Source organism: Gossypium hirsutum, chromosome D05, assembly GCF_007990345.1.
Source record: "Gossypium hirsutum isolate 1008001.06 chromosome D05, Gossypium_hirsutum_v2.1, whole genome shotgun sequence".
Taxonomy (NCBI): domain Eukaryota; kingdom Viridiplantae; phylum Streptophyta; class Magnoliopsida; order Malvales; family Malvaceae; genus Gossypium; species Gossypium hirsutum.
The window spans coordinates 53217968-53290056 of NC_053441.1; the positions used below are offsets into that span (position 1 = coordinate 53217968).

At 34.1% G+C, this 72089-nt stretch overlaps 2 protein-coding genes and 3 long non-coding RNA genes across 11 annotated transcripts; 1 reads left to right on the forward strand and 4 right to left on the reverse strand.

Annotated features, from left to right (window-relative positions):
* The first annotated feature begins 3481 nt into the window (after positions 1-3481).
* Positions 3482-4255, forward strand: LOC121216749 (uncharacterized). The gene is made up of 2 exons (XR_005912929.1): positions 3482-3719; positions 4024-4255. It is a non-coding gene; the product is annotated as an uncharacterized lncRNA (long non-coding RNA).
* A 2240-nt stretch (positions 4256-6495) lies between these two features.
* Positions 6496-13740, reverse strand: LOC121216750 (isochorismate synthase 2, chloroplastic). Of its 6 annotated transcripts, XM_041092147.1 has the most exons (15): positions 13351-13740; positions 11300-11550; positions 11076-11193; positions 10849-10965; positions 10604-10750; positions 10413-10487; positions 10266-10334; positions 9019-9137; positions 8849-8906; positions 8143-8253; positions 7795-7879; positions 7301-7398; positions 6981-7073; positions 6847-6884; positions 6496-6744 (listed from the first exon to the last, which is right to left on the reverse strand). In XM_041092147.1, the coding sequence occupies exons 1-15, from the start codon at positions 13723-13725 to the stop codon at positions 6552-6554; spliced, it is 1947 nt and encodes a 648-aa protein (XP_040948081.1). In that variant the 5' UTR covers positions 13726-13740; the 3' UTR covers positions 6496-6551. The 6 variants fall into 6 exon arrangements, 3 of the variants coding, with proteins under 3 accessions (XP_040948081.1, XP_040948082.1, XP_040948083.1); XM_041092148.1 differs by lacking the exon at positions 6847-6884 and having other exon boundaries at positions 6496-6696; XM_041092149.1 differs by lacking the exon at positions 6847-6884.
* A 919-nt stretch (positions 13741-14659) lies between these two features.
* Positions 14660-15874, reverse strand: LOC121216751 (uncharacterized). The gene is made up of 2 exons (XR_005912934.1): positions 15274-15874; positions 14660-14973 (listed from the first exon to the last, which is right to left on the reverse strand). It is a non-coding gene; the product is annotated as an uncharacterized lncRNA (long non-coding RNA).
* A 13143-nt stretch (positions 15875-29017) lies between these two features.
* LOC121216752 (protein Iojap, chloroplastic) lies at positions 29018-31895 on the reverse strand. 2 transcript variants are annotated; one of them, XM_041092151.1, is made up of 5 exons: positions 31532-31841; positions 31078-31156; positions 30272-30410; positions 30081-30169; positions 29018-29662 (listed from the first exon to the last, which is right to left on the reverse strand). In XM_041092151.1, exons 1-5 carry the CDS (start codon positions 31772-31774, stop codon positions 29541-29543), a joined length of 672 nt encoding a protein of 223 aa, XP_040948085.1. In that variant the 5' UTR covers positions 31775-31841; the 3' UTR covers positions 29018-29540. The 2 variants fall into 2 exon arrangements, with proteins under 2 accessions (XP_040948085.1, XP_040948084.1); XM_041092150.1 differs by having other exon boundaries at positions 29145-29662; positions 31030-31156; positions 31532-31895.
* A 1773-nt stretch (positions 31896-33668) lies between these two features.
* On the reverse strand, positions 33669-35308 carry LOC121216754 (uncharacterized). The gene is made up of 3 exons (XR_005912935.1): positions 35205-35308; positions 34651-34733; positions 33669-33933 (listed from the first exon to the last, which is right to left on the reverse strand). It is a non-coding gene; the product is annotated as an uncharacterized lncRNA (long non-coding RNA).
* Between the last annotated feature and the right edge of the window lie 36781 nt (positions 35309-72089).

Here is a 72089-nt window from a genome sequence, read left to right on the forward strand (position 1 = left end):
AAAAAAGGATATTTGCCAAAACAAGACACAAAGATGCATTTCGTTGAAATAAAGAATAGTGGACATGTGCCTTTTCACAAAAGGATTTTCTATTGCTCCCAAGCTTAGAACAATAAGAGTGTTCCAAATATTACTCTGAAATGGTCCTAAAAATTACAAAAATCTCCTCCACAGTCCAGTTGTTTAGAACACCTCTAGGGATTTAGAAACAAATTCATGATAGGTTTTTTCATTTTTTAGTTCTTCTTCAAAGGCACACACATCTTCACCTTTCGAACCATCGATATATTCAAAGAATTCCAATCCATCTTGTTTTGTACTAGAGTTCTAAACTCGACGTACTTTTGGATTTTAGGAAATTTATTGTATGCAATGAAATGTAATGTTAATGCATGAATGCGTATTTTTGGATTTTAGGAAATTTATTTTATGCAATGAAATGTAAAGTTGATGCATGAATGCAAAAAAAAGAGACGTTGATTCTTGGTTCAATTCTATTAGAACAACTTTACTAGAAAACAAATCTCTTTACATAAAGTGGATATATATATACAGTTTTGCCCTCATATGTGGAGACATTCGATCCTCTTCTTCATTCGAGCGTTAAGATAAATTTCACGAACTCTCCAGAAGGGACGTCTCTTCTATTTCCTTTGGGATGCAACTCATTGCTCACTCATCCTCGTAATGCTCGTTGGCTTTTCTTTAAGAAATTTTAGCTGCTCTCGAATAATCCTTGTCACCTTGAATTATCGGGCAACGGAGCAATGGTTGTATAGTCCTCTATTAAACTACCACCATTCTCTTATCACGTTTTCTTGAACCATATTCGGACAACCGTATTATTATCCACTTTATCAAGAAACCCATTTCCTTATGACAAGCTCTCTATTTAACAACCGAACGTGAATCAACACCTCAATTTATGATGAAAATGCAATGCAATCATAACTAAAAGAAAACAGGTTAGTACAAAGCAAAAGCAAGCAAGAATAAATAGAACACCTATTTGGGTGAATACCAGGGGTTCGAAGTGGTTCTACCTAGGGTGGGCTCCTAAGGTTCACTACATGAGGTTTGGTTCTAAAGTAAGGGTACCCGAACCAGCAGATTCCTCGATCCTCACCCATTATAGGCTCATGCGGACCGAGTTCGGTTCAGGGGGATACATTTCTCTATGGCCATGCGGAGATGAAAATCTCACGAAGACATAGGTACGAATGTATTCCGGAAGCGATTCACTATCCCATGCGGAGGTGAAAACCTCACGAAGGCGTAGTTTCTCACTCCCACTTAAAAGGTGTGACCAACGATCATGCAATGGAATGTGCAGAAATATACACCTAAACTCTAAACAAAGCAGTAATTATAAACAAATAATAAAAGCCAAAATAAAGGCAAATGAAATGTAATAAAAGGACCGTATCTTTAAATCAAGTTTTCAATTTTTTGACACAAAGACAAAAAGCAATCAACTCGTGGCTTGACTCTCTTATTTTACGTCCCCAGCGGAGTCGCCAAGCTGTTAACACCATTTTTTTGTTGAAAACGGGGTCGACTTGGATTTTGAAAAAGAAAACGAAAATGGGAGTCGCCACCAATCTTTTTTGATGAGGTGTATCGGGTCACCCCGAAAAGTGGTTTTTTTTAATAAAAGATTTAATTTTTATTAAAACAACAATTTTGGTCTACGAAATTCAGAAAGCGGGTTCAGGAGTCGGTTACACACGAGGAAGGATTAGCACCCTCGATACGCCCAAAATTGGTACCTAGTTGATTAATTAGTGTCTTAGTGTCAAAAATTGAAAATTTGAAGAGTTTTAAAAATACGATCCTTAAAAGAAACTCTGATAACGTGAATTGAAATATAAGATTCTCTTGTTCCGAAGGAATATCACATCCAGCACGTTAGGACACGATACTCTAAACCATCGAAACCAAGATCACATTATAGTTTAATGAAACCATACTTTGAAGTTTTAAGAGGATATTTGGCTATTTAGTCGAATGAGAAATCGAAACCCAACACGTTAGGGCACGCTTTCTCGATTTTCCAAACGCGAAATATGGCCTTATTTAGAAAAAACCTTCCTTTTGATGTTTGGTGTTAATGCATGACAAAACAATAACAAATACGGCAAGGTAAGCATAGTAATGTGAGTAACAATAATACAATAGGCAAAATGAAATGACGAGGCAATTACATAAACAAAGCAAGCAAATAAATAAATAGAACTAACATTTTAGAAAAGTAAAAGTGTACATGAATAAATAAATAAATAAATAAACACCAAATAACAATGATAATAAATGAAATAAATACAATTATGTAAAAAAATATGTATGCATGTATAATTTTAAGTTATGAAAATAAGAAATGCATATAAATTATAGAGTATAAAAATGTATATAAATATATATATACTAAAAATTTGTAAGTATTATAAAATAAAAATGTAAGTATGTGTGTGTATATATATTTACAAATTGTAATAATATAAGAATATATGTATGTGAATTATAAAAAAAATATTTTGAGAATATAAAGAATATATATAAGTATGTATATGAAGTAAAATATGTATCCATATATGTAAGTATATAAGAATTATGAAATATGAAAAATATATTTAAGCATGTACAAGTACATATATATATGAATTAAAATGTGTATATTACGTATATCTATGTATATAAAAATATGAAATATAAAATATAAAATATAAAAAGTATATATTCATAATGAATGAAAAGTATGTACGTAAAAATATATATTATAAAAATGTATGAACAATTTGAAATTATTAATATTAAAACATTTTAATATAGATAATAATAAATAAGATGATAATATATAAATTTAAACCAAATAAATAAATAAATAATAAAAGCTTGACATAAATACTAGTAAATCTAAAATAGTTTAAAATAAAACAATACAAAAGAAAATTTTAAACAATAAAAGAAACAATTTTTTTAAATATATAAAAAATTTTAATGCAAAACAATTTCAGATAAATAATAAATATAAAGGCTTAAAACAAACAATGATAAAATAGCATATATAAAAAAAGGTTAAACATATTAAGGACGTGGTTGAAACAGAATTAATAAAACGGGTCTTAAACTGCAAATACATGAAATAGGTGGCTAGGGGACCTAAATAAATTGCGCTGAGGACATGGGGGATCGATTATGCAATATTTTCCATCCCTTATGCGCATCGGTCTGCACAGGACCGAATTAGAACAGGTGCGAAATTATGCGGCCAAAATTAAGCGAAATAAAACTGTATTGAATGTGCCGCAGAAATGGAGGGACCAAAGGTGAAAAATACCCATTAGGGCAATGATGCACAGTCCTCCAAGCCTTCAAACGGCGCCGTTTAATCACCATAAAAGCAGAAAAAAAAGAACTCTTTCTGCAGTTTCATTTTCTTGCAGAGAACGCACAAAAAATAAATAAATAAATAAAACAAAAGGGAGGCTCCCTTTTCTCCTCTAGGGCTCCAAGATTAAGAACCCCACCGCCGTCGCGCCTCCACTGCTCGGTGGCCGAAGCCATGCGAGGACGCCTCCTCTCGGTGCACTGAAGAACATTTGGAGGTCGAGGCCATGGAACACGGAAGCAAAGGGAAAGAGAGAAGCTTTTGCCCCTCTCCAAACCCACATCCGGCGACGGTGAAGCACCATCAACAGCGGGCTTAAGGGCCGATTCAGGTGACTCTTTTCTTTTCTCTTTTTTTGATTTTTATTATTTTAAAATAGATTTGCAATAAAAGAAAAGAAAAGAAAACTATGAAAAAAAGAATGAAGATAACAGTTTTTTAAAGAAAAACAACCTTTTGGAATTTCAGTTTTTTGATTTTTGATTTACTGATGGATCTTCGTAAAAACCGAAGAAGAAGAATACAAAGAAATTGGAAATGGCTTTTATAGCCGAGATTACAACTCTCCATCTCTATTGTTTTTACTTTTTTGCCATTTGTTTTCTTCTCTGCTGTGTCTTTACTGCTATTTGCAGGTGTCAGACGCGTGGACACGCGAAGTCGTCGATTGGCAAGCAACGGCGGCGGCCAGAAGGCGTGCGGGGAGGCTAACCGGCGCACATGGGCAGTTGGGGCTAGGGTTTGCTGTTGCTGAAAGTTTGTTATGGGCTATTAGGTTTGGGCTTAAGGTTTGTGTAGTTGGGATTGAATTTTGGGTTTGTTGTATTTTATTTTATTTGGACAATGGGCCCAGCAAATTTGGGCTTCTACAATCGCAATTATATTTACTCTTTTATGAGTTCATTTTTTTACTCATTATGTTACTTGCTTTTCATTATTACTTTTTACAATTTATATTATAATTGTTTTTACTACACAACATATGTATTATTTTAATCTTCTCATACCATAAGCTTTTTTAATATTATATAAACAATATCGTTACTCGTTAAACTAACTTAAGGATAATATACCGTAATAGATATCACCAACTTAATATGTAATACAATTAACTCATCCTACATCAGAAGCGCGACCTTGAGAATGATATGATAAATGGTGCCTTCTTTATTCAACCAGGGAGACCAATCCAAAGGGTTGACAAGCAACATGTGATAACATCAAAACCTGGGACATGCAATCAGGCTCACTGCTCTTGCTTTTCACGCCTTCTCAACTGGTTTAAAGCTGCTTTTAGAGAAGATATTTTTAAGGGAAAAGTACACCAATAGTCACTCAAATTTAATTAAAATAATAAAATAGTTACTAAACTTTGAAAAGTTATAACTCAGTCACTAAACTTTAAAAAAATAATAAATCAGTCACCCGTAACCATTTTCCATTACGTCTGTAACGGAAAGCTGACTTGTCATCCCAAGGTGTAAACGACTCCAATTTAAGAACCTTAGCTGGGTTGGGCAGAAGAAGAATAAGAGAAGAAAAGGATATGTCGGCCGTGATTCTGTCTCTGTAGCTTTAGCCGTCCATTGCAGCAACCACTGTTTATGATTGTCAGTAAGCCTAGAAACTTTCTAAGTTTGACAACAACATTCCTTTTGAACTTGTAAACCCCAAAGTCACCTTAGATTTTTCAAAATCAACACCGAAACCTCTAGATCTAAGCCTGAATCCTACGGTTTCTAGCACTTTAACCACTACATTCTCATATAAAACATTTCAAGTTTCCTTTTCAATTGTTGTTTTGGGGTGTTTTTAGTAGTTGCCGACTTATGACGCATTTCCTCTCCTTTTCTTATTCCCTCTTTAGTTCCAAATCTTAATAGCTGAATAGAATCTACTTCAGCTTGGTGTATGCCATTGCTCACCTTTTCATTTGCTTTTCTCTATTGTTTTCTTATTCTTTTTTTGTTCATTTCATGGGGGCTTTTGGTTTTGACCAACCAAGATAGAAGCCTCTTTCTTGACCATGTTGTTTGCTTATAGGATTCCTTTTTAGGATTATTTTATCATCTCTTTTGATTGGCTCTTTTAATTAAGGTATTATTGCTATAATATGTATTACTAACTTTACTATGAGTTGTTTTGGGGCTTCCCATTTAAGTATGGGAAAGGGAAAAGGGTTTTACTTGAGATTTGTCGCTCTATTGTTTATATTCACTTTTTCTTGTATGTATAATTGTATTACCAATGACAATTGGTTCATTGGATTTCAAATTCAAAATTCTCTGCTAAAAAAATCATTTCAACTACAATCTTAGATCTTAGATTTCAAGTTTCCAACTTCCTTTAAGAAAATCTCTCTTTATTCCCCTCCCCCAAATTGAAACCCTTCAGCTCCTCATGTCTAACGTGACAAATTAACTGGCCATGTCACTTGTTCCGTTAGGCCTACAATAGAAAATGTTACTGGGTGACTAATTTGTTACTTTTTGATAACGTTAGTAACTGGTTTGTTATTTTTTTAAAATTTAGTGGTTGAGTTGTAACTTTTCAAAGTTCAATGACTGTTTTGTTATTTTAATCTAAGTTGAGTAATTGTCAATATACTTTACCCTACTTTAAACACAATTTACCACAAGTCATCCAACAACAAGGTATTAATATTTATTTGGGTTGTTGCACTGATGTCTGTGAGCACAAGTTGTTATCATCCTTTTTGGATGTCGACCGACTTCTTCTCAACGATTTGTGATTCAAAAATGCACTTAAGTTATATATAGGAGTTACTTTTTATCCTTTGATCTAGTTTAAGGTCTTGGGTACGAACATGGGGAGCTGCACTTTTAAGTGACAAAATCTTGAATGATTAATGGACGCTTAAAGAAGATAATACCGGTTTATGGACACGTGGGTACGAATCATAGCACAAGAAAATTAGTGTACCATGATTGTAAATAGAACTCCTATATGGGGTGATCTTAGGTTCTAAACAAAGGAAGTGCACCTTTAGGTGATAAATCTTTGAAGAGTTGGTGGGCATCTATAGAAGATAATATCGAACCTTACCAATTGACACGTCATTACACTATTTATGAAATATTACGAAAGAAAATCAAACTTTAAGTGCTTTAATTAAATTATTCACACAAATTTTAAAAACTTGTTAATTGATAAACAAAAAGAAACCAAATCTCCAGACGTACTGAATCATATATTTCTTCCCTAAATCACTAACCCTGTTAATAAATGATTTCCAAATTCTCAACTTTTGATTGCCGAGGAACCTCCGGTTGAAGCAACTTGGTGCACTGCATGCAGAATCAAAAGCACTCCCACAATCACTTAGAAGGCATACACTACAGAAAAACGTTAAATACCATGTTACCCGGACTCTTAATTGCTATATTTCAATATGAGTATGAAAGTATGCTAAACGCTTGGAAAAAGAATAAACATACTCATATTGAATGCTCGCTCTCAAGTCCAAAGAACACGGCTTGACATACAAATCAGATGTATGAGCATTCGATGTCGCATCCATGTGGAAGCAAAGATATAAAATTCACAAGGACAAAAATCCGTTTACACTCACCTGAGATGTCTTGAGTTCTAGTTCATCCCATTCTGACGAGGGATTGCTGCCTTCTACTATCCCAGCTCCGGCGTATATCAATGCTCCGGAATCCTATCAACTTAAACTGTCAAATATTTTGGTGGCAGCATAAAAGCTTTCTTACAACAATTTAAAATGATTAAATTGAGTCACTACAAGTATAATAAGGTGATAATCTAGCTGGAGGTCATTGAAAAAGGAAAGCATTGATGTGGAATAGTATGAAGCTTTGATGATACTTCAATGCTCACTCAAAAGTCAAGCATGCTTTAGTAGAGGTCATTATTTAATTAGCTCACCATTTCCACTAATGCTGACCTTATACCAACTGCAAACTCACTTTCTCCTCCTCCAAACCAACCAACTGGTCCAGCATACATCCCTCGGTCAAACATTTCTGAAGGCAGAAAAGTTTAAGAAATGAGTATAGCAGCCATCAAACGGTTTTGTTCTGTAAGAGAATGGTAATTGGCAGTCTAAGTTTTTAGACAGATCATTTTCCATAGATCACTAAACAATGAACATATGGAGCACAAGATGTCAAGCTGTCAAACTTAAGGAGGAATTCAACATTTCTTTAGAACCGAGTTTTCAATTTCCTTAGATATCCGTGTCCAGTTTATATATTCAAATAGAGATGCAAGGTTAGAAATCTCCAAATATTTGAAAAAACTTTTAAAAGTCGAGTATATCTGTGTCGAAGACATACTCCTATCCCACGCTTATCCTAAGTAACATGGCTGTAGAAGAACAAACAAAAACAGTATATATAATCTGTAAGGATACCACATACCAGTTTCTGAAATGAAGAGGCGTGCAGCTTCTTTTGGAAGTCCACAAACTGCTGGAGTTGGGTGGAGAGAAGACAAGATTTCAAACTGCACAGGAACGTAGGAACACAAAATATATCACAACAGCAAAGCTATAGAGAAAACTACCGCCCAGATCTTTGACAAATTAGTAGTCTATGTATTGAGACTACTACAGCTAACTACTCATTCTAGAATCAACAACAGTTAAGAGTATGGAACTTTAATAAAACAGTTTATTCAGACTGACATATTAGATCATGCAACAAAAATTTATTAGAGCTCTGATGGAGTTCTCGTTATTTGACATATGAAACTTATAATGAAATTACCTCATCATCTTCCCTTCTCAGGTTACCAGTCAACTGGGCATATAAATGTTGAATTCTTGGAAGTTTTCGTACCGTTTTCTTTGGCTCAACAACAACTCTATCACATACAGACTGTGAAGCAGAAAAGAGTAAAACAATCACTTTATTTTCAGGTAAAACAGAGGCTTCCGTTCAAACTCTGAGATGAAAACTTGATATTCTTTATATTTTATAGACATATTTAAAAATTATATGAAAAGCCTTTTGATTTAAAGCATTTTAGGAAACTTAAACAATAAATATACACAGAAGAGGTAAAATAAGTAAGACTTGAACACACAAGGACGAAACATAGCCAACCTTTATAGGACATAGGGAGCCTCATCATTTGTTGCTAAATATATCCTTGTAAGTGAACAGAAAGCATATGGCAGAACCATACAACATACTGCAAGTACAGTGGTTTTTAAAAGAAATAGTGGCATCCCATGATGGCATCATTAAACCATGCCCTTTCATGAGACCACTGAAATAGTGGTAATATGTTTTTATCTTTGACATTAGCTCACGTGTTTAAGTGCAGGAGAGGATGCACGATAGCATTGGAGAGTGCATCAACCTAAATGATTCTACGAAAGAACTTTAATTACATAAAAAGTCCTAGTGAAAGAAATTTCAGTGCCTAGAAAAGCAAATTGACAAATTGAGATATCCGAAGAAAACTTACCTCTAATTTGTTTTGTATGTTTTCTCGTACTACAGTAAATTCCAGGTGGTCCTTGGGACTACATGATTAGCAACAAAACAGGTTATTAATCAGTAACAAAAGAATTTATGTAATAACACATTGAAAAAACGGAAGTTATTCGGTAAAGAGTTGAGAGTAACAAAAGGAACCTGGAAAGTAGATCATGCTTTATTTGAAGATCAAGCGCTCTGGATTCACCTCTAGCGCGGGTTGCAGCCAGTGCCTCACTACTAATGCTTAGCCATTTTCTGTGAAATAGTCGCTCTGGCTATTCACCAAAGCTCGTATAAGTCAAAGCAAGAAGAAACTGTTGTATATAATATATACTATATGAAGTATTCTCAAACAAAAAATATATATCCTTTTGTAGAATTCAATTTCAAAATTCAATTCAAACTTTGGTTGATTTCAAATGTCACAATTATTCATAAATCTTTTAACATGAAAAGTTGTGATCATTCATAAAAGCACTTAAACACCTATTGGTGCATTATATATAGACTTAGTTTGGAATAGAAAAAAGATTAATCACTTCTCATTCCAACCGTGAAAAATATTCTTTCTTTAGTGTTTCTCTGATTTCATTCTGACTTAGAGCAATTCGCAGTACAATAAGAATTGTTCTGTTCGAGTAAAATCATAGTGTCCCGAGAATTGTATTTCTTGATCGTTTTCCTAAAAATTCCTTGCCTTTATATTTTCAGATCCAATCCACACCTCGAGACACTTTTGATACTCAAAGCAATTCAAAACAACCTAAGTTCAGCAAAACTGGGGGGGGGTCATAATTTTCCATTTCCCTGCATCATTACTTCATCTACAAGAGAGCCTTACACAATAAACTTCTAATCAAATACAAAAAGCAAGAATACAAATTCTGAATGGCAGTGAAATCAGGTCCATGAACTTCAAAATAGTGACATGGAATATGAGGACATTGTAAGTTATGGTTAATTATCACTTTGCAAAGGGTAGAAACTATCTATTTAATATCACGAATAACAAGGATCATTCCAAAGAGAAATCGAGAAGAGTATGTGTATTCTAAATAAAAATTAAACATGAGATCTATTATTAGCTGCAATGGAGTAGAAAGTGGGAAAAGGGATTTTAAGTATCTTACATCTTACAAGTTTTACTTCTATCAACTATGCTTAAACTTCAGTCATGGTCTCAAAACAAGTTTTACTTCTATCAACTATGCTTAAACTTCAGTCATGGTGTCAAAACTATACCGATCAGATATCATTCAAAATTCACATTAGTAGGAAAGATATTGAACACACATTGTTCTCATAGGGGAAGAAGGAAAACTGGAGATAGAAGTAAAGAGCATGTGGCAGAGTAGTAAAAAAAAAGATGTATATTGCACAATGAAATCTGCTGTCACACATACTGTATTTCCCACAAATGCTGGTCCATTAGGTGGCTGAAGACAAAACTGATATGCATCTTCTCCTTCAACCTGCAGTAAGTACACAGCTCAATGAAATTTATCTTCCCTTATAATACTTTATAGAAGAGAAGAAAAGAAAAAGAGTACCTGCAGAGAAGCCAACCAAGCTATAGGATCGATATTTGTAGCAGTTAAAATCCTGCTGCTACGGGCAAGCACAACCTAGTTTTTCACATCAAAATGTTTAACTAAAAACCTGATATATAGAGCAGGAGACTAGGACTATGGTTTAGGGATGGTGCTTCGGAGACTTCATCAGCAGAAGGGATTAAAAATACCTTAACGAGCTCTGAGCTGCTTGTGTTTATTTCCTGCAAAGCTTTCTTTACAGCAAGATCCCAATGTGTCTTATTGGGAACATGAGTTTTACTGAGGATGGATTCTCCTGAAGCTTCTTTCTTCAACTTTACAACAACTGAAGCAATCTTCAAAATTGGAAATTTAATTAATTGCACAGTACTAAACAAATCAAAGAGGCTATAGGTATGTAGGATGAGCAAAATAAGTTAAAACGTTGAGGCACCTGTTGCATTGTGGTTTCAAGTGAATGAATGGCTTCATCCCAAGTCCATGAAAGGGCATTGTCCCATGCAATCGTTATGGCAAGCATTGAACTTCCTTCAAGCTCATCAAACTCAACCTGTCATTTGGTATGTAGCAGTAGGTTGTTTAAATACTAAAGAGACAAAATAAAAAGTGAACTGAATTATTCCCTACAAACTACTTGGTCAACAAAAACAAGGTCTCAACCTGAGGGACCATAAAGTAAAATGAAGCAAACGCCTTCCATTCAGGTGATATATTAGCCGTCGCATCAAAACGAATTGCTCCATATGCACGAATCAAAGGGCACTCTGAAGACAGAAACCTTCAATCCAAAGAAAACAAAGATAACATACAACTAAATCCCAAATTCGTGAGGCATTATTTGCTTTGACCTGACAACTTTATCTAAGAGAAATCTGCATTATTACCTCTTAATCGACCTCCAATCGTGATATGAGAAAGGACGAAGTTGTTGAAAGAAGACCGCTGAGCCGACACCGGCGACACCAACAAGATTATTGGTAAAAGAGGTGTCGCCATTTTCATTACCTATGTCCATCAAGAGATTGGAACCATTTCCATTGGCTCTGCTTCTTCTACCAGAGAAGAAACAACGTGGAAGATTATCATGTTGAGCATGGAGCCACTCGATTGCTTCGATTTGCTCCTCGATCGGTACCTTCAAACAACACTTACCAATTTCAATTTTCTTCTTTCTTTTTCCTTTGTCTTTACTTTTTGCAGAGCCGGAGTCCCTCCAACGGATTTAACAATGGAAATATTTTTGCATTAATCTTCCGTTTCAGTTCTTCCACCTTTTATATTCTTATTGAATCTATCCCTAATTTCTGGCCAGCTTCAAATACACACAACTAGTTTCAATTGACGGTAGAATTGCCCCCATTGAAATGAACAAACAAAAAAACATTTGGTTATTCATCTTCAATCCAATTTGTTTTCTTTTCTACTAAACACAATTTTTCTTCTCTCATAAATAATTAAAAAGCAAATCTCAACAAAAACCTAAAACCCAATATATATTGGGAGGTGCAGCCAGGTCACACCCAAAAAGATTTCCATTTTTTTTTTCAGGCATCGATGCTACCACACATGGTGACACCAAAAAAAAATCAATTTTTTTTTGTACACTTAACACCAATGCTGCCACAAAACTAGGTGACACAAAAAAAAATTCAAAATTTTTTAATAAAATCACCGGCACTGCCACATAACCTGGCGGTACAAAAAACTTAAATTAAAAAAAAAACACACCGATGCCACCACACTGCCTAGAGGCATCAAAATAAAAAGTAATAATTTTTCCTAACATGGGTGCTGCCAATGAGAACGGCGGCACCCAAAAGTATCTGACATGACTTTTTTTATTTTAACACGGATTTTTTTAAAACAAAATTATCTGGTGTCGCTAAAGAAAATAATGACATTCATTAAAATATTTTTTTCCTTTTCTTCTAGAATACCCGTATTTTTAATGAGTATATAGAAAAATGCACACTGATGTCCCCAATGGGAATGAATGCACTAAAAAAAAATTTCTTTCCAAAACCAGCAATCATTGGATAATGATAAGAGAGAATGCCACCAATGGCAATGGCAACACTGATGGTCATTGTAGAAAACAAGCAATACTAATGGTCATTGTAGAAAACAAATCATTTTCCTACAAAATTTTACATCTAAATTATTTTTGTAATTAATCAATTTTTTGGATCAATTATTAAAAAAGAAGCTGATTTTGATGCTTCTATTTCGTCCAACTTTTAATATATATCCCCGTCAATTTTATCATCTTTCAATTATTTTACTTTTCGTACACTACTAAATTATTACTAAATTTATATTTAAACAAAATTATAAAATAAATATTAAATTATTTAAAAATTTTTATTTATATTACTCTGTTGTTAAATTTATTACTGTATGCCTTTTCTATTTGCATCAGCGATATCAATTGAAAGCTCTCTTTTTCATTCTCTACAATTTGTTTTCATGAAACAATTTTAATGTCACAAATTTACGAATTAAAATCCAAAAATCTTTCTTTTCCGATATTTAAAACTGATCGTAATATCGACTTGGATCTAGGATATTTTTTTTACTCATCGATGAGTATTGATCCATCATACCAATCATCCAATCGTACCTTAGAACTTACAAACTAAATTTTAAAAAATGAATTAAATAAAAACATTCAAATAATTTAATTACCATCTTATAATTTTTTAAAGTTAGAATACTAAAAACATAAACTTAATTATAATTTAGTTGAGTGAAGTTACATGTAATTTTTTTTGTGGATGAAGGGATAAGGAAAATGGAAGAAATGCCACAACCAACCACGTAGCAACAACCCATAATCTCGGAGATAACGACAGAAAGAAATTAGCAAATCTTTGGTGTTCCTGGATGTAGACTAGTATTTGGACCATGTTTAATTATGAAGGAAGGGAAAGTTTACCTGAAGTCGAAGAATGCCAGAGGTAAGAGGAGGAGGGCTGCATTTCAACTCTCTAATGGCTACACTCAACCTCTCCATCGCCTTTGATGGAGATGGAACGACAGTTAATGTGCGCGTCTCTATGCTGCCTATAGGGAGTTTGGGGTCTCCTTCGCACCCATTCATCCATGCTACTACTCTCCTAGCCTCATTTCCAAACATTCCTTTTCCGTAAATTAGAAAGAAGACAGAAAGTATAGAATTACGTTGTGAAACACTGGGAGGAAATAGATGGAATGAGTGTGAAGGGAATAAAATAAATACTGATGCATTATTCGTTTCCAAATTTTTCTTTTCTTCCACCTGTTCAATGAAAATCTCACCAGCCAATCCCATTGCATGAAAAAATATTAAATGGGCCCTTTTTATCATATTATCTATTGTCTTCGTCTGCTTCCTTTCTTTTTAATTGCCCAGTCATGTAAATTTCTGTTGTCTTCATCTGCTTCCATTCTTTTTCTTTTTCTCGGTTCTTGTACTGTTTTACACAAAAATCCCGTTTTTTAAATTAATTTTTGGATAAGCCCGGTTTTTTTTGTAAAATTACAGGATTGAACCGAAATAACGAAAACGATTTCAACCTATTCTTATTTAACAATATTATGTTGAAAATTCTATATTAAGTAAAAAATTAAAATGATTATCAAACACATTTGAAATATTAAATGTTGAAACTTTTTATTTTCAATGAATTTTTTTCAATTGTTTACCAAACACACACACTGGGATAGTTTTTATTTAATAAATTATAATTAATAGACTTACTTATATGAAATAACTATAAATTTACTAAAATTTTCGACAATATGTTGTTAGGGAGAATTAATTTAGAAAAAAATGTACTTCATAATTATGATTGTTGCTGTTATAAGTGAAAAGTTGTTATAGAATGTTAAAATAAAACATATAACATGTGGTTGTTATAGAGAAAGTTGACTGTAATAGTAATAGTAGTAATTGCTATTGTTGTTAGTAGTAGTAGTAGTTTATAACGTTGGTATGTAATAATATTTTATTATGTAGAAAGTCTAACTAAATATAATTATTAGCGAATAGATGTATTGTAAAAATATAACTTTTGTACGTAAAGTTAAAGATATAACTTTATATAAGTTACTTTCAAAATAACACAACCCGGTAAAAATGTATCTTATCGAAAGATACATCCATATGAAAATATATCTCATGAAAAGATACACCTATTAGATGTCTATATAAAGGACTTTTTTATTAGTCTTTTTTACTATTCTACTTGTTGAGGGTTTTGTTGTATCTTGAAAGCATTTTTAAATTTTTAAGGGAATGTATTTACACGCTTTAAAACTGTTATATTTTAGTAATATTGTTTTACTTTTCTTATTTCAATTTTTCTATTTAACTTTTGTAACAATTGTAATAAGCCCAATTGGCCCGGGCCCTTTATAAAACAAAAATGGGCCGTCCAAGCCCAATAATCCTAAACCTAGCCCAACTAACATCCCAAATTCCCCAAACCCTAGCCGCATGTTTGCTCAGCGCCTCCAGCACTCTCTAGTTGCCGCACGTCTCGGAGCCTCTTCCCTGCGCCGTAATCTCCACGAATACCTGCATAACAGATTCAAAGAGTCCAATAGAGAAATAATAGGGTAAAGAAATCAGTTTCGGGCTATATATAAAGCCGTGTTATTCTGTAAAAGAGGGGGAATTTTCGGTAAAAGATATATGAAAATAGAGGGGAAAATACAAAGAAAAACTGAATACCAGTACTTTTCTTCGAATACAAGGGTGATTTTTATTTCGTTTTACTTTGTAGTGTTGTTGTTCTTTCATTCTTATTTGAATATATACATATATTTTACATATTTTTTTTTATTTTTTTACTTAAAATAAAAAAGGAAAGCCTACCTTTTCGCCGGAGCCACCGTGCCGCCACCATCTCCGTCGCAATCAAGGCTTGGGTGAAGGAGCAGGTGATCGACGACGCTAAAAAGGTTGAAGAAACCCTAGCAGGGTGAATAAAAGGGCAGCATTTAGTTTTATTTTTTTAAAATGGGCTATCAGAATTTTAAAAGGGAAAACTTTGATTTAAATAGTGTTAAAAAAACGGCGCCGTTTCACCAAGGAGGATCCGCATGTTCTGCCCTTAAATGGGATATTTTTGCTATGGGTCCTTCCTTTTTGTGGCGCACTTCAATTAAATCCTTTTTTATTTCTTTTAATTTTAGCCTCACATTTCGTTTCTGTCTCAATTTAGTCCATCACTGCACAACATTTTATGGACGGGAGTAATTTCGCTTTTAGTCCTCCATTGTTAGGCGAATTTCCAAATTAGTTTTTTTTTTAAATTTATTTCAAATTTGCCCCCATTTCCGTTTTAATTCAATTTGGATCATTTTTTTTCTTCAATTATTTCTTTTTTTATCATTATACCAGTATTAGTATTATTATATTACTTACTGTGATATTTACTGCCACATTTTCTATACCTGTACATATGCGTACTTTATATAGGCATGTTTTTATATATATATTTTCTAAGCTTTTGAAATTCGTATATATTATATAAGTACATATTGTTTTATAGTTTATATACACTTACGTTTTATACTTCATTTTTTATATACCTTTATATACATACAGATTTTCACACACACATGTTTTTTTTCCATAGTTTATTTATATATTATATTTATATATATTGTTCTTTTATTGTAAATATATACGCATATACATACGTTTTCATTTTTTTTATTTTCTACTTTTATATACTTTATATATATATGCTAATACATTTTCCTTATTATTGAAAGTATATACACATCTGCATGTTTTTATACTCTTATTTTATTGTCATTACATATATACATGTATATTTTTAGGAATTGTTATAGGTTTGCAGTATATTTCTTCACTTACCTTTTCATGTATTCCTATATTTATGCATGTTAAATATGTGTGTACACATATTCGCAAAGCTTGTATATTGCACTTGTATATATATTTTGTAAATACATTCTCATATATGTCTTACATTAAAGTTTTTGTTTCATATCGTACATTAACTTTAACATACACTTTTAGAAAATACATTTTGGTTTTAACTATACATCAAGATTATTTTCTTGATTCAACTGTTTTTTTGAATAAAAATAATATTTGAAGTTTGGGATTGATGAGGGAAATTGAGCCCTAACGTATTGGGTTCTGATTTTCTTTGTTAGTCTTGAATAACTGAGAATATTCTTTATTTTAAATACAGGAGCACCAAAAAAATCATTTTTGGGAACTTAATTTGTTGTGCCCTAACGTATTGGGTGTGACATATTACTTTCTCAAAATAGAGATTTTCGCATAAAATAAAAGTGATATTCAAAGTTCGGGGATTATGAGGAATTGTACCCTAACGTATTGGGACTCGATTTCTTTACATGACTTGAACAATTGGTTATCCTTTTGCAAATTTCATCATTCAAGCTTATTTTAAAATCTTTTTAACTTTCGACACTAAGACATCAAATAGTCAATTTGGTATCGATTTTTGGGCGTTACGAGGGTGCTAACCCTTCCTCGTGCGTAACTGACTCCCGAACCTATTTTCTCAAAATTCGCAGACCAAAATCGTTTTTAAGGTGAGTCGATCACACCTCAATCAAGGATCGGTGGCGACTCCAATTTTTGTTTTTTTAAAGTCGACAACTTAAATTTTTGTTTTCAAAAAAACGGTTTCGACAGCTTGGCGACTCCACTGGGGACATTAGAGAGTCGAGCCACAAAATTGATTATGTTTGTCTTTGTGTCGAAAATCAAAAGTTTTTAAATAATTCATGAGTTCCCTTCGCACTCATTGATTTTTCATCATGGTGTTGGCAACTTTGCATTTTCATTTTACCCTTTAAGTGGGAGCGAGAAACTAGCCCTTCGTGAGGTTTTCACCTCCGTGCAGGGTAGTGGACCGCTTCCGGGATACATCCGTACCTATGTCTTCGTGAGATTTTCATTTCCGTGCAGCCATAGGGAAATGTATCCCTCTGAACTGAACTCGATCCACATGAGCCTATAATGGGTGAGGATCGAGGAATCTGCTGGTTCGGGAACCCTTACTCTAGAAACTAAGCCTCATATAGTGAGCTTTAGGAACTTACCCTAGGTAGAAGTACTCTAAACCTTAGTAGATACCTGACTAGGAGTTTTTATTATTTCTTAATTGTATTGGATTAATGTTTATACTTGATACTGACTTGGGTTTATTTTGTTTTGATTGCATGACATCATGATTACATTGCATTTTCATTATAGAAAAGAGGTGTTGATTCACATTCGATTACTAACTTAGAAAGCTTGTCATGGAATACGGATTTCTTGATAAAGTGGAAAATAATATGGCTGCCTGAATATATTCCAAGAAACACAAGAAGGGCGACAGAAGTGTTCGTGACTTTACTTCATGGCCCGAGGATTCAAGCTGATTATTCAAAAGTTTTCGATAATCTAACTTTCTTAAAGAAGCCGATGAGCATTATGAAGATGGGCAGATGATGGATATCAACCAAGATTAAACAAAAAGAGATAGAAGAGACGCTCCTTTTAAAGAATTCGCAAGGTTTATCCTAGCATCCGGATGGAGAAGGAGAAGATGTCTTCGGCTGGAATATGAGGGCAAAGCCGTATATATATCTGCTTTATGTAAAGAAATTTGTCTTCTAGTAAAGTTTTTTAAATGTAATTGAATCAAAGTTAACATCTCTTTAGGCCTTCATTTCGTGCATTTGCATTACATGACATAGTATGCATTAACGTCCACTAAAAGAGCCTAATCGATAAAATCATTGCTCAGTTAACCTGGAAACCAACCAACCAACCAAGCACCGTTACGGCACTCGAGCAAAGATTAAAGATATGGATCAGAGGTTGGAAAAACTCGAACAGTGTCAGAAGGAGATGCAAGACCGACTTCAGCTACAGGTGCAAGAGCGGTTAGACAAGATGAAACAAGAGATGTCTGAGAAGATGTGAGAATCCCAAGATGATATTATGGCGAAGCTAACCAAACTGTTGACTAGAGGAGGTGATAAGGGAAAGGGTCCCATGGCTGATGTCGAAGTGGGTAATAAACCACTCTATCCTCCAGGCTTTACTCCTCCACATGTTCGAACTCAAGCTGAATATCCATACAAACCCACTGTCACAATCAGGCATCAGCAGTCCCAGGCCAGTGCTTCGAACTTTCAAGCTAGATTGGGCTCTAACCCCGAAAATTATCCTGTTAACTCTGCCATTCCCGACTTCGATGAAGTGGCTGAAAAGGAAAGAATAAAAGAGGAGTTACCGAAACAGTTAGAGGAAAAGTGTAGGTGGCTCGAGGAAAAGTTTAAGGCGATGGAGGTCACTGAGAGTTATCGAGGCATTGACGCCAAAAAGCTGAGTTTAGTGCCGGATTTGGTACTCCCTCATAAATTTAAGATGCCAAAATTCGAGAAGTACAATGGGACAAGTTGCCCAGAAGCTCATATCACCATGTTCTGCAGGCGAATGGTCGGATATGTTAGCAATGACCAGCTTTTGGTACACTGTTTCCAGGATAGCCTAGTAAGGGCAGCATCCAAGTGGTACAATCAACTGAGCCGTACCATGATTAGTTCATGGAGGGATTTGGCACAAGCGCTCATGAAACAATATAGCCATGTAGCAGAGATGGCTCCTGATAGAATCACCTTTCAAAATATACAGAAAAAATCGAGCGAAAGCTTTAGACAATATGCACAAAGATGGAGGGAAGTCGCAGTCCAAGTTCAGCCATCGCTCTTAGAGAAAGAAATGACCATGCTGTTTATTAACACACTGAAGGCACCGTTCATTACGCATATGTTAGGGAGTGCTACAAAAAGCTTTCCTGATATAGTTATGAATGGAGAGATGATCGAGGATGCCATAAGAAGTGGGGAAATTGATGTAGAGGAGAGTAACACGAGATCAATCTCAAGGAAAAGAGAAAATGAGGTGAACAACACGAGTTACTCTAAACCAGTTATTGTGAGTCAGCCAAGAAAGGTGGCTACTAACCAACAAGGTTTATTAAGATAAGAATCTAGAATGAAACCAGGTACTGAGAAGCTCTAGTTCACACCAATTCCGATGTCGTATAAGGAACTGTATCAAAATTTGTTTGATGCACATGTTGTTTCCCCTTTTCATGTGAAGCCTCTACAACCTCCGTATCCCGAATGGTATGATGCGAACGCACAATGTGAATACCATGCGGGAATTAAGGGGTACTCGTTTGAGAATTGCACTACCTTCAAGAAGCAAGTTGAAAGACTTATCAACATGGGTATTGTCAAGTTTGGTGACTCGTCTAGCGCAGAAAATCCGCTACCCAATCATGATTAAGGATGGAGGGACTGCAATGTATGAGAAAGTGGTGAGAAATTTACACATCGATGCCATATATGCAGATACAATTAAAAGGGTCCTTGTTAGATATTCGCTTTAGAGGTGTTCTAAATAATGGGACTGCAGAGGAAACCCCTGAAATATTTAGAGTCTATTAGAGTAATGTTCAGAACACACTTGTTGTTTTTAGCCTAGAGGCAATAAGAATTCCTTTATGAAATATGCTCACGTCTGAATATTCTTATTTTAATGAATACATTATTGCAATCATCTTTGAGCAAATGTTCTTTCAGTCTTTACGTTTTCGTCATTCTTTTTGATTTTTTCTGCCAAACCATTCATTCGTTCATTCATATTATTCATACATTCTTTTGTATATTCTTTGGTACCCATTATGGGTCCCCAAATATCAATGACATGAGTGACGCTGCTACAGACCCAGAATCTCCTCTTGAGTGAGACATGTGTTTAGAGGGATCTCACAACTTTGAAGATGACATGGATTGTAGCTTATTTCTGGACTTATTAAGGATGGTAGAGCAGGAATGAAATTTTACCTCATGAGGAGACAATAGAAACTGTGACCTTGAGGGAACATGCATGATCGAAAAAACAAAGCAAGACGTTGTTGAGTTACTTCAAGCATTCAAAGATGCCTTCGCATGGTCATACCAGGATGTACCCAGTTTAAGCGCTGTCATTACAATTTGAACAACAGCCCGATATCAGGAATTTGTAGTATGTTCAAGGTGAATACCATGAATGGTGCAGTGAAAACTCTACCGGGGCAATGCCACTCTTTTCAGTTTATCACGATTTTTCATTAAAGTTGAAATTCCTTCTTTTCGAGTTCTGACTGAGCTGAAGTAGGATAAAGATCCAATCTCGACACGATTAGTTGAACTTAATTGAAGAAAAAGGCTAGAAACTATTCATCAGGGTCAGATGTACCAAGAATGAACGATGCGAGCCTATAGCAAAAGGTTTGTCCCAGAGAATTCCACGATGGCAACCTAATGCTGAAGAATGTCCCCACTCTACAAAAAAATATAACGGATGCCAAATTGGGTAGAACATTATGTTATAGAGAAGGTCTTTTCCAAAGGAGCTTTGATTTTGAGCGAGATGGATGATAAACCTGTAAAGTCTTGTAAACTCAGATTCAGTCAGGAAATACTCCGCTTAAAGAAGGAGATGACCAAGGTAAAAACCCGCAAAGGGCATTTTGAGTCATTAAAAATGATGAAATGAAAAAATGAAAAGATAAAAATGAAAAATGGAAAAAGTAAAATGGAGAGGCTAAGGTGAAAACCCGCAAAGGGCACCTTAGACCAAAGGGGATTTGAGTTGAAAACCCGAAAAGGGTGGCTCAAATATTGATCAGAATGTGGCATGAGATTATCGGAGTAGCTCAAATACTGATCAGCATGGGGCATACAGTGGTCTTGCTATACTTGAATCAACAGGAAAGGGTAGGCGACATTTTGGGGCATCGAAAAAGTACTGTAGATCTCCTAAACACATGTCAAACTCAGAATGATTTTCAGAAAGTCTGTACAGGAAAGTTCAAGCTGCGATATCTGGGGCACCTAATCCTTATACTATTTTTGTTATTCTTGGAACACTTTATTCATTTCCAAGATACGCATTCCTAAATCAATGTCTTTGTTATCCATCTTTATTATCTCTGATAATTTATTCATTTCGAGTTATGCTCAGAACCAATTCAATTTTATCCATCATTTTGTTCTCTTTGCAAGTGTGTTGCATTAGAGTAATGATTAATAGACTAATACAACTTTCACAAGGGAAGTTTTGTATATTACTCTAGAAGTTTCTAAATAATATAGGAACCTTAAACAGGACTATTGTTTAGAACGCACCAAGTTCAAAGGTTGGAAATCTAATAAGGAATAGTCTAAATTAATACTATCCCTTTGAATTTTGTTGTCTAAAACATCGATTGAACAAAATGGCAATATGTCGTGTTGGTGACAAAGCTTAGATGAACAAGCAAGCAATGATCACCGAATAATAATAAGAAGTTGTTCTTGGAGAAGAAAATTTTTCATTTGTGCACGAGCATTTGGTAGGACACCCTGGGAATGGTGTAAGAGACCAAAGAGTTTCACATCCTGTATCCCTGAATTGTGATAACAGATGATTAAGAAAATGCCAAATCTTTTTACTCTTGGGTTACAACGGGAGAAAGATGGTACAAATTTTGCGCCCTAATATATCAAACTTGGAGGTTTACAATGGGGGGCAATCTGGTCAAGTGTTTCTTTAGAGACGCCAACTGAGCAAGAAGACGCTATAACACATTAGCGATGAAACTTTAACTTTGAGTAATGATAGCCTAAGTGATAAAGAAGGATCATTCTCAAAACATGACATTCTGCATTAATTCAAATGTCATTCATACACGTCTAGTTAGGAGCATTTGATTCATTCTGATCATGTCATCCTAATCACTAGGCATAATTAGGTTCATAAATTGAATTATACAGGTCATGTTCCCCAGAGAATAAACTGGCAAAACCATAGATCTTACTTCCTTAGCAGTGCAATGAAACAGATTGAAGCTACGACGGCGGATCTGGTTTCCCTGATATTGTAATTAAAAAGATTGAAGCCACAACGGCGGATCTTACTTCCTTAGCAGTGCAGTGGAACAGATTGAAGCTACGACGGCGGATCTGGTTTCCCTGATATTGCAATTAAAAAGATTGAAGCCACAACGGTGGATCTTACTTCCTTAGCAGTGCAGTGGAACAGATTGAAGCTACGACGGCGGATCTGGTTTCCCTGATATTGCAATTAAAAAGATTGAAGCCACAACGGCGGATCTTCCCTCCTTAACAGCGCAATGGAATAGATTAAAACTACGACGGTGGATCTAGTTTTCCCGATATTGCAGTTGAGTAGATGAAAATTACAGATCTTATCTCCCTAAGCAGTAGTGGAGCAGATCAAAGATGGCAGATTTTACCTCCTTGAGGTTGCAGAGGAGTATATTGAAGCCAGTAATTCTATTCCCCCGGTCAACAGTGGAATTGATCGAAGAAAGCAGATCTTGTCTTCATGTACTGGCGTGAAGTAGATCAAAGAAACATATCTTGTCTCCCCATACTGATGGTGGAGTAGATAGAAGAAAATAGATCTTATCTTCATGTACTGGCGTGAAGTAGATCAAAGATAGTAGGTCCTGTCTTCCTATATCGGTAGCGAAGTGGATCGAATATACAGATTTTATCTTCCCATACTGGTGGCGAAGTAGATGAAGATTACAGATCTTATCTCCCTAAGCAGTAGTGGAGTAGATCAAAGATGGCAGATTTTACCTCCCTGAGGTTGCAGAGGAGTATATTGAAGCCAGTAATTCTATTCCCCTGGTCGGCAGTAGAATTGATCGAAGAAAGTAGATCTTGTCTTCATGTATTGGCGTGAAGTAGATCGGAAAAAGCAGATCTTGTCTTCCCATACTGGTGGTGAAGTAGATCGAAGATACAAGTCTTATCTTCCTGAAGTTGCAGTGGAGCAGACAAAAGTAACCAATCCTATCTCTTTGAAGTTGCAATGGAGTGGATTAAAATCGCAGATCTCATCTCTCTGAAGTTGCAGTAGAGCAGATCACATCAGATTTACCCTTAAGTTGTAACAGAACAAGTTGAAGCTATAAGTCTTATCCCCCTGAAGCTGCAGTGGAGCAGACTAAAGATAGTAAATTTTGTTCTTTCTGAGAAGTTGCAACGTACGAAACCTATCTCCCTGACATTGTAGTGGAGTAGATTGGAGCACCAGTTCCTATACCTCTGAAGATGCAGTAGGAAGGAACGAGGCTACTTGAAGAAGAGAAGCATTGAATAAGACCAGGCACAATTGGGCGTTGTAGTCTTTGCTCTATTCCCGTTACACGAAAATGAGCAAAGAGGGGCAACTGTAATAAGCCCAATTGGTCCGGGCCCTTTACAAAACAAAAATGGGCAGTCCAAGCCCAATAATCCCAAACCTAGCCCAACTAACATCCCAAATTCCCCAAACCCTAGCCGCATGTTTGCTTAGCGCCTCCAGCACTCTCTAGTTGCCGCACGTCTCGGAGCCTCTTCCCTACGCCGTAATCTCCACGAATACCTGCAAAACAGATTCAAAGAGTCCAATAGAGAAATAATAGGGTAAAGAAATCAGTTTCGGGCTATATATAAAGCCGTGTTATTCTGTAAAAGAGGGGGAATTTTTGGTAAAAGATATACGAAAATAGAGGGGAAAATACAAAGAAAAACTGAATACCAGTACTTTTCTTCGAATACAAGGGTGATTTTTATTTCGTTTTACTTTGTAGTGTTGTTGTTCTTTCATTCTTATTTAAATATATACATATATTTTACATATTTTTTATTTATTTTTTTACTTAAAATAAAAAAGGAAAGCCTACCTTTTCACCGGAGCCATCGTGCCGCCACCATCTCCGTCGCAATCGGGGCTTGGGTGAAGCAGCAGGTGATCGGCGGCGCTAAAAAGGTTGAAGAAACCCTAGCAGGGTGAATAAAAGGGCAGCATTTAGTTTTATTTTTTTAAAATGGGCTATCAGAATTTTAAAAGGGAAAATTTTGATTTAAATAGTGTTACAAAAAACGGCACCGTTTCACCAAGGAGGATCCGCATGTTCTGCCCTTAAATGAGATATTTTTGCTATGGGTCCTTCCTTTTTGTAGCGCACTTCAATTAAATCCTTTTTTATTTCTTTTAATTTTAGCCTCACATTTCGTTTCTGTCTCAATTTAGTCCATCACTGCACAACATTTTATGGACGGGATTAATTTCGCTTTTAGTCCTCCATTGTTGGGCGAATTTCCAAGTTAGTTTTTTTTAAAATTTATTTCAAATTTGCCCCCATTTTCGTTTTAATTCAATTTGGATCATTTTTTTTTCTTCAATTATTTCTTTTTTTATCATTATACCATTATTAGTATTATTATATTACTTACTGTGATATTTACTGCCACATTTTCTATACCTGTACATATGCGTACTTTATATAGGCATGTTTTTATATATATATATTTTCTAAGCTTTTGAAATTCGTATATATTATATACGTACATATTGTTTTATAGTTTATATACACTTACATTTTATACTTCATGTTTTATATACCTTTATATACATACAGATTTTCACACACATATGTTTTTTTCCATAGTTTATTTATATATTATATTTATATATATATTTTGTTCTTTTATTGTAAATATATACGCATATACATACGTTTTCATTTTTTTTATTTTCTACTTTTATATACTTTATATATATATATGCTAATACATTTTCCTTATTTTTGAAAGTATATACACATCTGCATGTTTTTATACTCTTATTTTATTGTCATTACATATATACATGTATATTTTTAGGAATTGTTATAGGTTTGCACTATATTTCTTCACTTACCTTTTCATGTATTCCTATATTTATGCATGTTAAATATGTGTGTACACATATTCGCAAAGCTTGTATATTGCACTTGTATATATATTTTGTAAATACATTCTCATATATGTCTTACATTAAAGTTTTTGTTTCATATCATACATTAACTTTAACATACCCTTTTAGAAAATACATTTTGGTTTTAACTATACATCAAGATTATTTTCTTGATTCAACTGTTTTTTTTTGAATAAAAGCAATATTTGAAGTTTGGGATTGATGAGAGAAATTGAGCCCTAACGTATTGGGTTCTGATTTTCTTTGTTAGTCTTGAATAACTGAGAATATTCTTTATTTTAAATACAGGAGCACAAAAAAAAAATCATTTTTGGGAACTTAATTTGTTGTGCCCTAACGTATTGGGTGTGACATATTACTTTTTCAAAATAGAGATTTTCGCATAAAATAAAAGTGATATTCAAAGTTCGAGGATTATGAGGAATTGTACCCTAATGTATTGGGACTCGATTTCTTTACATGACTTGAACAATTGGTTATCCTTTTGCAAATTTCATCATTCAAGATTATTTTAAAATCTTTTTAACTTTCGACACTAAGACATCAAATAGTCAATTTGGTACCGATTTTTGGGCGTTACGAGGGTGCTAACCCTTCCTCGTGCGTAACTGACTCCCGAACTTATTTTCTCAAAATTCGCAGACCAAAATCGTTTTTAAGGTGAGTCGATCACACCTCAATCAAGGATCGGTGGCGACTCCAATTTTTGTTTTTTTAAAGTCGACAACTTAAATTTTTGTTTTCAAAAAAACGGTTTCGACAACAATCTTAAGGCTTTTAAAAATGTGCTTTTCATACGAAAATTTTATATATGGTGAACAAAGGAAGAATAGTAGTTTATCACCGTGATGCATGTTTAAGATCAAGGTTGAATCAAGAATTATTTTATGATCAAATTGCAAGTGTTGTCTGGTCTTTGGTTATAATACAAGTCAACCAATTATTTTATTTTGTTGTATAATTTTTTATGTTATTTGGAATACAATATATGAATTGATAATTCCAAGAATTTAGTTAAATAATGCATAATTTTTGATAAATCTTTAAAATGAAAAACTTAGATTTTCTATCATAAACTTTAGGATAAAATAATATGTCGGTAAATGATTGTCATCATATGGTAGTGTACTAGTAGTTATAAAACTATAGATAAAAGTTATTAAAAATAAAATTGATAGTACTTTTATCGATGAAATTGTCTTCGATATAGATCAAATTGTGTATACCAACAGAAATATATCGTCGCTAAATATTTATACTGACGTGCTCTATAGTAACGCCTTATCTTTCATTGGATGTTTGCAAGTAAGGATCCGAAATGAAGAGCCACCAATGAGAGCTCAATGAAGTTGTACGCGACCATCAAATCTCGTGAGAGGTATGAGAATTCCACTCCTAAGATAAGGATTCTGTTCAGGGGATAGAATGCCTGTCAAGACTATTCTTTTTTGAGGAAAGTCTATAGCTGGTACATCGCCACAATGCTAGCCCATAGGGGGTGATGAATAAGTGAGGTGGCAGTCCCATATAGTCACATGGACTATAACCTGTTGGTCTAACAAGACAGATCGACCTTCACGTATGAGACAGGTGAGTACCCAAGTAAAAGCTAGAGTGAGGGGTGGTTACTGGAAGTAATCCCCCATTGCGAACAATGAGGTGGAATCAAAACGGGTTCGTCAGAGTGGCGGTCATGTTGAAGGTTAGCATGGTACAAAAATGTCAACAAGTCCTTTGAGACTAATGTAAGGGAAGAAGGAATTCGCCAAAGACTAGTCCAACCAGAGAAGTCCGCCAATGAAATGTATGTCCTAAGGATCCTTAGGCGGAAGGTTAGGATAGTTACCATGGAGGTCATTTGACACCTTGAATGTGGGTGTATGAGAGGAAGGAAAGACGAGAAGTAAGGATAGGACCCACTGATATAGCGAGGTATTTGGATTATAGTCAAGTGAAGAATCCAACCAGAGGAATGTCTCATGGCGAGCCAAGTAGCTCGAAAGATCAAGTGGAGTCTGCCACCTTGATAAAGAACACCCGCCATGAGCGAGCAGGGAGTTAATTTATGTTTAGTTTATTTTTATATTTGTTACCTTTGTGCGATAGGGCTTAATTATGGTGCAGTAAAAGAACTCACTAAGTTCCTCTGGTTGCAGGACTTGCGAGGATGATTGAGGACTTAGAGGAGGAACCAAGCCAGATGTTGTTGAGTTTAGGTAATTGCGAATGATTCTGAGTCATGCACTTAGGAAGGGGGTACCATTGGAGGCTTCGTCTTAAGATCAGTCATCAATAGCCAGATAACATCTACTGAATCTGGATTTTTGGATAGTTGGCCGTAGCTAAATTTTAAGAGCTATTTTGTAAACAACTTGTTTGATTAGAGACAGAAATTGAAGGACTAAATATTTAGTGGCTTAAGGCCTTGGTTATAAAAAAATAAAATTATTATTGGTTCTATTTTAGATTATTAAATTATTATTGGTTCTATTTTAAATTATTTTTCTTTGGTTTGCTTTATAGCAGTTAAGTTATTCGGCAAAAGTTAAAGATAGGAGAATCCGATTCACTTGCGACATTTCATACTCGCATCTGACAAATGGATTGGGTTGGGGTGCTACACTAGCCTGACTTGACCCGACCCGTTTTTAAATTTATATTTTATATTATGTAATTTATAACACATAAAAATTAAATTTATAGTAATATAATACTACTATAATGTAAACATTAAAAAAAGTTAAGATATATAAAAATATAATTTCATTAAATAAAAAACATATAAAATTATTAAATATTAAATCCTAAAATGGGCTTGGGTTAACCATTTACAAAAATGAGCAGGATTTGACAAAATTTTAAGTTCATATTCCAGGTTAGGTTGTGCTTAGGCAAGCATAAAATGTATTAATATCACGCTTAAGCTTGACCCAATTCTAACCCGACCAAGCCCGAACTCGTAAACACCTCTATTTGTAATTAATGTATTCAAATATTTTTATTTTTTTCTCTTACCGTGTTTAATTTAATTTATATTTATATAAATTTTGATAAGTTAATAATGTGTTATGCAAATTTTAACATGTTCATGTATTTTTGTTGTGTTCATGTTTCTTTCTAATACCAAATGTTTCTAGTTTTGTTCTGAATTGTGTGTACATATCATGCTAACAAATCTAACAAAAGTATAAAATGATGATTATTTCATAACTCTACAAGTGGAGTTAAAATATGGCAGTGTCTCATTTATAAAGTTTTAATTTTCTACATACAAATTAAGGACATGTAACTGGTTCCCAGTCAAACTGGTAAATTTTAAACAACATTGCATTGATTGCAAGAAGCAACATCAGCAGCAGCAGTTCACCTCCTCCCGAGCAGTGCTTCCGTTGTGGATGTTGAAATAGCATAGCTGTATTGCCTTGCCCCAAAATACTGATCTTAGTTGTGATCTACTACTTAATTTGCTCGTTAACAATGTTAACCCTAACAATCTTGTCTCAAACAATTCATGCACCCAAAAACTCCTCTATATTAACATCAGTTTTTCTTTTTGTTTTGTACCGTCGACAAGCACCAGCTCCAGGCAATTGTTTTTGCATTCACCTTTAGTCTTACTCTGGGTTCAGGTCGAGTTTAGACTTCTATATTAATAGAAGTTATATATATCCAGGTTCTATAGAGAATGTTCATTTTCAATTAGCACGTTAAAAATACCAAGCTAAATATAGATAAAAGAAAAATGCCATTTCCTCCATACGGTCCCCATGTTTTATAAACTTCAAAGAAGTAACCATCGATGAATTTTGTGAGTGTTTTCATGATCTACCGCGCTTTTGTGACCCTGGTGCAAAACTTATGTTGGATGTGCCTCGTAAACAATCTAAAATTCTTAGATTCATAATCATTCGGATCATAAGCTAAATTTAACCTATAAGTTCAATCTACATTTATACTGATTTGAAACTCATCAAGCCTCATGGCATGACTGCTTGCGACTGTTACAGGTACAAGCCATAAATAATTAAGGCACTACCCGGAAGTATCCATGTAACTGAACATATAATAATTCCGGGCTTTCAACTGTTCCATATGATTAGCAAATGATACGTACCAGAAATAGAACTGTGCCCCAGTGATTCCAGATCAAGCCTCCCAGCAAGGATTGAGGTGATGAGTATGTAATGCTAACTGAAATCTGGCATAGATAAGCACTTCCACTATGAGGTTCTATCAGTCAGTGCCTTTGGTTCCTTTGGAAATAGTCGCTTTCAAGTGTGAAATGGTGGTTGGGTTTCAGAAGGCAGCTCAATGAGTGTTGCATTTCCGTAAAACTCTTCCAAATTGTAAAAAGCTCTTTGTTGAGGAAGAAATATGTGGACAACGACATCACCTGGATTTATGAAACATGAAATATTGCTAAAAGATTAACAGAAATAAAAATAGCTTACTTGAGCAAGGGATTCAATCATATTGAAAATTAATGTGCCGGTTTTACAGTAAGCTTTCCATATTCATCAACATAATGATCAAATGGAATTTTATACTTATTTGGTAAGACTTTCTAATAATTACAAATTACTTCTTGCTACTGTTTGCCTTTTCAATTTTCAAAAATACTTTCTGTGCGGAGTGAAACAAGACAAGAAAAGAAAAATACATATAGTAAGAAGGCACAAATTCTAAGCTGGCTGCATTAGACAGTTTAAGCACCAAATTTCATCCCTAGAGTAAAGCTTTCCATGTTCATAGTCATAAGTCAATCACCATACAAGAAATGTGCCAATGAATTGACACAGTAGACTACTTACCAAAGTCTAAAAGTGTCCATGAGTTTGGTTTTGCATCTCCAGATGGAACTTTTCCGTACTTCTTCTCAGCCAAATCTCTTATTCTGGATCTGCAATGAAACTCACAAGAAAAGAATCAGTTAAGAACTACTGGAAAACATACTATAAACCACTACCACAAAGGGAGGAAAGGTCAAAGTTGAAGTCCATACCCAATGGCATCAATCTGCGGGCGAGAAAATGCTGTTGCAATGATGAAAAACCGAGACCAATACACAAGAGGCTTCACAAAGAGGACCCTTATATCAGCAGCCTTCACATCACTTGCTACCTTGGCCATTTCTACAGCAACTACAGATATAGCAGGAACCTGTGAGCTGTTGCAAGCTTAAACCAGCTACTAATGTTTGCTACATAGGGTGTATGATTTTATTTTACTTTTCTTAAATTGTTTATAAACATGCTGCACACGTTAAGGCAGACAAGACATTATATGTAGCCACAGCATGATGAATCGATGTCAAAACTAAAAACACACTGCAATGGTCCGTTACCACACATGATATGCCACATTACAGTTGAGAGCAATGAAACCACCCAATCAACTTATACCTTGGGCACTAACAGAGCATAAGGAACCTTTGAAGGACCAATGGACCAAGATGTGTGTAACGAGGAAGGAACCACTTTATTTAGTTGTAAAAAAGCTGCAGACAGAATATATATGAAAACAATTGCAAGACAGCAAAACTTTTAAGCAAGCATGGGGCCAGAGCAATCTTGATTTTACCACTAAAGTTTGCAAGTATAAATGCAATAATTAACAAGGGTACATGACCTTGAAGGAAAGAATTTATGAACTTTAATGTATGAGGTGAGGCTAGATATCTACCCAAGTTAGTACAACATAAAGCCAAAGATGATAGCGGCAGATGTTTATATGACACAAAATTGTACTAGATGAACTTACACGACAAACTTTCGGTATCATCATCGAGCTCAGCACTTGGAGACTTACGTTCATTCTTTCTAAATACTACTTCTCCATACTTTTTCATCAAATCATCAAACATCTCATCAGTGTCTTCATTTACCTTCTGCAAAAATTATCACTTCTTTAAGACCGACATTCGAGGATAAAAAAGAAGATATTCAATGATGTATGCCTACATATACAGCATAGTTATTACCCTAGAATTACATAAAACGTTTTTGCTCTATTTTACTTCCCAAAGCAAAAATCAAGCACCAAAAGTAGAAGCTAAATGGAACCGTAATTTCTCCAGCTTTAATATGCAACTATGAGAAATTGCCAATACACTGCAAAAATCTTCTAATGTCCTCAAAGCTTACTCGAACAATTAAAAATTGAAACTTAAATTTCCAAAACATGAACTTTAAAAACAAATCATAAGCTTCACCATGCTTAATTTCTATCATTTAAAGGTAAGGAAAAGGAGAAAGATCGATACCGAGAGAAAGGCGTCGTCAGCTTCTTTGCCATAAGCATAAAGTGAAGGCAGCAAGCTTCCCCTTGGGTTGAAATTCAAGGTTTTGGTTCTGAAGCGTAGCAAATGGAGGTCATTAAGGCATAACCATCGAAAACGACTTCTGGGTTTTTGAAAGAGCTTCGATTCGTTAGGTTCCCAATGCCGTAGCTGGCCGGAGAAGACGCTACCGCCGATGGATAGAGTGGTTGTTGAACACACTGCCATTTTTATCTTCTTTGTTTCTGATAAGAGTGAGAGATGGAAGTAATTGTGCCGATTTTCCTATATAGACTTTTACACGTAAGATATTACATATATATAGGATTAACTAACGTATTATTACTCTCTTTTACTTTTTCTTCTCATTTTGATGGCAAGTGATATTTAAATTATTATTTTTCAAGTTGGTTTAATTTCAAGAATTTTTTTATTAAAATATGTATTTTTATTTGATTTCTAAATATTTTTTTAATCACAAATAGTATGTAACTTAAACAATAACAAATTAAAAATTGTGACTTGAAAAAAAAGACAATTATTTCTGTTCTCTCTTTATATATATAAATTTATATTCTTTTTCTTTTTCTCATCTTGAGCTCTTTTTTTTACAAGTATGGACATTTTGAACTTCATGGATTTGTTCAAGGTTTTCTGAATCAGACAGATGGTCGAACGTGTCAAGCCACTAGGTCTTGATTTGATTGATTCATCCAGTTCAATTAAATAAATTATTAAAAATACATAAAAATAAAAAATATATTTAAAAATAAAGAAAACTGATCCAATTAGTTGTATCGGTTCAAGAGTCAATCGATTCAATCTCTATTTCTAAACTAGTACTCAGTCGATTTGGTCTAGTTCTGAAAATATTGGTTTTGATTTATGAAAGAACTTTTTTGATCTCATCAGGTTGAGCAAGCAAACGGTGGAGTTCAAAATTAAAATTAATTGATAGTGTCTTAACTTCAGGAGGGTGAATTTCGAGCGTTGCTAGTGTTGCCAAACATTATACAGGAAGAAGAAAGAAAAATAGAAAAAGAAAGTAAAAGAAAATAAAGAAAATAAAGAAAATAAAAGAATTAAAAATTATCTTTAAAGTTTATATGACATGACAATCTATTATCAACTGAAATTTTTTTAATGGATATAATATTCTAGTGTAAAATGGGTACCAAAAGAATAGTTTATGTAACACCCCCATCACATATCCGTCGCCGGATTAGGATTAAGGAGTGATACTAAATATCGAAATCTTACACTTAACAGAATGAACCAAATATCAAGCTGTATATAAATATGCGTCTTGAATATGTAAATATATATATATTTAAAATCCTAATTTATTTCACCTAATTATCAAAAACAATTTATTCGCCAAAAATATAAGTCATTAACAATCCACACCAAATATCAACCATGCTTTACTAATTAAAAATTTTATATCATTCAAATACTTAAAAACACTTTAAAATTAACTTTTATTAACACATATCATATGCCGAACCAATATTAAAACTACTATTTGCATACATTTATTTCATTAACAAATGATTAACTATGTAACATAATACAATCATAAAGAACCAACCCTGTTTTGGACAGCAATTATTCATCAAATTGGACAGCAATAATATGTTCAAAATGGATAGCATTATACATCAAATTAGACCTCTTAAATCTACTCAAAATTTGACAGCATTATACATTAAAATGGACAGCATCAATATACTTAAAATTGGACAGCATTATACATTAAAATGGACAACATCAATATACTCAAAATTGGACAGTATTATACATTAAAATGGACAGCATCAATATACTCAAAATTGGACAGCATTATACATTAAAATGGACAGCATCAATATACTCAAAATTAGACAGCATTATACATTAAAATTATAACACAAAAATGTACCTATTTTCTCACTACCATTTTGTGCGCATATGACCATGACAACTTGAACCATATTATACACTATTAACTTCTAATTTTATACCTAATTTACATGCTTAATATGCATACACTAAATCAAATCTGCACCACACAATCGGTCATCACATCTTAAAAAAAAATTATCGAACTTATATCTAAGCCAAATATATACATTCTCTAAATCTAATTAATCTTGCACATGATACATAAGCATATACCCCAAATTGTCCATTAAACTATATGTATTAAAGTCAAATTCAAACAAAAAGAGATAAGCCATTTTCGCATGGCTTTTAATTACACAAAAACATTAGTTTCAAAATCAACATTTTTAACTATGCTATACATGCCATATATTTGAAAACAACTTAGCAAAATACCAAAAGGAGACACCGATAGTGTGATGAGCTTAGCTGACGATACCCGAACACGTAGCGATCACCAAAATCTATACATCAAAACAATAATCCAACACATGGTAAGCTAATTTAGCTTAGTAAGTTACAAACAAATAAACTCTACAACTTAGCTTGACATCTAGAATAATATTTAACCAATTCATACTTCTAAATCATCTTACCTTTAGCTTACCATAGCATAATATAATTATTCACTTCATACTATGATTTAACAAAATTCAATATAATAACACAACTATAAGCATTTCCTCAAATTTAAGTACAAGGCCAAGTACATTATGCATTTTATTATCATAAAATATAAAGAATCATCTTAAATAAATATGACTCCAATTATAATCACCACCTAAGTTTAATACTTACAAAACTTAATCTTGAATACCACCAAAATAATTATTACTCACTTTGTTACTCATGATTTCTCGATAAGTCAAATACTCGATATTAATAATCTTTCGAAAATATTTAATAAGTACGCACACTTAGTGCTTAATAATCAAACTCGCATACTTAGTGCTTTACCCTTATACTCGCACACTTAGTGCATTTCAATTAAACTCGCACACTTAGTGCTAATCTCATTATCGTATATTTTTATACTCGCACACTTAGTGTTGGAAGTCAACAACTCAATACGTCATATTTCAAAAACTTTATTACTACATATATATCAACTCAATTCAGCATAATTACGTAGATGTTAAGATAATTTAAAACGACATAAATATGTATGCTTAATAACTTACCTCGGATATTGTCGACTAATAGATCGGCTACTCAACTACCTTTGATTTCCCCCGATCTAAATCTGATTTCTTGGTTTCTTGATCTAAACATATTCAAATAAATCTCATTTAAACATATTTTCATTCAATTTAGTATAAGAACACATAAATGGGCAAATTACATTTTTACCCCTAATATTTCACATTTTCACAAATTAGTCCTTTTTGCTCAAAACACAAAATACACAAAATTTGACTACACTCCTTAAGGGTCGAATATTCCTAGTGTCCATACAAACCCACACATTTCATTTATTTCACATTTTAGTCCCTCAAAAATTTTATTTTTACAACTTAACCCTAATTACTCAAATTCATCAAAAATTCAAAGACAAAGCATGTTAATCTTTCACATATCTTTCATATTTCATCTTCAACTATCACAAAGCTCAAGCATTCATCAATGGCATTTCTCAAATCATCAACAATTCACAAAATTAAGACATGGGTTTTGAAGTATTCAAAACAACAATATCAAAAACGTAAAAATTATCAAAAACCGAACAAAAACTAACCTTGAATTAAGCTTTAAAATGGCCGAATATTTCAAGCTCTCAAACCTTGTTTTTCTTTTCTATTTTCGGTGATACAAACAATGAAGAAAAAGCTTATTTCTTTTATGTTTTATGATATAATAACATAATATTATACTATTATTATTATAACTTTTATATTTAATATATAAAAACTATATATATTAACTATCATTGCCGTCCACTATCCTTTAAAATGGGCTAATTGCCCTTTAAGAACCTCATATTTAAAAGCCACTATCAAATAAACACTTTACACCTTAATAAGCAAACTTCACATTTTATGCAATTTGATACTTTTGTCAAATTAAATACATAAACAACAAAATTAATTCACGAAACTTTCACACATTTAAATTCACACATCATAAACACACAAAATAATATTAAAATATTTTTCAGACTTGGATTTATGGTCCCGAAACCACTATTCCGATTAGGGTCAAAATTGGGCTGATACAGTTTAGGTATCACTTGTGACAAAAAAAAAGTTTAGATACCAACTTGAGAAAAATGTATAATTTAGATACTAATTTTTGAATTAAGTTTTTTTTTCAAAAAAATTGAATTAAGTACCAACTAGAGAAAAAAAAAGTAATTTAGATACCACTTGTGACAAAAAAATTTAGATACTAAAATTGAAAAAAAGCTATAATTTAAATGTCAATTTATGGCTTAAACCATATCTCTCACATATATATATATATATGAAACACAAGCATATATAAAAACTTTTAATTCTATACTAATTGTTTGAGTTCCAAAATATTTTTTTAATTATATTTAAAATAAGTACCATTTTTATAATTATATTTCATATATGATTTTCTTGCATTACTCCAAATACAAAAATTTTAAAATATGAACTAGGAGTTGATTTCTCCATAAGGCTCTATTTTTCGTTGGTAATTCTCCCAGCTAGATTCGTACTTCAATACCCTCCTTGTTAGTAAGGACATTCATCCTGAGTGGGGAAATCTCATGACTACGTTGGATGTTACTCCAAACATCTTGCATGTCATTCATATGCATGAGGTTTTGAGTTCAAACTCTCAACAAAAGCATCAAATATTGTAAGTGTAAAAGTTTTCGAGCTATAATGATGAGAGGTCTAACACTAAAATGTCAGGGATGATAATGAAAGTGACCAATTAACATAATGTTATTGAAAAAATCGGTTAAAAAACATTTATTTTAGGTAGAATGAAAGTTTTAAAAATTTTCTTTGAAATTGAATCATTGTGTTTTTTATAGTAATAAACTTAATCGAAATATACCTGTGCTTTGTACGAGACGATCTAAAGTCGATTTCGACTTTCTACCGAACGACCTTTTCCGTTATTCTTGAACCACAAATTACCTCGACCTATTTCTCTTTTGTACTTAGCAAGAAAACTTACTTCATCGTTTTCGTTCATTTCATATTATTGGTTCTTACATGCAAATCGTTTCTGGTTATCTTGAGCTATTTGAGGGACATATTGGACATATATAATTAGGCTCAAATAATTTGTACTTAAGTTTCGACTTTTCTCCTATTAATTACAATATTATTTAGTCATGATGTCCTTCTACTAAAGTATTGTGACTGAACTCTTCGTTATTATATACTATTACGAAAGTTACTTATCAAGTGCTTGTCTAACGACATTCTCATAAGTGTGTTACCCTCATAGCATATCTTTAATCTCTTTAGGGTAATTTGTTCTCCCAATATGATCTTATTTTATCTCATAGTAACCATTATATCTTCATTCATGAAAAATAAATTACTATCAAATAATAATTAAATTATTTATCACAAAGGCAAATGACCCATGATCATATTTTACTTCTCATCTATCATGTAATGCCAATGGAAGGATATCATTTACCATTTATTGGGTTATAAATTCCAATATTGTGGAATGAGGCTACATATTGCAGAAGTCGTATATCCAACGTACTAGCTTTCGATTCCGTATCTATTTGAACTCAGGCTCCTTTTACATCAAATTATACGAGTCACACATACATAGTTTATTATCCACTTAGATTAAGGTATGCCACACTATGAACGTCACAAGTGAATAAATTCATAAATGGATCTAAGATTTATTCTACTTAGGTCTTGTCCAATGTACTGTCAGTCCAGTCAGTCACATTTATGTCTCTATCTTTTGGGAGTCATCCGCTTTAATACCCAAGACAAGGTATCTCCCCAATTGGACTTAATAGGTAGCATTTTAGTCATTCAATTTATTTTCTCAATAGATTAGACTAAGAACGTGTTTAGATTATCTACTAATATAATCAGTCTTTCTGTATTACTATTCGACCACGTAATACCGTTTGATATTAGTTAAACATTAGATAATCAATGAGCCAGTATTTTCTTTCATTTTGCTTTGCATGTAAAAGTCGTTGAGGACAATATACAAAAATATTAAAGAAACTGATGGATATTTTATTAAATTAATTTGTTTGAAAAATATAAGTACATATAGACGAAGTAAGGACACTAGATCCAAACAAGTGTTATCTCATGTGTGAGCTTAACTACGTGACTAACCTTGGATTGAACCAAGATCTTGTCACACTGAATTTTTAGTCGTAGACTTATGTTTTGTGCAATCCTCAGACTCTTCCCTAAGTAACCTTAGTAATGTTGGGATTGAGAGACCTTAAGGGTTCTTGTAACACCCCATACTTGAACCAATCGTCGGGTTCGAGCTATAAGATGCCACATCTATTCACAGAGCAACTATGATCTATTAAATACATAACATGACCATTTTAATATGCTTACAAATATATTGCATGACTATAACATAATACATATTTATTTACGGTCTTAAACGAGCTTACAAAAGTGCTTTTACTAACCGAGGTTGAATTAGTACCAAATTGTAAAGCTTGTAAAATAATGGGTTGAAGTCGCGACTTCAAGGGATCCTCGTTGTAATGTAACTTACTGACTAGATCTCGTCACAATGTTAAGTCTAACACCCTATACTCGACCCACTCGATGGAACCAAATACAAGATATTGTTGGATCTAGTGCCTTAAGTGTAGTATTTTCGACTAAGTACACTTGTAATTTTTCAAACAGATTGGTTAATAAAATTATTCATTAATTACATTAATACTTTGTATATTTTCCTCACATGGTTTTTGCACGCAAAGCAAAATGGAAGCAAATGTTGCTCATTGGTCGTCTAATTTTTAACTAATATTAAGCAGTATTATGTGGTTAGATCATAATATGAAAAGATAACTTGCATTAGTAGTCGAACCTAAACATATCCTTAGTCTAATCGGAAATGAGAAAATCGATTGAAAGACTAATATGTCATCTATCAAGTCCAATTAGGGAGATGCTTTGTGTTGGGCATCGGAGCATATGATTCCAAGAAGATAGAGACATAGATGTGACTGACTGGAATGACAGTACATCGGACTAGACCTAAGTAGAATAGTCCTGAATCTATTTATGGATTTATTCGCTTGTGATGTTCATAGTATGACATACTTAAATCCTGAGTGAATGGTGGACTATGTATACGTGACTCGTACATTTTGATATAAGTAAAAGCTGAGTTCGAATAGATAAGGAATTGAAAATTGGTGTGTCGGGTGTACGACTTCTGTAGTACGTAGCATCATTCATGGCCTGAGACATGGGTAAATGACATCTTTTCATTAGAATTACATGGTTTTCACAACTGAAAATCATTGTTCTTTCTTCTTCATACCGTAATGTCATACCTTGCTTTGTGACCATGCCTAACCCTTAGCATCTTCAGTACATTACTAACCTTCTTCACCTAGCCTTTTCGTGATTCCTTAACTGTTCCCGTTCTGGAACCCATACCTATAGAACACTTTTCATCGAGTGGTTCTTCTAGTATACTTGGTTCATACTATGAATTTTCCATATTTCTTGGTGTATTCCACTTCTCTGTATGTATTTTAAGACTATCCAGGATATGCCACAACATTTCACTGCTTCTCAATGTTCACCATACGTACTATTTCTTCAGAGCTCACCATACGTACTATTCTCTTAAAGTTTACAATACCTACCAATCCTTCAGAGCTAGTCACACATATCATTCCTTCAGGGTTTGCCATACTTACCATTCCTCAGATTTAGCCATACATATCATTCTTCCAGGGTTTGCCTTATTTACTATTATTAAAAGTTAGCCATACATATAATTTTTCTAGGGTTTGCCATACTTACTGTTCCTCGTAGTTAGCCATACATATCATTCTTTTAAGGTTTTCCATATTTACCATTCTTCAAAGTTAGCCATACATATCATTCTTCTAGGGTTTGCCGTATTTACCATTCTTCAAAATTAGCCATACATGTCTTACATATCATTCTTCTAGTGTTTACCGTATTTACCAATTTTCAAAGTTAGCCATACATATCATTCTTCCAAGGTTTGTCATATTTACCATTCTCCAGAGTTAGTCATACATATAGTCATACATATGATTCTTCTAGGTTTTGTCATACTTATCATTTTTCTCTTTCAGGGTCCATCACAAAAGCGTTTCTTCTAGATGATTGCCACAAGGGTGATAACTCTTGAAAAGAGTTATATTTCATGCCTTTAGACCTAACTAATTGCCTGTAATTAAGTAAATTTAGTTGTATTTTAGGACATTCCATTCATAATTTTCATTGCATTACATTAAGAAGATTGGACTGCGCTTAAATGTTATTATATGTTACTTTTATTTATTTGCGAGAAGGATTTGTTTGGTAGTAATTGGCAGGTGTAGGACGCGGAGAAAGAAATAAAGGAATGAAGGTTTGTCGTGGCAAAAGGTTGGATAATTTTCCAACATGAATGCCATGGCAATTCTAGGAAGACCGAGTCAACACTTAATGTATAACAGTTTTAGCCCAACTCTATTTGTACCAGAAAATTCTGGCTAAAAAAGAGGAAATAAAATCATGGGCTGATTGGATTTACCCTAAGGAAAAGCTTATAAAAGCTAAAGGATGAAACCTAAAGAGGGGGGAGCGAAAAAGAACAACAAGAAGGAAACCCTAAAAGGGGTGAACAAAAATCCTTAGGCAAAAATAGAGGGTAGCGATTGAGCAGTGATGGTAAGAGAAAGATAACGGCAGTCCTTTTTAGCCACCATAGGACATTGTGTCGCTGGAGTGTGGGCTAGATAAGCGAAAGCTATCCTTCTGAAGTTCTTTCGTTATTTCTTGATTGCTCTTCATGAATTGATTTGTTGGAAAAGTGTTGAATGATATTTTGATTTTCAATTTTAATTGTCAACCAATGAGCTAAATCTCATAGGATTGGGATTACATGATGAAACATTTATTTTCTTTAATGGTGAAGCACATATCTGAATTAATTTACTGTTTCGTTCAATTGTTTTTACTTCTAAATTGTATGCATGCAATCCCTAGACATAGATGACTATGCAGCATGCTCATAAACTAATCTAATTTTGAAAAGTTTGGAGTAGTTGAACCGTAATCGAATGATATGAGCAAGTACTCGACATATACTTGTAGTAGACTTTAGACATAGAGTAACGTTCATATAGAATGAAAACAAAATAGTGTAGAGTACTGTGCTAAGGCCTATAGATATAGGCCAGGTAACTTGAGATCTTGCTCTTGAAAGAAACAGGTCATTTTAGGTGTCTTCTGAGCAGTAGATTGAGTAGGATTTTGCTGAGGCATTACTAAAAGTAAAGGTAGATTCTTAGTAATCCCACCTTCCAAATCAACATCGTAGACCCTTTATCCTTTGTCATATTATCTTTGCCATAGCATTCTTAGTTGTTTATTTATTTGTTCGCATATTAGTCACATAGTTATCCTCATAATTGCCATTACATTTTCACTCTTAACTTGTCATAGCATTTTCAATTATTCATTAGTTACACATTTTGTTCACATTAATATTCCTTTTGTTTACCACTACATTCTTATCATTATTTTGCTATAACATTAATCTAAGTTTATTATAATAACTTGACCATTTGTATACCTAATCTGATCCCTGTGGAGACGATATCACTTATCACTTTATCACTTGAACCGATGTGTATGCTTGCACGATTCACATATCATATTCACATGCGACAAATGGCCTTCCTTTAGAATACGCCATGAATGCGTTCCATTGTATAGATCACCACAAAGGCTTTTATTTCATAGATTGCTACAAAGGCTTCCATTTCATAGATTGCCATAAAGGCTTTTATTTTCATAGGTTGCCCCAAAGGCTTTCATTTTCTAGCGTGTTCACAATAGGGATGCACCTAGACTCACGTTTCGTGAGGTTTGCCCCTCATCATCCTGGGTCATGTAGAAAACTCCATTAGGTAATAACCTTCCTTTAGTTTATTCCATATGATGCCATAACCCACCAACTATGGTCTTACATGATATGGTCTTTCTGTATGATTCCATAGCCCAACTATGGTATGACACAATATGGTGCCATGGCCACTGACTTTTCTTTCAAAGATCATGATTAAAGTTCTGACAAACCCTTTTTAGACTCCACCGTTATAAACAGACACAAACTCACAAAACATGCATTTCATGCTCTTGCACCAAACTTAACATACATCTCAGTTATTCTCTCATAGTCATACTTTCAACTCCAGACTTCTCATCATGTGCTCTATACTTGTCAGATTCATACAAACTATACATGTAAATCTTTTCTAACATTCATATATCAACATATTCATCAAGCCATCCCTTTTAGTTTCAGATCACAGTTCATACGATCTTTTGTAGAAGTATCTAGGATAAACAAAAAACACCATACATGAGTCGGCTTAGGGATTCACCTGACACTCACGAATAGTAGCTTGATCTCGGATCCTAAACATTTATCACAAAAACTCAGTAACCACTGCTTATAAGACATATAGATACTATTAAAACTCATTCATATAAATTTTACCATTATCAGAAACCTAGATAACCTCCATGCAACACTTTATCTCCTCATTTTACTATTTAGGCTCATAAAACAAGCTTACTTTTTTAGAAGTCAAGATGCAATTCCATAATTTAGCCTTAGGACTCCAGTATTTGGGAAAGGAAAATAGGTTGTGCCCTTAACTCGACGGGAAGTGACCCATCATCTGCCAAGCATACTCTGGCTCTCAAGGAAGCCAGAGTTGAAAAAGTTTTCCTATTTAATACATCAGCCACCACATTTTCTTTTCCTGGATGGTACTCAATAGTCAAGTCATAATCCTTTAACAAATCCATCAATCGTTGCTGGCGTAGGTTCAGCTCCTGTTGGGTGAGCAGATACTTTAAACTTTTGTGGTCTAAAAATATACGACACTTTTCCCCCAAAAGGTAGTGTCTCAAAATATTTAAAGCCAACACAATGACTATCAGTTCCAGATCATGAGTTGGGTAATTTTTTTCATGAGGCTTGAGTTGGCATGATGCCTAAGCAATCACATTTCCTTTCTGCATGGGCTCACACCCCAATCCATTTAGAAGTGCATCTATAAATACCATATATTTTGTTCTCGGTTCTGGTTGTTTAACATTGGAGCTTCGGTTAATGTTTTTTTCAACTCATCGAAACTTTGTTGACACAATCAGACCATTAAAATTTCTCATCTTTTCTCACTAATCATATCAATGGCATCACAATCATGGAGAACCCTTTCAAGAACCTTCTATATTACCTCTAAAAACCAAAGAAAATACGTACTTATGTAACAATCTTTGGCAAATTCCAATCTAGTACAACTCTTTTCTTCTCGGGATCTACCTTAATTCCATCCACAAAGATAACATGGCCCAAGAAGTGAACTTCCTTCAGCCATAACTTACACTTGCTAAACTTTGCATATATCTTGTTTTCTCAAAGAACATTCAAGATTATCCGTAAGTGTTCCTCATGCTTCGCCTAACTTTTCGAATAAACCAAAATGTCATCAATGAAGACGACCACACAACAATCAAGGTAGGGCTAGAATACTCTGTTCATGAAATCCATGAACACTGCTGGCACATTAGTCAAGCCAAAAGGCATTACTAGGAATTCATAATCCTATAGTGAGTGCGAAAAGTAGTCTTAGGAATATCATCCCCTTTTATCTTAACTTGATAATATCCTGATTGAAAATCAATATTTGAGAACACTCTAGCTCCACTTAATTGATTAAACATGTCTTTTATCTTGGGTAGCTGATACTTATTCTTAATGGTCACATTGTTCAACTGCCTATAATCAATACATAATCGAAGAGTCCTATCCTTCTTCTTAACAAACAAGATTGGCACACCCCAAGGCGAAACACTTGGTTTGATAAACCCTTTATCTAACATTTCTTACAATTGAGTCTTTAACTCTTTTAGTTCGACTGCGTTATTCTATATGACTCACTCAATATAGGAGCAGTCCCTGACGCCACATCAATTAAGAACACCACATCTCTGTTTGGTGGTATCCCTGGTAGTTATTTTGGAAAGACACCTAGAAACTCATTCATGACTGGTACTTGCCTGAAGTCTTCCCCTACTATCTTTGAATCCAAAAATATATGCCAAATAAATATTTCTACCATTTGCAATTATTTTCTGAGCTGTAATGGCTGAGGCTAATCTGTTCCTAACATCACGTTTCACCTCTAAAACGAACACCTTGTTTCCATCAGCAGATAATAACCATATGCCTCTAGACTTACACTCAACTATTGTACTACACCTTTTCAGCCAATCTAATCCCAATATGGTGTCAAAGTCATGGAAACTCTATAGCATTAAGTTCGCCAAAAATACATGTCTGCCAAAACTCAAAGAACAATCATTTACTACCTTATTCACCACAGTACTCTACTTGAAGGGATTTGTGACTATCATCCTAGCCTCAATAGGAAAACTTTAAGACTCTTCCCAACCATAAACTTATCATAAATATAAGAATGAGTAGACCCAGGGTCTATCAATGCATGTATACTGGTGTCGAATAAAGAAAATTTACCTGTGATAATGTCGAGGTCTTAAGCATCCTCTTTTGCTTGCATTACGTAAACTTTCGTTGAGGATTTTAGGGCAGTTTTAGCTACGTTCCTCCTTGAAGCTCCCTATGCTGACTTGGAATTTGCCACTGTCCCAGTCGCCACTTCTGGCTGAGACTCCCTAGCTACCTGAACAAAGTGTTTAGTGTTGTTACCTCATCTTACTAGGCAATCCCTCTTATAGTGATCCTTGGCCTCACAGTTGTAACAACCCTAGTGACCTTCGAGCAAGTTCCTGTATTATTCTTCCCGTAGTCATTACAAACAGGAACTTTCATTCTCCTGGATCCGCTAGTTTTGGCCATAGAAGTGGCTTGGCACCTACTTCTCTCTCAGTGGAAACCAATAGTTTGGGACTCCGTTGCTGGAGCAGCCGAATAACACTTTATGTATTTGGGCCTTTTCAACCCGACATTAACAATCATACTAGAAGCTTCGCAGTTGCTCCCCTCTCTATCCCTAATTTTGTTCCTCTCTTGAATGGCTAAGTCCATTCTTTTAGCCTTTGCCAATAGAGCAACAAAATCCCTAATCTCTAGGGTAGACAAAAACACTCGGAGTTTCTAACTAAATCCTCCTTCAAATATAATGCATAGGCCTTCTTCATATAGAGCCAAATCCTTGGTGTATTTCCTTAGCTCGATAAACTCTTGCTCATATTCAAATATGGTCATCCTTCCATGCTTAAGTTCCAAAAACTTCTTCATCTGCTCAACGAAAAGCTTGCTGATGAGCTTCTCCTTAAAATTCTTCAGGAAGAACTCCTAGTTCACTTGTTCTTTGACCATTCTAGTTATTGTATTCCACCACTACTACACTTTATCTTTTAATAGGGAGATAACGCACCTCAAACTCTCAGTTGAGGAGCATTGCAGCTCCCCTGTTACCTGACAGACTCAGGAACGCCAGTTCTCTACCACCACAAGATCGTGTTCCTTACTTCCCATAAACTCCTTTGCACCACAGTTAGGAATTGCCTAAATAGGGTCCCTTCTTGATACTGTTAGAACTAGAAAAAGAGGTGCAAGGTTTACCAGCGGTGCAACCTCTACTATTCTTACAGTCTCTTTAGGCCTCATTAATTCATCTTAGTGTCTATAGGAAGAGGTTGGTGCAGCTCCCACATATCTTTCGAACCATTGTCCCATGACATGGCCCATCATTTCCATGAGAGCCTCTTTAGCCTCGGCTCCTAGCACTCATCGACTTAGCTTATCGAGGGGTATTACTTTCAATCTCATCCTCTTTAGCGCTTCTAGAGTTGACTAACATTTTCTTTTCTTTTCTTCGCTAGAACACACAAACTTAGTTAGCATCACTATAAGGGACTAAGCTAGATTTATGTATAATGAATTGTGGGGTTTCTAAATAATGATGGTTTCTAAGAATTGGCTAAACTAAAGCTCTGCTACTAAAAAAACTGTAACACCCTACGTCTGACCTGATCTTAGGATCTAGTTATGGAGTGTCACAAGTTAAAAACCATTAAAATGACTATACAATTTGAAATTCAACATCCTAACTTGGCAAGTATCGACTTGCTAGAGTGGTGTCCCGATATTTTGAAAACATATAATAAGTTGAAAGTGAATTAAGAATAGTATCATGCCATTTAAAAATGGGATACGAGTAAATAGCTTTTGGCGAAAGGTTCATAAATATTCACAAGTTCGAATAGAATTTCTCAATCAAGTATTCACTCGAGTAGTAATTTAAAATTCATTTTAGTTTGGTATCACATAAAACCAAGTTTGACATAAAGTCTAACAAGGTTACAAATAAACATCTGGAATTAAAAAATATCATTTTCAAATACAGACCATTAATTTCAAATTGGTGGCAGTGAATAAACATTCTAATAGCCCAACAATCACATGTTACCCCAAGACAAGAGATGGCTCACAAATAGGCCCCAAATCTAGCTGATTAATTGTAATAGTACATCCAACCTAAGGGCGTGAAAATAAGAAGAAAGAAACTAAGTAAGTTTATAAGAGCTTAGTGAGTTCCAACAGAAATATAATTGCACAATATGTTCCAACAACGTTATTAGAATAAAGGCTTAGACCAACCAATGGTATGCCACTCTAGCGGATACTATTCTTCCTGTTTCTAAAGTATCTGTTGGCAGATACTTTAACAAACAGACTCAGCCCCATGGCGGACACTATCCTCAGTTTAAGACTTGCGTATACTGGACACAAGACACCGCAACTCTATTGGTATGCCACCTAGGCAGACTACTCCTTTTATGACTTTTAACATACTGTTTACACTTTTCATGCAACATTCAAACTTGTTTTTACGCAATATACACGATTTTTATCTGCATACTCTCGTTCTTGTGCTAGCTTCTGATCCTAGTTTCGAAGAACCGTTATTCTTGTATTTTCATACTGCTCATTAGAGCCATTAAACCATTCATAACCTCTATACCTCCACAATCCCTCGTATTTTGAACACATAATTGTTCTTCTGCAAGATCGGGTTTTCACCAATCACGATTTGCACTGGAGTGCCCTACCAGAGGCAAAACATAATATCATGCGTCTTCTTTTCATCATTATACATAACAACCCTTTGATACCTCCTTACACCATTCTGGATACGGAGCCTGTACACCAAGGAAAGAGTATTCATACCCATGCACATATATGACTTCTATTTTTGATTTACTAATTGTAATTGTACATGCATCGACTCCTTAAACCATCACTTTTGATGCAAATAACAAGACCAAGGGTTAAACCCACTTACTTGGATATAGGGTAAGTAGGTTTAAATGAAATAGGTTAGATAAAAAATTCAAGGCATAAAGGAACTCATCAGAAATCTTCACTCAGAGTTTTTCCTACTCAACAAGTTCTTTCCATTTAGCACTAGGTCCATCTCCCGTTTCTTTAGCTAAAAAAATAAAATGACTTCTTTAAATATAAAAACAACTAAATTTTAATGAAATAACATGAATCGATAAACATGCAAACAATTTTCGGATTGAAGTTCCCTTCATATATAGTATTCAAAATGAAAGCCCTATAGAACAACTCTTACAACACTCCTTTCTATCTGGTAAGACTTAAAGAAAGATTTAAGTGTTTACCAGCAAACAACTTAAGACAGAAGCTTCTATAAGCCTGAAAAACAACACTTTCGTTAATGATGAACACTTCTAGTTTTCTTCAACGATAACGAAAGCAAGCCGAGAAGATGAAATAGAAATCTTCTCTCTACTACCAAGTATTCCTATTTATAGCTATCTCCAACCCAATTCGCACTCAAGGTTAAACTCTAATCAGTAATCATGCTTACATGCTTCCATTAATTTATCACATCTTATGAGGTTCTCCAAGTGTCCTATTTATTGACACGTTACCTCCACTTGGATGATAGGTGACTAAAATGTGTCCTACTAATCACTACACTCACATATGCAATGACACAAAAACATGGGTGGTAGACTTATTAGCGAAAGAGTCCACCAAATAAGCATCTCGCCATAACAGGGAACTCATCGATCCGTGAAGTGAGATTCTGCAGACTTAACGAAGTTCAATGAAATATTTTGCCATGAAGTTTACCAACGTTGTCCTGTCTAAATCTTGTGACTTAGGCGGTCTCGCCAGCGGTCTCCAATACAGTACCAACTTATTAAATGAGGGTGTGACACATAGTAATACTTTTCTCTAAAATAACCTCCTATTATCACTGAGGCAAACACCTTTCACTATGCCATGATTCTTTAATGTTGTTTACTTTTTCATATATTCACCTTAAACCTACTCTGCTTGATTGAAGAATCCATCTATACTAAACTCAAAGTGGAAAACTTGCATAGAGAAATAACCATGGTTACCGTGGTAGAAAACCATGGGTTACACTTTTAGGGAGATGATTGCCCATTCAAAAAACTACAGGGTTGACACGCTACGGGCGAAAACTAGTTGGCGGATACTTGCTTGACAAACTAATTCTAGTGGATATTTTCACCTTTTTAAATACCAAAAGGGTTTAAGAAAAACCTTTCTAAATGATAACAAGTGTCGGAAGCGGATTTAAGGACCTGAACAGTTCATTTCAACTTTGAAACCCAAACTTCTCATGCACGATTGGAGATATATACTGAGAGAAAAGGGGAAAAAGCATTACTTGCTAAAATTTTTCCCCTAAATTTTCTTGTAGATTAAGCTTCCATCCACAACCCTAGTTCCTCCATTACTATACCATCTTTTCTTCTTCTACATCCGATTATGCTGCCAGAGCTTATCTTCCCTTTTTAGGCATTTCCTAATCTCAAGGTAAAATCTTCATTCTTCCTTATCTCTTTTTTACTTCATTATCAACATGCCCAGAATCAGACCAGTGCCAGAGAGAGGGCAAGAAATTATGGTGGCCAGGATCAGAAGGGTTACAGGGGTAACCCTATGGCCAAGGATGGCGATGGGCGATAGTCTTAAGAGGTCAACATATCTACGATGTCTCTATTGTATAATTGTCTGACCATCAAAAGGGAGATGGTAAGTTATTTGGCAGTTCAAGGAATCCGGTAGCCAAGTTTTGCTTATGACTTCAAAATAATCACTAGAGAAAGGCGATTAGCAATTCTAGTGAGGGTCTTATACTCCCTCTCTACCTGATAGAGGTTGGTGTCTACTTTTCCTTACACCCCTTCTTTCTATTCTTCTACCAATTGAAAGTCTATACACAAGAGCCCTTAATTGGTATGGTATATTTCAGAGTTTGCCAATGCTGCGAAACCATTCTTAGAAATTAGGCGTCAAATCTTCATCTAAATCGCAACAAGTTCATTTTTTTGAAGAGTAAGCTTACTAGCGGCTTCAGCTTCCCTGTAACAACCCATTTTCAGTGAAACCAGAATAGTGATTTTAGCATTCGGTCAAGTTCCTTGCTTGCATGGTATGAGTTTCAACTTCAGTTTTACTGATTTCTATGGTTTTGAAATTGTTTTAGCTTAATCTAGCTAGCGTGAGGATCAGTTTTTAAAACTGTTAAAGATTGAGGGTTATGAAATGAATGTTTTTGAATGGTTCTTGATGTTAAATGGTAGATTATGAACCTTTTTTAAGTAATAAAAAAGTTTTGTAAAGTGGTTTTTGATGAAATATGCATTTAGGGATTGGTTTGTAAAAGTAGTAAAAGTTCATGTTAAATTTGTGAAATGATGAATTATTTGGGTTGCTTTAAGTCCCTAAGGAATTCAATTAGCCTATAAAAGGGATTAAAATTCTTAGATTTTAATTTATGAGCTTAAGGACTAAATTGTGAAAAGTTAAAATGTTAGGGGCAAAATACTAATTTTTCATAAATGTGAAATTTGGATTGAATTGAATGTTTAAATTTAATTGAAGTGCTTAATTGAATATAATTATCTATTTAGATCAAGATAAATCACGTGCGGACCTAGATTGAGGAAAAACAAAAGCTATGGATTAGCTCAATTTATCTTCACATCCCTAGTTGTCGAGGTAAGTTTGTATGAACAGTTATTGTATTAATGTTGTTAATTTGAATGTTTATTATGTTATCTTAATGTAAATGGATCGATGTATAATCATACCAAAGCTATGATGATTTGACGGATGTTGTGTCCCGATTGAACCTTAGGAATTTGTAGGATACAAATGACATATCATTAGGGATTTTATGTTTCGGGTGCTGGTCTTGTTTTTTCTACCGATGGTTGAGGTCCTGCATTTGTTATAGATACTCCACATCTTGTGTGAGTAGCATAGTGTAGCTTACGTTTCGTCCTACAGCTCACGTGAGCAGACCCATTTCACAGCTCGTGTGAGCAATGATGTAAAGGAAAGGTTATGGTTATATGTTTAAGTACACTTCGTGTGAGCTTTCCAAGTATCCGATGAAATTCTAGATGGTTCAATGGGTAAGAAAAGGAAATGAAATGGTATGTTTCAAAGGGAATTATGCATAAACTTATGGAAAGGATGCATGAATCAAATGATGTATTTCATATGAAAATGATTTATCATTTGGTTAGTTCAAATGAGTTTTGTACAATGTGCTAACTTGTGTATTGATGGTGATGTATAGGCTTATAACAAACTTATAGTTTGGACTCTAATGTGCTTTGCTTTAAATTATGCAAATTGAAATGGTAAGTTGTGTTTTGATCTTTACGAACTTACTAAGCATTAATTGCTTATGTAGTTTCTTTCCTATGTTTTATAGATTATCGGAAGCTAAATTGGTTTGGAAGCTCGTCAGAGATCTATCACACTATCTAGCATAAATATTCGTAGTTTTTGAATGTTTTGGTCAAGGTTATAATAGCATGTATAGGTGGACTTGTAATGGTGTTTAGTTGAATGTTTAGTTGATGAATTGGTATGTAAAAGTTGTGTAAGTTAACTTTGTTGGTACCATGTGATGCCTTGCTAGATTGTGTCATTATGGCTATCTTATGTTGCTGTTTTGAATGGCTCAAATGATATGTTTTGAATTGGTATGATTATGGTTAAGTTATGGTAGGTTTGAAAAGTATTGAACTATACATTGATGGTTGAAGTTAGGTAAAGTTGACATGTTTAGGTAAGATTTGATGATTTCTTTTGAGGTGCCTTTGAATGGCATATTGTTTAGTTGAATTAGGACCTTTGAAATGGAAAATATATGCATGTTTAGGTATGGTTTGATGCCTTGTAGGTGTGCAATTTTGATTTAAATGAATATGGATGAAATGGTGTTGGCAATGATTTGTTTTGGGTGAATTTTAGGTCTACACGGCTTGAGACACTGGCGTGTGACATAGCCATGTGTGACACAAGACTGGGCAACATAGCCATTTGTCTCCTGAAGGTTCCTTTGTATGCAAGTCAGTGAGTTACACGGCCTAGCACACGGGTGTGTGGGGAAACTTTAAGAGTTACATGGCCTGACACAAGGGAGTGTGACACAACCAAGTGACCTTACTCAGAGAGTTACACAGGTGTGGACACGGGTTGGGACATGGCTATGTGTCCCTAGTTCGAAGTTTACACAGCCCGAGACACGAGCGTGTGTCTCAGCCGTGTGAAGCACACGACCGTGTGACCTTATTTCCAAATTTTTGTAACTTTTTCTTAGAGTTTCCATATGTTTTCAATTTAGTCCTGAAATGTTTCTAAGGTGTTTTTAGGGCCTCGAAGGCTCAATTTAGGGACGATATATATATGTGAATGATTGGTTTATAATATGTTTATGATAATGTATGAAATGTATGTTTAAATGTTCAGTTTGTACGGTAATGCTTCGAAACCCTAATCTGATGATAGATACGGATTAGGGGGTGTTACATTCCCCATCAGACGGTTGATCCCCAAGGAATCCACTTACCTCCAATATCAAACCTTGGACACAAAAATTGCCAGAACTGAGAAGGCTCCTCACAATCAGAAACGTCTTCCGTTATTGCTTAGTCGGAAAAACTCCAAATGATTGGTGGGCAGCAGATCTAAATTTTAGCGTGAGCTCTAGGATAGTACAGTCCGTTGAAGAGGTGTGGTCATATGGGGCCAACAATGAATTAGCCTAGGCATTGGTTGGGAGAATGAGGGATCCTACAAACTTCATTTACATTGTCTACAATATACCTCCCCAATACTGGTCTCCTTCAACTTCGGGATTTAAGGGTGAGTCATTAGGTAGAATTTTGACTGATAACGTGGATTGCCCTTTTGTTCTTACTGTAGGATCTCTCGATTCCCTAATTTATTCCAGTGAGCAATTGAACATGGATGTGGCGATCCTCATGAAGAGTGTACAAAAGGCTGTTGAAGTGGCTGACACTAGGGCGTAGGTTGGTAGTAGTAGCCACAAGTTTTCGAGATTAGAAAGAGGGTTTTCAAGTGGTGGAAGAAGTGGCGGGGATAGATTGGTTCACCTTAGGCCAAGCAAAGAGCCAATAATCCCAAAAAGATATCCTTTTGTTCCACCCACATCCATCCCTGAGCCTCCCATCTAATTCGCCAATATTGCGGGCTTTCCTACACACATTTTGACGCCTCTTGCTATGTTTCCAAACATGGAAACTACTCATCCAACTTTGCACACTTCCCTAATTGGCACTATTTACTACACTCCTCCTTCAGGCGAGGTGCAAACCTTCTTTTCATAGAGAAAACACATTGGTGCGTGGTAATATCCTTTCTCTCCCTTCGATGTCCAATAGAAAAAAATATAGGGATTTGTTTTGGAGTTAAAAGGGTTTACCTACCCCTGTTCTCCTTCTAATGGTGTTCACAAACCTAATCTTCTGGAGTTAGAGGGTTCCTTTTCCATGCTGGCAGAGGAATGTAGACTCATGAGCTGGGCCCTCCAAAAAGCCTATATTGAGAATGAGGCTAGGCGGGCAGAATCTGAGAGGATCATTCACTCTGGCAAGCATTCACTTAGCCAGCTCCACTAATCATATGAAGCTATTGTCCGCCAAAATCATGAGCTTACACTTTTAGTCTCCACCTAGGAAACTAAGTACCAATCTCTGGAGGTCCGTGCAAAAGAGTTGGAAGAGATAGCTCGCCAACTGGAAGCCTTCGAGAAACAACACCTCATCGAAAAGGCACAAATGCAGAGGGAGAATAAGTAGGCTTTAGAAAAATTCAAGGTAGATACCAAAGCAAGCATTTAAGCATATCTGCCTAGCTCGAGGTCCAACTTAATGCTGCATGCACAAGTCGCTGTGGGTCACTTTAATTTGAGCCACGTAAACTTCAACTGCATGTGAAAACTCACCAATACCGACCTTGACTTCAATGCTATAAATCCCTCAGGGGCTAAATGGGATGGATTCAAGAGGAAATGGAAGGAATTAAGAAATTTCTTTTATGCTGAGGAACTAGAAATGACCAACTTCGTTTCCTCAGAGGATGTTGGCCTAGAGGATGAAATCCCAATAGATGTCGCCACAACTCTCACTTAGGGGGAAGATTATAACTTTTTTCTATTCTACATCTGTATTGACTCTCTTTTTAATAGAGTTTCCATCCTTTCTTCACTTTTCATTTGCATTTACTTTTTTTACCTTTCTTTTTCTTAAATGCCTAATATCAGGCTTGTAACGGTCCATCGACCTACGCCCAACTATATAACACATAATAATCAATAGCCTAAGGGAGTAAGCCAAGCCTAATTTAACATGCATATATAGGCTATTTCTCAATTTCCTACATCTAGAGGATTGGTTAAACCCTTCTATCATACCACTAAATTGTAACAGCTTATACCTGACTCGGTTGTCAGTTTGATTACAAAATGTTACAATTAAACTGAATCAGCAAACCATATTTCAGATTATTTAATTCTATACCAGAGTTAACACTACGTTCTCAAATGAAATTAATCCAATTACTATTTATCAATAACATTTCCATAAATGAACACCATATAAATAAAGATAATAATATATATGAAAATTCAAGTCTTTACTGACCAATCAATTTACTGAATAGGCTTATACTTGTACACAAACTAAAAACTTAAATTCTTCTTCATTACATATTTAATCCCTAAGGCATAGCCTTTAAGGGCACCCCTTTATATGCATGTTACCACAAAAAAAGATATCCACTTGGATTCCGCAAAGTCTAGCTTGGTCCTTTGCCACACATTCCACGTTAGTCTTTGGTCCTATGATCAAAGCAATTGACACATAAGTTCGGATGAACTTAGTGAGATTCATTATTAGATAATAACTCTTAATATCGCGAGTAATAAGATTTAAAGCATGAAAATAGACTCCTAAGTTTCATATAATTTGTTTCAAATTTACTGGTGTAGTCGACGCCTAGGCATTCTCCTTGAACGAATCGTTAGAGATATATCTATAGTGGGATTGCACTAAGTGGTATGCATCCCGACAACTCTTTCAAGAGACATAAGCTTTATCTTAGATTCAAAGTCTTTCTCACTTGATATATGTATTGGATAAATCATCTCTTGAGTTGACATACTTATCATTGGTTAACTTTATTGGTTAACTCTGGCTGACTAGTACGCATTTCGCTGTAGTGGCTGATTCTTAATCCTTACACTTCTTTCCCTAAGAATTTTTCGTAAATGCACGACATCATTCAGACTACAGGCTTGTTTAGTAGTGATTAAAAAAACACTTTTAGCTCTAAAAGCACTTTTGGAAGAAAAGCTATGCTAAACAAGTTATTTTTTATTGAAAATTTTGGCTTTTCAGAAGCACTTCTGAAAAGGAAAATCTAAAATTTTTAGCGTTTCCTCTTCCAAAAGCACTTTTGGTGCTTAATTACTTTTCACCCCTCCAATAACATAGTACTTTCCCTTCTTTTTTTCTTCTTGGTGCTTAATTACAAATGTGTTAAAATTATTAATTGAAAATAAAAAATATTTTTTTAAAATAATAAGAATGTGTTAATATCTAATTACAAATATTTAATGGTTATATTTAAATATTTAAAATATAATTTATATATTCTAATTAAATTTTATAAATAATAAATATTTATTGCTTAAAAATATTTAAAATTTATATTTCATATATAAAAATATTAACAACAAGTTATAATAATTATTTTTATATTCTTACTAAAATATAATAATATTAACTAATTTAAATATTATCTAAATGCATATTTGTTACTTGATAATAACATGTCTAAAATGAACATTTCATTTCTCAAAAGCACTTTTTGATAGCAATGCTGAACACTCAAATCTTAAACCAAAATTTTCAAAAGCACTTCTTAAAAGCACTTTTCCACAGCATATTTTAAAAACACTTTTCAAAAGCATTGCTAAACTAGCCTTACCTCGTGTATATAACATAGCTAACCAGCTAATTCTCCAATAGGAAACCCTCATGTACTTAACCTCAACAAGAAACTTCTAAATCAATTGTCTGGTGGACTGTATGAGATAATCCCGATGGACTTTCCTTTATCAAGGCACTCCTTAAGGATATTCCCATCCTCAAGAGAGCCCTTGGAGGATTTCTTCTTCATCAAATAATCCTTAAAATATTTCCTCCAATAAATACCCTTTGGCGGACTTACCTAGAGCGAATAGCCCTTACGAACGTCACCCTCATTTGATAGTCCCTAGAGGGGTTTTATAGAATAGATGCCCTTGGCAGACTTCCCACATAAGATAGTCATTGGCGGACCTCTATTTTCTAATGACTTCTTTGCCAGGAACGCTTAGAATTAGAGTTTAATGAATTGCCTTACTTTCTCATAAAAATGTTGGCTTGACTGCTACATCTGGTGGACTTTTAATGGAAAATACACATGTGCATATATCCTATAGGATAACCCTTTTTTTCCATGTATATCCATGTACAAGAAAGTATCACATAATCCTCTTGCCTTCTAATCTTAGCTAGACCTCTTACCAGCACATTTGCCAATGTTCCCATACGCGCCATAATAGTTATGATAGACTTTTCGCCATGTGAGTGATACAGTAATTTTGACTTATATGCCCTAACAAGCTTCCCTGTTTACTGTCTTAGCGGACTTTATTTCGCCATAAGGCGAACTTGTCCTCCACTGGATCATGCCATGGCTAGCAATGGACTTTTGACTCCAAAGAGTTAGAAAATCGTTTTCATGGTGTCAGCCCGTAGAGCCTATAGACCATTTATACCAACCGAACCTCCACAATTCCCCTTTCAATCTGTCCATTCCTCTATTACGCCAATTTTCCTATCTTCAACTAACCTACCAAATAATTCCCTCCATACTCCACATTTATAATCATGCATAACACGCACATCATTACAACTAATACTTCTTACTTACAACATATCATGGAGTACGCCATATACCAATTCATCGATGCACAATTCTATCATGCAATTTAAAAAACATAACTGCAAACATTCATGTAATTGTACAACTTCACACATGTATTAATTTCTTAATCATCTACAATCATAAGCAACCATAGAACTCAAACTAAAATTAGAGTAGATCATACAAGTAGCACAACAATCAAAATAGCTCCCAAGGTAATGGAGTATAGAAACTCACCTACTAACCTTCGTCCTCGCCAGCTTACCTTTTCCAAATTCCAGAGCGTCATTTGTCCTGGAAGTTAAGCACGACAACCAGTATACCAATTAAACCGAAGGTATTCAAGCTTTACAAACCCATAATCCAGTAACATGCAGAAGCTTTTCAAAGATCTAAAAAAATCCTAACTTCTCTTTTACTCAAATCCACGAATACAGAAAGATTAAGAAGCTTACCAGCTCACCAGATTCTCTACTTCTCAGACTCAAACCTCATGATCATTGCCCCATGCAAAGCTTTCCTCAAATTTCTCTTCTTCGGGTGTGACATACACATATATATAATTGCAAATTCAATTTTAAAACCAAAATTCAATTCACCATAAACACAAAATATCTCCGACCATATAACATGTTTCAATTCATTTTTCCATGTCACATATCATATTCTATAATTAAGTCATACTATTTTCAATTTTATTGAATTTGGTCCTCTATCTCGATACTTAACATCAATCTTAGCAAATCAATTCATATGACAATGATACACTTACCTTGATGATTAATTATTTAATAACAAGTATATGCAACAAAATATTTCTATCCCGAATCATGAAAGTATGAACTGAAAATCTTGCATTAATCATCACGACTCTCGCTTTTCCTTTCCCTCTTGATAACCCAACATCATCTATAACTATGCACAATAATACGATAGGTAAATATTTATTAATTTTCACCTAATTAACACTTAAATACAAATCCACAAATATTTTTTTATCTTATTCAATTTAGTCTTAAACTCGGGACAAGAGTATCTTTTGGTCCCTAGCTTCGGATTAAAATCTAATTTAATATTCTTGCATTAGGGACCCTATATTTTCATTTTCTATCAAAATCTCATGACATGTTTTACATTTTTTTCAATTCGGTCCCTAATGTAACAAGGTTAACAAACAAGTTAAATTACTTTACAATCTAGTCTTTTTTCACAATATAAGCCTAACATCTATCAATTTCAAGCTTAATTTTTCAAGAAATCGAAACAACAACTTTCTAAAACTTTAATAGTTTCACAAATTGGTCCAAGATCTAATTAAATCAAGCTCCCATGATCATAAGTTTATAAAAATTTCAAGAACAGGACTTGGTTACCTTAAACAATTTTTGACTGAAAGTTGAGTTGGAAGCTTGGTGTTTCTCCTTTAATGGCTACGGTGGTTGCTTGAAAAAGATGACAATTTGGTTGTATTCCCACTACCTATTAATTATACTTAGTTTAGATTTAATTAAAATTGTTTAATTAGTTTAATTAATGAATTAACACAATTTAATTAGTTTTTAACTAAAATTAATGGAAACAATCATCATCATCGACCATCCACTAACTAGAATCGGTTTATTGACCATTTTAGTCCTTTGGATAATTGCCCTCTAGGTCTCCAAGCCTTTTCTAAATTAAGACCTAATATCGATTAGACTTTTACAATATAACCCCTCAACTTTAAGTAAATACTTTTTTGGTTGAAATACTTAATTGAACTTTAATTTATTATAATAACTCCATAAATATTAAATGAAAATATTTATGGACTCATTTAAGAAAATGGGGTTCGAAAATCACATTTTCAACACCATTAAATTTTGGGTTGTTACAATTCTTGCCTAGAATGCTTTCTCTATTGCAAAAAATTCCTCAAGCTTTACTTAAAGTAATGTCATGACCAAGAGACTAGATAAATCATGGCCATAATGCTTCCTCTATTGTTATGAAATCTTCAGACTCCTCTTTAAGTAATAATAAAACCAAAGAACTAGAGGGATCCTACCTAGGATGCTTTTTCCACCATTATGGACTCTTCTTTGAGGAACCTTTCTAACGTTGGGACCAAGGGATTAGAGGGATCATGCCTAGGGTGCTTCTTTTTTTGTTACAAACTCTTGAGGGAACTTTTGCTACGTTGGGATAAAGGAAAAAGATGGATCATGCCCAGGATACTTCTTCAACCATTAAAAAGTTCTTTTTGGGGGTCTGTAGCATAGTTACTGACTCTTCCTTGGGTACTTGCAACACAAGGAATTAGCTAGTGCTTGCCGAAGATTTTCTCTCTAAGACACATTTCGACCGTCAAGTCAATGCTTCGTTCGACCATAAAGTTTTTAAACTTAAAGAGAGATAGAGTTTAGATATTTCTCTCTCTAACCTTATTTGGTATTGGACTTATAGAATAATCCCAAATGAAAAATCATATTTCTAATTAAAGCAAGTTTTTATGGCAACGTGGGTGTTTGGTGTCACTTTCTTATTTGGGGAATTACAGGTTGTTGTTAATGCAAACAAAATAAAAAAATATTTTTAAATGGTTACGATTTGACAAAAGCATAATCTAGCTTCTAAACGATTATGATTTGATAGAATCTGGCTGTTGAGATTTTTTAGGAAATTGACACTGCAAATTTACCATTTTCCCCTTTAGAAAATAATATAATTAGAAGGCCACTCTTCACATTTTTCATTGAACACAACAAGAGAAAACCAACTTCTCTCATCTTTCTGTTCTTTAATTTTTGGTGCTTTACGAAATTAAACAAGAGGGAAATTTTTCCTAAGAGATTGGGTTTTAAGTGGGATCGTCTATGACCCCTCGAAAATTTCATGGAAAGTAAACCTAGTGTGGTTTTGCCAGTTTTTATTAGATTTTTGGCCAACTGCTTTTGTTTCTTCAGTCTCGATTCATTTTGAGGAGAACAATACTTATTATGTTTGAACTTCTTTATTCGGGTATATGAATATTGAGGTATTGTGTTAACCTTGGGGGCGACATCCATAACAAGATTACACTGATCAGGGCGAATTTACTTCTTCGGTTGTGGTTCTTCTAGGGCACCGTGATTGCTTTATTTATTTACACTCAGTTTGGTGTCAGTGCTAATGGTTTTGTTTTGTAGTGGTATATTTTCAACAATTTAGAACCAAATTATATTACTTTTTAAACATGAGAATCATTTTTGTTTCCCATTGCTAGAACTAATGAAGGCTCCTACAAGCAACGAGCTAGAGTCCACTTGAGGATCATTGGAGCAAGTGAAGTGTCCTATTGAGGCAATGGGTTTGAGGGCACCTAAGTAGGACAAGACTGTGCCTAAGTAGCATTGTAGCAGTTGCAAGCTGCATCTATGTTGGTTAGTAGGCCATTTTGATTAAGATGGGCTTGGAAGGCCTAGCGAGATTGAGTCTAGATGGGTCGGAGGTCCCCTAAGTTTGAGTCGGCTCGAGGACCCTTGAGTTTGATTTGGTTGGAGATTCCTTGAGTTTGAGTGGGTCCAAGGACCCTTAAGTTTGAGTTGGTTAGAGGACCATAAGCGGATAGCTGGATCCTTTTGTTTGGGGTAGGGCGTACGATGCCTTTATCCATGATAAACTACTAATACATGAGATTTGTGGAGCTAGTCTAAGTGTCATTGAGTTTTTAATCAAAGTAGACTAGAGGATTATCAAGTCTTAGAGCTTGAACAAGAGAACCATTTAGGGATTTCTTATTTATGAAACCTATGAGATTGTGCGGAGAAAGGAGTAGCGTGCCATATTTTGCATGAATAAGCATTTAAGTCCAAATTTGAGATTGAGATGACCTAGTTTGGTGGTGTTGCATGTGTTGTGGTTGGCCAAGATAGCGACACCCAATGGGGTAACTATAACATTCCATAGTAGGGCTTAGAAGTTTGGACTTGGCAAATTGGGGTTTGCCCGTAGATTTGGCGAGATGGTGTTTGCCAAAGAGTCAAGCGAGCAGGTATTCCCTAGTAGGTTTAGCGAACAGGGGTTCGATAGAAGAATTGGTGAATATGTATCTGTTAGAATATTTGGCGAGCAGAGGTCGCTAGTGGGCCTGACAAATTGCAAATATTGGTTTATGCCTAGCAAATGAGATCGCCAGCATGATTGGCGAACTATGGTTCGCTAGTAGGTTTGGCGAACATGAGTTCGCTAGTAGGTTGGCAAATTGGGATTCCCAATTTTGGCCACGTGTGAAAAGAGTAGTTATACCTGAATTAGGAAGACAACATGTACTACAACACCATTCATGCACGTAACTATTTCCTACTTCTAATACAACTAGAGTATCCTAGGAACACTAAAACACTAATTGCTTGTAAGTTAAGCCCTTGCCATTAGAAAGTTTATATTCTATTATTCCCTTAAATTCTTCATCAATTATTTTGTTAACAAGTTCTAAGAACCTAGAACTTAAGCCCTTAGGACCTAACGTAAGACTTTGTTCCTATATTGGTGTCTAAAAGAGTTTACAATGAAAGAAACTAGGTTTGCTAAAACTCTAACATGTGCGAACCTAAGTTCGCTAATATTTATGTGTGTACATTGAATATGCTGTTTGTAACTTATGCATATCTATTGTGAACCGAACAAAATCGTCTACAAGAAAAAATAAGGAAAATTTGAAGCTTGCCTAAGATTCAACAAATTGGTGAGTGTTCAGGGATCACCACTTGTATGTGCGAACCACAATGTTAATTAGGAGCTTAGAGTCTTAACCTAAGTTCCAAGAGTAAACCTTTTCTATAACTTTATTTAATGAATGTATTTAAATATGTGTTTTTATGAACAAGTGATATGCGAGCTCTTTATGGCAAACTCTATATGATTTCATGTTTTGCGAGCTTCTTGTGATTTGTGAGCTCTGTGTTAAGTAAATGTTTTGACAAGAAAACCTTTTAAATCTGTTGGATATATTAGCATGCCATAGGGTTGTGAGTACTCACACTTACATTTTATGCATTGGGTATTGAGGCCCTAGGATAGGTTGAAAAGATAAGGGAATGTCGAGTTTGGCTCTATTCAGAGCAACATGTTGGTGTGTTGGAGAGTGTCTAGCATTCTGCTACACTTATGGGGCATGTTAAGGACTCATTGAGTCATTCTAAGGAGTTATAAGAAGAACCACTTATCCTATAGGAAGAAACAAGAGAAAAAGATTGTGTTTCTCAAACCTAAGTTTTTACTAAGTGATTTGATTATAAGTGTTTGTGAACCAGACCTCGCACAAGTATGCAAACCATTTTCGTAGTTCAGTAACAATGCCTATGTTTCTGTTTAACTTATGTTTTGTACTATAATATGGTTATCCTTTCCAGTTCATTCACTAAGTTCGCTAGAACTCACACACTCTTTCCCAAACATTGCAGATAACTAGATTGCGAGGTGAGTTGTGGTGAGGCGAGTGTTACAAGAAGCGAAAAATTTGGAAAGGTAGAACAAGCAAGCCCTAGATTAAAGGTGTTATACATTAGATGTCATTGACTCGAGCCCTACTCAGTGTCCAAGTCTTTAACAAGTGACCTGGGCAGGTCCCACCAGAAGAGTGAGTGCAGAACGAGCCATGAAGAGGACAGCAAGGCGGGTTCGTGGACCTTACTCGCAGTGCAAGCTCACGGACCCAACTCGCAACGCTAGGCCACCGCCTCAACTCACGTACACCTAGAGAGCTCATAAAAGGGCCTCGTGCTTTGTAGGCAACCTAGACACGTGTTCAGCACGTAAGGAGCCCACATAGAATGTCCGTCTCAGGAACAAAAAGGATTACATGCTCTGTAGACACGTGCTAAGCAAACTAGAATTTGTAGAGAATGTCAGTACTAGAGGCAGCAGGGTCAAGACAAAATAGTGGGGCCCTATCATGAGCTGTAATAGCATATGTAACAATATGTATAAATACCCGAACATTCTTATCAATAAAACACGAGAAAATATTACTCAACAAAAGGCAATGTGGGTTTATGTTTGGGCTTAAAGATATCTTTTTGATAACTCCGCCACTTGTCTTAAGACTTAGTTATTTTCTTTATGTTTCCTTATGTTTGTCTTCATATTTTATCTGCAAATCAATATTATTTGATGTTACCTTAATTCAAGTAAAATTAGCAAGGAAGCAGCCACTCCACCACCATACCAGGGACAACACAAGTAGAAGAGAAAATCAATTATTCACATTGTTATTATTAGCAAGAGACGTTGGGGACAAGAGGTTATAAAAGGAGCCAAATTTTCATTCATCAACACACCATTACATACCAAGTTTTCAAAAAAAAAAAAGAGGGTTCTTGCCTTTCTCATGGCTTGCTACACACTTGAATTCCACAAAGTAAGGCAATCACTTGTCGAAATAAGAGCAGCTAGAAGGATGAATTGAAGACGTCTAGATGATTTATCATAAAGATGATGAGGAAAGCCGTAATGGGAAGCTGCAATGAACAATTGTAGATAATTCCCTACAGTCAACTGTTTACTCTTCTTATTGTGAAATGGTTGTGGATAGCCCCACTCGGCTACTCTTTCCTACCTTTCTCTTTATTATTAATTATTGTTTTCTATGTCGAGAGACAAGATTGCATCTCATCTACATGTTTCCAGTTTCATATGACATGCCTTAATTTTGTTTATTCAAAATGGATATGAATCTTGATTTGAATTAACTGGATTTTGTTTTCTGAATATTTTTTGCAATGATTATTTCATCCATTTAGGTTTAATTCATGAATTTACTTGTAAATGTATGGCCAACATTTGTATGTTAATGAATTAACTATTTAATCTGGGAAGAGGTAATAGTTAATGGACAAAAGACCTAAGTGGTGCATATCATGTCGTTATCGAAAGTTAATTTTTGTATGTATAAACCGTGTAAATGCCCGAAAGTGTGATTTCTAAGTTAATTTTTTACATAGGTATATGCTAATTAACTTAGGAACATAATAGGAATTTGGGAGAAGCTTATGCCTTAATTAAAATGGGTTTAATGAATTTTCATATTGCCACATTCTTTTCGTGATATTCTTTCTATGAATGCCAATAAATTCTTGTTAAGTGAAATATTTATTTTAGTCTATTAAATTTGTGTTATATTAAATCTTATGTTTAATTCCTGTTGTAATTATTTTTCTGCAATGTATGTTGTTTTATTTTGTGGGTATTTGACAACTGATTACATCCTTAACTTAAATTGTGACTTTCATCAACACTATTCTCTTTTATTTGTTTTCTTCCAAATTGATTAAAATTGACTTTGCAAATAATTCACACAACAACCTCTGTGGAGACGATACTCTTTACTCACTGCTTATTACTTGTATGACCATGTACACTTGCATATAATCATGCGACAAAACAATTTTAAGCGAAAAATGTGTGTGATACGTTTCATTCTAAAATTTTCTCCACTTAGCGAAGCCAAGTTCTCAGAAGAGTCACTTTATTACTCTTTTTTGAACTAGGTTGGGGACAAATTGTTATGGTGTTCGCCATTACCAACTCGCTACCCGGTTACCCGATTAGAACTGACCCACAACCTACATAGTTCGCGTCTTGGGGTTCGCATGTGATGAGTTCGCATCCTCTCATGAACCCTATAACACCCCTAACCAGTATCCGTCGCCGATAGAGCATTATCGTAAAATCGTAACATAAAAACAAACATTTCCAAACATTGATATAAACATAGCATAATCCAATCATATACATGCATATTGTCCCTTAGTCAAGCCCTTGATGCCTTAGAAATACTTTATAAACGAATCAGAACTAAATCGAAAACATTTAAAATGTTGAGGAAAAAGTTAGAAAATTTAAACTGCAGGGGTCACACGACCGTGTGGTCAGGCCGTGTGATTCACACAGCTGAGACACACGTCCGTGTCTCAGGCCATGTAACAATCGAAATAGGGACACACGGTCGTGTCCTAGCCCATGTAACTCTGTGACTTGGGTTACATGGTCAAGCTACACGCCCGTCTGTCAAGCCGTGTAACACTCGAAATCGAAACGGCCTCACACGCCTATCTTCCAGGCCGTGCAACTGCATGACTTGTAACCTTTAAAACCTATAGGGAACACACTACTGTGTCGCATGGTCGTGTGTCACACATGGCTGAGACACACACCCTTGTCTTAGGCCGTGTGGACAAGAAATTGGCCAAAATCAAATCATTTCTTTCACCCATTTCAAACACGTACCTAAAAGCAATATACACATAACCAAGGCACTAAAACATACCAAAACATGCATGATAAGACCAAATTAATCGGCCATTAATCCATCCAACCAATATGCCATATAGGCAGCTCAATCATAATCAAGCAAATATACCAAACTTATGCATAATTGGTCATAACTCATCTATACATATCTAGCTCAATCATATCAAACATACCATAATTGACCACATTGCAAACATATCATCCCTTACTACTTTGATCATAAAATCATGCATCAACTTGACCATGTTAACACCCAACCACAAAGTATCAAAAGTACCAAAAGTACGACAAATTTTAAGCAACATTTACATCCCATAAATATCAACTAGCCATTAAACATAAGTCCACCTATACATGCCACTGTAACCTTGGCTAAAACATTAAAAACTACCAATATATTCATTGGATAATGTGATAGGTCTTCGACGAGCTTCCAAACCGATCGAGCTTCCTATAATCTATAAAATATAAGAAAGAAAGCTACATAATTATATAATGCTTAGTAAGTTTGTAAACACATGAACAAAACATACCATTTCATTGTATAACATTAAAATTAAGCATGATATAATCCAACAACAAGCTTGGCACAAGCCTAAGCATCAACAACAACACATGTTACTGCTTTAACACATAACTCAATTAAACTATCACATGGTAAGGTAAATTTTCCATGAACATAGTACCATTGAATTCATACTTTCCATAAGCATAAATATGAACATTTCCATTTTATACCTTTCCATAGGTTCATAACATAGTTGATGGAACACTTACCATTCATTCCTTTTACTTGCCCGTTGAACCACTTAGAATAATATCGGATATGCGGGAAAGCTCACACAAAGTGTGCTAAACATATAACCTTTCCTTTTCCTTTACATCGTTGCTCACTTGAGCCATAAAATGGGTCTACTCACACAAGCTGACAATTGGAATGTAAGCCACACGATGCCATTCACACAAGCTGATGAGCATCCGCAAAAAATACAGGACCTCAGTCATCGGTAGGACATTCAAGACCAGCATCCGAAACATGGTAACCCTAATGACGTCATTTGTATCCTATATATTCCTAAAGTTCAAACGGGACTCGATAATCGTTGAAACGTTGTTGGATTTTCATCATTTCTTTACATGATATATATCAAAACTCATAAATATCAAAATAACATTACAACGTTATTTAACATATGAACTTACCTCGATTATAAAGATGTCGACATAAGGTCAACTAATTCGAGGCTTTAGCTTTTCCTCGATCTAGATCCGTACGAGGTTTATCTTGATCTAAATAAGCAAATTCAATCCATTTAATATTCATACTACTCAATTTAGTCCAAAATTCATACTTTTAAAATATTACACATTTACCCAAAATATTTTAACTTTTTTACAATTTAGTCCTTAAGCTCGTTAATTGAAATTTATGCAATTTCATCCACATTTCATGCTAGACGAATTACCTAGGGACTTATATCAATCCATACAAATCATCATTTCACAATTTTACCATGATATTTTACTACTTTTACAAATAAGTCCCTAAATGATAATTTCATTAAAAATCACTTTACAAAACTTGTTTATTTAACAACAAGGACTCATAATCTTTCATTAAAATTCAAAAACCATACAAACATGCTCATGGAAAAACCCTAAACCTTTAAAAGTTTTGCAAATTAGTCCCAGGGCTAGCTAGATTAAGCTATAACGATCCCGAAAACATAAAAATCAATAAAAAGGGGACAAAGAATCGCTTACATGCAAGAGATAGCTAGCTGAATGATCAAGGTGCAACAATGGAGGGTTTTTCTTCTTAATTTTGGTGGAGTAACTCACAAAAGAAGATGATATCTTCATTTTAGGCTATTTTACCTTAATTATTTATTAAATTACTTTATTAATCTTTAGTTAAAACTAATTAAAACATTAATTTCTTGCCCATCTTTGTCCACTAATAATAATGGTCTAATTACCATATAAATACATTTACTTTAAAATTTCATAGCTATTAAACCCCTTTAGCTTATAGAACTTAACTTTTTCACCTTTTACGATTTGGTCCTTTTTAGTCAATTAAGCATGAAAACATCAAAATTTCTTAACGAAATTTTTATACGACCTTACTATCATACCATAGACATTAAAATAAAAATAAATAAATAAATATTTACTTGTCGGATTTGTGGTCTCAAAACTACTGTTCTGATTTTACTAAAAACGAGTTGTTAGAACTCTCCCCCTAAAGAAATTTTTGTCCCCGAAAATCTTACCAGAAAAGAGTTTCGGGTATTGCACTTTCATAGCTTTTTCTAGTTCTCAGGTAGCCTCTTCTATACCATGACGTTTCTAGAGAACTTTCACTAAGGCTATGCTTCTATTTCTCAATTCTTTATATAAAAAATCAAGTTGGAGACAATCCAATAACATTATTAAATGTAAATTTTATTTTTATATATATCAATATAAAATTGGTAAATATAGTTGAACAAAAATATATATTTTTTATTTAAACATTGATCAGAAATGAATAGAGTTGAATTGGATGATATGAATTGATACAAACCAGTAAGAATGTTATGGATTCATTCAACTTACACAACATTCTCATTCGTTTATATATCCCAAAATTTATACAAAATAACTATAACAAGTAGAAAAAAGTGTATAGTTTAATTTGTAGATGGAAAATCCATGAGAAAGAAAAAAAGAAACACAGAATCCAAATCCTATTGGAATTGATTAGCAAAAGCACACATCCAAGACACAGTAGCAACATATGGCAGCCAAACTGCAAATAGATTGAAATTTAATAACAAACATAAAAAGATTGAAAGACCAAATCACAACGACACAAGATGCTCACCATCCTTTCCAAAAGTCATCACCCTTGCTTTGCAGGTGGACAGGAGGAGCCGCCTGTTGGGGGTTGCCAGTGCCGTTGGTCATGGGATAGCCGACAGGTGGTGGTAGTGACGGTGGCGGAACAATATAAGGCACAATAGCAGACATTTCAACGGAGTTTTTTAATGGTAAATATATCTCGCTCGGTCGAGGATATGCTATCATATATATAATTTAATTATAACATGAACATATTTTATTATAAATCGAACTAAACAAGATAAACTTTATTATAAAAATTCAAATCCAAATTACAATCATCCATTTTTATCTGAATTTTTGTGGTGTTATATATCAACATAATATCACAAGTTTTACACTGCAATTTTTACTTGCAACCCTATTAGGAAAATGTGTGTACATATGCACTTCTTACCCTCCCTCCCCTAAGTGCACATTTTTTTAACAAATCTTTTACTAGGATCTTGCAAGTCTCATCTATCTTATAGGAATTTAGAGTAATTGTGGAATATAAATATATATATATATATATAGAGAGAGAGAGAGGATGTTATTGTGAAGAAATATGGACATTATTGGGTGCGCAAAGTGAAGTCATATGAATAATTAAAGTAAAAAGAACTTACGAGGAGGTTGTTGTAGATCAGAGTGCGGCATGAGTAGAATATGGTGTTGATGAGATTTGGAGTGGAGAAGAAACTGAGGATCATATATTGTTGGTATTTAAAACTATATAGTTGGACGGGGTTTACGAGATACGGCCAATGCCGCCTTTACAATAACAAATTTTTCATTAACAATGACATGATTGAGCTACCGATGTTCTTTTGTTTTTTCTTTTTCTTTTTTTTTAGGTACAAAGATGCCGAAATTGTTGATGCAAAATTATGATTTCTTAGTGAATGAATGCCGAAATTATATCGGCTGCAATTAAATCTAAGGTTGGGTTATTTGTCAAGGGACCGAAATAAATAAATAAATATATGTATATTACGAGGTAAAATTTGAATTATAACTTTTCATGTCAAAATATAACTTTTATCACTTTAGTAATTATAATTTTCCAAATTATTCATTCGCATTCACTTTGTGCACCAATGTCCTCGGTGGTTCAGTTTAGTAAGTTGAATTTATTGGAATTAAGTTTTGAATAATTTATTTAATAATTCAAATTGGCTCAAATAGTTATTTATTAATTAAAATATACAGGAGATAAAGAGTGCATCATGTGTTAGAATCCTACTAGCACCAAAGTCGCATCTTATCATTTTATAGGAGCAGCGATGTAATCTCATAGAATGGGGATGTAACATCTTAAGATTGTTAAACAATCAATAAGCGTGAGGTGCTATACGCTCTTAATGAAGGTAGTTCACCGCGGAGGTTCATTAGGTAAGAGGCCCATGGTGAAAAAATCTGGTATCGAAGGTCCACCCATTATGACGCTTACACAAAAAGGGCATGTGCATAGGTGTCTACGAAGGTGATCAGGGTGGAGTCATAATATATTGATTGTGGGCTCAAATTTCGAAAATTTAAAATGTCTAAAAAATCATATAAATTAATTTTCATAAAGCTAACCATATTATTAGTATTAAACCAATAGTCATTTATACTAATTAAATTTTCTAATCAATAGTGGCAAATAAATTTATCTTTTTTATGCTTACCATTTTATAACTTGAATTGAAATAAAATCTCATTTCACAATTCACGCCGGTAGTTATGAGATAAATTATACTTCCCTTCACAACAATAAAAGCTACTTAAGTATGAATGCACGGTGTAAAAATACATTATGAGTAAAAACACAAGATGCACAAAATCATACCAGCGACAATAATTTTTAAATGAAAATACTAATTTTTAATCTATATTAAAATACTATGCAGACAACCAATCCTAATTTTTTTATGAACTTATATTAATATTCTCTAAAAAATATAAATCAATCAATGTATTAGTAGTCTCATACATAATTAATATCCTAAAATAATTCCATCAATAAAAAATTAATCTTGCATAAAAATCCAAATTCATTACAAGTAAAGTCATAAATTTAATTTTTTTTAGAGATTAATCAATAGCTTCAAAAGAAAAGAAAAATTGTTATCAAATTAGAAACCTACTTAAAAGAATTTTGAAAGACATAATTTATCTTGTAAAAGTTATGCAAGAGTGTGACAAAATAAAAATATTTAAAAAAAGAATGATGAAAGTTAAAAGAAAATAGAAAATATTTAAGTTTTCTTAGATTTGAATGATCATTTTTCTATTATTTTTGTGAGGGTACATGACTCAATTTATAAATTATTATTTTTTGTTAAATTTCATTGATCCCATAATCGGCTCCGCCACCAAAGTTGGTATAACACTTTTAAATCTAAAAGACTTAGGGTGGGTTTGGATGGGCGATTGGGTGCGGTGCGGTGCGTTTAATTTACTTTTTGTCTCACGTTACAGTATCGCTACAGTGCCTAATCTCACCGCCACCGCTGTTTTTACACTAACCGCAGGTAAACGCGCCGCCTATCCAAACTCACCCTTAAGAACGTAAAAAACTTTCCAATTCTTTTTAAAAGAAAAATAATTAAATTTTTATTCTTTTTTATTTTCACTCAATCGAATATTTAAACCATTAAAATGTATCAAAAAAATCCTTTGACTATTAACTCTAACGATCAATTGTTAAAGTTAAAGGCCTCATTTTCAGTTATCTTTGCCACATATCACATGGTGGTTGTGACATGTGGGAAAAAACCGATGAAATTTTATTAAAATCCATAAAAATTATAAAAATAATACAAAAATAATATTAAAAATTATCAAAAATATTAAAATTATAGAAAAAAAAATTATGTTATTTTTCATATTTGCATGTCTGCATGTAATTAATTCCCGTCACGGATTTACCAGACCAAACCTTTTATTGATGCTTGCCTGTTTGGTTGTATTGGGAATGAAACTAAAGCTGATTAGAGTGAATGAACCAGCAAAGTTGGCTCAAGTACTGCTGAATTGATACTTAAAAACCCCCTCAAAACAGGGATTAGACATGTTGACAAAATCATGGGTGTAAATAAAATATGAAACATACATGTTTATATGTTTGATTAAAATCATGTTTAGTATTCATTAATTATTAATTTGGAATGACAATGTAAATTTGGAATTAATAACCAAATAGTATGAGCTTGAGAGTAGAATTTCATGGTAGAAAAACCGGTATTTTTTGGCTCCTACTTAACTATTTATTTCACCCAATTTTATCACTCAATTGGCATCGTAAAAAAGAGAGAAAGAAAGAGACAAGCTCTGCAGTATTTTGATCCTTCTTTTATACATTTTTTTACTTCAACTGCTTGTTGATTTGATCTGCAAAATGAAAGTAATCTATTGTAATTCTTTTTTTTTATGCATTTTGCTATTTATGGCTAGGTTGAACTAGGTTTGGTTCGGATTCAAGTTCAGTCCAACTCAAAATATATGTTTAAAATTTTGTCCAAATCAGTTTATATTTACAAAAAATTAATCCAAATCCATTTTAGGCCCGCTCATATTATTTTAAGGAAATTATATTATTTTAATTTAATTTTTTTATTTATTAAAAATTTTTATGTAGTCATCTTAACATTATTTTAATGTTTACGTTAGAGTAGTATTATATATTTAATATATGTTTATCTTTTAATGTATTATAAATTACATAATATAAAGTATTATAAACTTAAAAATAGGTCAGGCTTGGGCCTTAAATGTTCAAAAAAAATTAGGGCCTAATTTTAAACCCTCTCAAAATGGGCCTAATTTTTTTGCCCAAGCCCTCTCAAATTTCGGGAGAACCTTAAGGCCTAGGTGGGTAGCCCGATACCCAATTGAGTGAAGGAAAAACAATGGCTTAATTGGGCTAGCTTCGAGGCTTTTTACACGCTTAAGCCTTTTTATTGACATATGTTCTTTTGCTTTGGCATAATGACTTTTTTACAAAAAAAAATTATTTTTGTCTTCCATTTAATTTTTCACCTTTTTTAGCCCTTAAACTTGTATTTTTTTGTCAAATCACCCCAAAATGGGTGGAAAAATTAATGTGTATTAACTTTGCTAATGTGACATACACTTGGATGCCATGTTAGCAACTAATTAATTTTAAAAAAATCAAAAAAATTATAAAAAAATTTATTTTAAAAATTATTAAAAAATATTTTTAATTAAAAAAATTAATTAATTGCTAACATGGCATACACGTGGCAATTCATTTGTATGTCACGTCAACAAAGTTAACAAACGCTAACCTTTCATCCCTTTTGGGATGCTTTAACAAATAATACAATTTTAAAGGTTCAAAGAATTAAATAATTAAATAAATGACTAAAATGACTTTTTCTATAAATTAGAGAGCCAAAAAATTCATTATATGTTATAAAATAAAGAGAGATGGGGAGAATAAAGAACAAAGAAAATATGAAAGCAACAGAGAATGTACTTTATTGATCAAAAGATGTGATTACAATGCTTCATCAGAGTATCTATTTATAGGCATAAGGAGTATAGAAGAAGTAGAAATATAATTCTAATAACTATTAGAATTTAAAGGTCCATCCACTTAATCCCTTGGATGTCCATTGGTAGATAATGTGCCTCGTTAAAACATTATTAGGAAAATCCCTGTGAGATAAAAACTTAATGAAGGAAAAAGAGTACACAATCTATAATACACATAATATGCTGCCTCATTAAAAACCTTACCAAGAAAACCCAATAGGACAAAACCTCGGTTAAGGAAAAAATAGTACAACGAGTATTTACTCCCCCTCATGAAAACATAACATACTTTCTCATATTCTACGTATTCAATCTTGAATACTAGTTTTTCAAATGACTATTTGAATGTATAGCTAAGCATTTATATCACCATTCTTTT

Excerpts from the sequence above, each read along its gene's own strand:
- LOC121216750 (XM_041092147.1), bottom strand. The coding sequence starts at position 13,725 with ATGGGATTGGCTGGTGAGATTTTCATTGAACAGGTGGAAGAAAAGAAA. Across the intron at positions 10,335-10,412 it reads CTTGGTTGGCTTCTCTGCAG|GTTGAAGGAGAAGATGCATA; the intron begins GTACTCTTTTTC and ends TACTTACTGCAG. Across the intron at positions 7,399-7,794 it reads CCTCTTCATTTCAGAAACTG|AAATGTTTGACCGAGGGATG; the intron begins GTATGTGGTATC and ends TTCTGCCTTCAG.
- LOC121216752 (XM_041092150.1), bottom strand. The coding sequence starts at position 31,774 with ATGGCAGTGTGTTCAACAACCACTCTATCCATCGGCGGTAGCGTCTTC. Across the intron at positions 31,157-31,531 it reads CTGACGACGCCTTTCTCTCG|AAGGTAAATGAAGACACTGA; the intron begins GTATCGATCTTT and ends TAATTTTTGCAG. Across the intron at positions 30,170-30,271 it reads CCGCAGATTGATGCCATTGG|ATCCAGAATAAGAGATTTGG; the intron begins GTATGGACTTCA and ends GTTTCATTGCAG.